The sequence below is a fragment of the Piliocolobus tephrosceles genome, chromosome 9 (genome assembly GCF_002776525.5).
Source record: "Piliocolobus tephrosceles isolate RC106 chromosome 9, ASM277652v3, whole genome shotgun sequence".
Taxonomy (NCBI): domain Eukaryota; kingdom Metazoa; phylum Chordata; class Mammalia; order Primates; family Cercopithecidae; genus Piliocolobus; species Piliocolobus tephrosceles.
In genome coordinates this window covers 104,085,841-104,157,929 of record NC_045442.1, presented here as the reverse complement: position 1 = coordinate 104,157,929, position 72,089 = coordinate 104,085,841, and the positions used below count along the sequence as shown (strand labels likewise).

Genomic DNA, 72,089 nt, shown 5'->3' with positions numbered 1-72,089 from the left:
CCAATGTGCTGCCAGTCAGGACCCTCGCTGTCTCCCAAATCCGATTGGGCAGGTTCCAAATCAGTGGGGTCTGATCTCAGACCATCAGGATGGCTCTGCTCACAGCCCTGCCCTGAGCTGGCCCTGCTTGGGGCTGGCATCGGGGTCCAGCATGTTCCGATTGCCTCTTCTCCTCTCTGCTGGGGCCTGTGCCTTTGTCGGTGGCCCACTCAAAGATGTCAGTTGCAGGAGGCTCCGCATAAACCCTGTGCCGGCTGTGCCTGGGACTGGCTTTGGTGCACATGGAACAGGTCAGCATGATTCACAAGGGACAACTAAGCAGATCTCAGGCAGTTTGGGCCTTTGCTTGCCCCCAAATCTGCAGAGCTCAGCACCTGCCACCTCTTCCCAGCAAAGGCACAGCTGACACAGGCAGCACCAGCCATGGGGCTGCACCCCACTAGCAGCCTCCACCCTGCCTCACCTGCCTATCCTGCGCTGACTTGTCTGCAGCAGCCATCACCCTGCCTGGTTTATTCAGAATGGGCTTGGATGCAACAAGCATAAGAGCTGTGACTGTGGGAGGAGAGAAGATAGGTGGAGTTCCTCCTTCTCCTTCAGCCGATGCCCACCAACTGAAGGTCCCCAACAGATCACGAGCTGAGAGTACCAGCTGAGAACACAAGCTGAGGGTAACCAATGAGCGCCACCAGGTGAAGGCCAACTACCAAGTCAACCAGAGTGAATCTTGGTTCAGAGGAAACAATCAGGTCCAGAATCCCCTGCATGCGTCACCACAACATGGAATTGAGGGCACAGGCACATGGCTCACAAGAGACTGCCCTGCCAGCAGCCCCGCCCCACCTTTCACTCATTGCTGATTGCTATGATTTTTCAGGTTTCTCACTGTGATGAAGCTCCAAGGGATCATTACCTTACAATGAATAATACTAAAATTGCTGAAAATTTCCAAATCTGCCTCATGCACTATCTGGGATTCACAGAACCCCCTTTCAACCATGACCTCTGAGATTCTTACAAACTAGAAGAGATTTCTGCAGGTGCTTTCAGAAAAAAATATTGTCTTGAGCTAAGTCTACTCTATAATGTCAAGTCATATTTCATAGATACACATATATATCTAATAAACATATATTCAATTTACATTTTTGAAAATAACATACATGTTCAACCAAATTAACAAGACTAACAGAAGACATTTTCTAAAATTTATACACTAAGTGCATCACATTTTTCTAATGATCACTTTGATAGAGCAACTTAGAATCTATGGTTTCAAAACACCAAGAGGATTACATGAGACAAAATGACCACATAATACGCAATTTTCAATGTGATCATCATTGCTACTTTTAACTAGAAATTACCCAGTGAATGCACTGTGAACTGCTTTGTGACTTTGGTGATCTATTTATTCTTTCTGATCATTGGTTTGTCTAATAAATATGACTATCACCAATTTTATAAACTTGCTCTAAAAATTAGATGAGAAAAAATAATCCTCCTTCTTCATATACTGAACACTTAAAAAATTGTAAGTATTGTGTCCAGATTTTTACCCACTTACCTTATAGAAGCCTCATAGAAACTCTCTCTTTTAAATTACAAGAATTTGCCACGATTTTTACACACTTACCTCATGGAAGCCTCATAACAATCACATCTTTTATAGATGACAAAACTGAGGCTTTGGATGCAGCTGAGGGAACCTTGGGCCAGCAGCGGCCAGAGCAGCTCCTGAAAGTAAGCGGTATCCGTTGCCTCTCTACTTTTGGGCGTCTTCTGATGGCCAATGTGCTGCAGTCAGGACCCTCACTGGCTCCCAAATTCAATTGGGCAGGCTCCAAAGCAGTGGAGTCCGGCACTAGTACCTCCACCACCTCGTGTATCCCAGAGCTGCAGGACGGCTTCGCCCACTGCACCCTGAGCTAGCCCTGCTTGTGGCTGGCACTGGGAGACAGCGTGTTCCCGGCGCCTCAGCTCCTCTACAGCACGGCCTGCGCCTTCGCTCTCTGCTTATTGGTAGAGGTCAGAGCCATAGGCTTGCTCTGCAGAACCCTTGGGCTGGCCCTGACTGGGGCTGGCTTTGGGTATCAACGTGTTGCGGGCGCCTCTGCTCCTCTGTGCTGGGGCCTGTACCTTTCCTAGCCGCCCACTCATAGATGTCAGAGCTGCAGCACCTTTCCGCAGAAGCCCGGCACTGGCCCTGCCTGGGGCGGCCTTTGGGGCACATGTGACAGGTCAGCATGGTCCCCATGGGGCACCTGTGCTCTTCTCGGGCAGCTTGGGCCTTCGCTTGCCCCCACGCCTGCAGAGCCGAGCACCTGCCACCTATCCCTGGGAAACGCAGTCAAATGCCACCAACTGAAGGCACCCACTGAGGCTCTAACTGAAGGCCAATTGCCCTGCCAACCAGATCGCGTACTACTTAGGAGAAACCAATCAGGCCTTGAGTTCCCTCCACGCGCCGCCCTTCCATTTGTGACGTAGGAGCCCAGGCACTGGCTCACAAGGCCCCGCCCCACCTTTCATTTATTAGTAGCTGGTAGCAACTTTCAGGTTTCCTCACTGTGAATTACGAATATGAATTATGCTAAAATTACTGTATACTAATGTACCTCATGCACTATCTGACATTCAAAGACCACCCCCTTGCCCCATCGCTTCTGATTTTCTTCAAAACTAGAACAAAGGCAAATTTCCGCAGGTGCTTTCAGAAGAAAACATTGCCATGAGCTAAGATTACTCTATGATGTCAAGTTATATTTCTTATATTAATACATGTTCATATTCATAATCCAAAACACATATATTCAATCAAATTAACAAGACTAACAGAGGAAACTTTCTAAAATTTATACACTAAGTATATCACATTTTTCTAATGATCACTTTGACAGAGCAACTTAGAATCTATGGTTTCCACAAATGAAGAGGCATATGGAAGAGAAAACCACTACGTAATAGAAGATTTTCAGTGTGAGCATCATTGCTACTTTTAAGTAGCAATTACCAAGTAAATATATGGTGAACTGCTTTGTGACTAATCATAGCCACATTTAAACTTACTGGTCCTTTGGTTTTCTCAAAAAGATGAGTAATGCCAATTGTATAAACTTATTCTAAAAATTAAGGAGAGAAAAATAATCCTCCTTCTCTATATTGAACAAATACAAAATTAAAGGCGTTTTGTCCAGATTTTTACACACTTACCTAACTGAAGCCTCATAACAACTCTGTCTTTTAAATTACAGGCATTATTCCCAGATTTTTGCACACTAATCTTATGCAAGCCTCATAGGAATCCAATCTTTTAGAGATGAGCAAACTGAGGCTCAGAGGATTTAAAAGCTCATTCACCATCACGTCGTAATGAGTGTTGGAACTGGGATTCAAATCCAGTTCTCTCTGACACCAAAGGTGGTGCACCTTCACGAAGACCCACAGTTATACCCCACACGTGGAGGGATCAAAACATGTGGATTCCCTTTCTCTATCCTCTTATGGGTGAATTTTAACAGCTTGCACCGCCTCAGAACAATCCTAAACTCCCTCCCCGGTTGTCTGTAGTAGACATCAATTCTTCTTGGGCATGATTAGGAATCTGCATCTTTGGATGACAAGCATCTATAAACAGTTGTTTTGATCAAGAAATAAAATTTTCTAGGCCATAGGTTACTAACTGTGAATTGTCTAGCTTCTCTGCAATAACAAAAGGGCTATTCTATTCCATGTAAAAAAAAAAAAAAAAAAATCACAGGATCCACTGAATTTGTGCAGAAAGGTTTGAAACTATACTGCAGGAGCATCTTACTGACAGCTGTGCAGGAACATCAGCCGAAACACACAGATCTAGAGCACCTCCAAAGGCCAGATGTGGTGGTTCCTGCCTATCATGCCAGCAATGTGGGAGGCCAAGGTGGGTGGATCATTTGAGGCCGGGAGTTTGAGACGAGCCTGGGCAACACAGTGAGACCCTGTCTCTACAAAAAATCGTTTTCTTTATTAGAATCAAGAAGAGTACCTCTGACCCTCTTGACATTGCCTTAGGAGAGAGGGCTGTGGTCTAGAACTCAAGATATGAAATTGTGAGTCCCAGTGTGGCTACTTAAGTTTAAATACAAGAGCTGTCAGGCATTTCCTCTACAGCAATGAAATCTGTAGCATACCTTTTGTATTCTAAAAGTGTGGTTTTTGGCCAGCCTGGGGGAAGAAGAAGAGAGCCCAGAAGTGAGCACTGAGTTATGTAGGAGGAAAGAAACTGGCTGGAAACAGCAGGGAAAAAAGAAAGGGTGCGGGGGAGGCGAGGCAGAGCCAGTCCTCCTGCTTGGGACCTGGGCCTAGGAAAGCGAACTAGGGGCAGGAGGGAGGAGCCCTAGGCTGTGGAAGCCTCTGAGGGGAACCTTGGGTGAGCAATTGCCAAAGGAGCTCCTAAGGCCAAGCTGTATCTGCAGTCTCCCTACCTTTTGGCGTCTTCTGGTCGCCAATGTGCTGCAAGTCACGGCTCCCAAATCAGACTAGACAGGCTCCAAAGCAGTGGAGTCTGGCGCTACTTGCACCTCCACATCGTGGATCTCAGAGCTGCAGGACGGCTCCGCCCTCCGCACCCTGAGCCAGTCCCGCTTAGGGCTGGCATTAGGGGACAGAGTGTTCTGGGCGCCTCTGCTCCTCTCTGCTGAGGCCTGCGCCTTTGCTGACCGCCCACTCATAGATGTCAGAGCTGCACGATGGCTCTGCAGAAGCCCTGCGCAGGCCCTGCATGGGCTTAGTCCCCATGGGGCAACTCTGTTCTTCTCGGGCAGCTGGGGCCTTCGCTTGCCCCACGCCCGCAGAGCTGAGCACCTGCCACCTCTCCCCAGGAAAGGCAGTCAAATGCCACCAACTGAAGGCACCCACTGAAGGCACTAACCGAAGGCCGGTTCTGCCAACCAGATCGAATCCTGCTTACGAGGAACCAATCAGGCCTTGAGTTCCCTCCACGCGCCGCCCTTCCATTTGTGATGTGGGAGTCCAGGCACTGGCTCACAAGGCCCTGCCCCCACAGCAGCCCCGCCCCACCTTTGATTCATTGATAGCTGGGAGCAACTCTCAGATTTCCTCACTGTGAATTATGAATTTGATCTATGTTAAAATTACTGTAACCCAATGTGCCACATGAACTATCTGGCATCTAAAGGATCCTCTTTCCCCCATGGCTTGTGAGGTTTTCAAAACTGAAAAGAGGACAGATTTCTGCAGGTGCTTCAGAAAAAAAATTGCCATGAGTTAAGTCTACCCTGTGATGTCAGCATATATATATATATATATATATGATATATATACATGCATTCAATAATTAAATATTCAATATATATGTTTTTGGAAATAACACATGTATTCATTCAAACTAGCAAGTGTAATAGGGAAATTTCCTAAAATTCATACACTAAGTACATCACATTTTTCTAATGATTTCGTTGATAGAGCAGCTTTCCAGATGCAGTTCTTTCCACATGTTACTGGTGTTTACCTTCTTTCATCAATATAATCCCCAATGTTGGAGGTGGGGCCTTGTGGGAGGTGTTTGGGTCATGGGGACAGATTCCTCATAACCTGGTGCTGTCCCACTGACAGTGAGTGAGTTCTCAGGAGATCTGTTGTTTAAAAGTGTGTGGCACCTCCCCTACTTGCTCTCTTGCACCCAGTCTCTCCATGTGAGAAGCCTGCTCCCACTTTGCCTTCTGCCATGAATGGAAGCCTCCTGAGGCCTCCCCAAAAGGTGAGCAGTTCCCTGCACCATGCTTCCTGTAAACCTGTGGACCTGTGAGCCAATTAAACTTTTTTCTGTATAAATGACCCAGCCTCAGGCATTTCTTTACAGCCACAGAAAAACCCCCTAACACAGCATGTGTCTGCGTCCCCTGTGTTTCTGTAAATACAGAGCTTCAGTCAGACTCAGAATTGATTTATTTGTCAAAACTAATTGAAATACCGAGCAAACATCTGCCTCAGTGAATGGCCACTATTTCTTCTACAACTACATTTATGTTCCATTTGAATTTCACTGTGTGTTATCCCTTTTCTTTTCTTTTTCTTTTTGCAGTTTCATGTTTGTTGACCACTTCCCTCTTTTGATTATTCATTTTTGTAAAATGTCACGTGGGCTTGTCACTGGGAGACAAAGAGGCAAGACAGTCACATGCTTTGCTCTCTGTGTAAACTCAGTAACAAATATGCAGTGATTGGCAACAGCATACTTTGATAGAAGTGATGCGTCACTGATCATGATTGCATCCGTTATTTATGCTGTGATTTGTGGACTGAAGAGCTCACACAAAGTTTGTACTTTATGTAATTACAGGTGAAATACTATGGTAACTGAAATTGGAACCATGCTGGGGAACTCACGTTATTTAATTAAATCATGGTTATTGGAACTAGGTGGAGCAGTGATGACCTGTATCTCTTTTTCTCCTGATGCTTTCTTTTATATCTGCAATAAGCATTTACACTTTTCCTTACATAGACTTTGAAATTTTCCATCAGTTCTAAAACTATTTTAGTTCTTGTTGTTCTTCTGAATCACGCTTTACACTACATTTTATAAATGAGCTTCACCGGTATATAGTATACAGGACGGTTTTTAGTGTCTATATTTAATAGCTTTTAATGGATTGCTTGACTCTGTTTTTAAATTTTAAGTAGATACATCATCTAAGAATTTAAAAGTCTGTCTTTTCCATTCAGATATTTGTTTATCTTATTGGTTTTGCTGTTGTATGCACTGGCTAGAGACTCCAGGATAATGTTGAATAATATTAATTATAATACTGACTTTAACTGTGTATTAGTCATGTCTCTTATTTTCTGAATTTGATACTTTGACATCTGGGCCTCGTTGACCCTGGAGGGGCTGCCCCTCTCAGGATAAGCTAATTGCTAGATGTAATAAACCACTTACCTGCCTGTATGCCTTTCCTATATATCCAACCAACCCAGAGTTTATACCCCCTTCTTTCCCGTCTCTTCATCACTCTTTATTCTTCTTTATCTCTGTTTATCTCTTTTACAGTCTTTAATGTTCTTATCACTCTCACATTTCTGGCCACTATTCCGCTTCCCTAATTTCCTCAGGGCCAGATAGCAGCATCTTCTTTAGAGAAGCCATGAAATTATTCAAACTAGCCAATGCTAAGCCTGATTGCCTTGACTTGCTTGTTCCTTCCCATGGAACTACAATAAAGACTCTTTCCCATGATTTCTCCCATTCCCACTGCCTCCTGACTGACCTTGATGTTTCCCTGTCCTGCCCCTTGTGGTGTGCTGTGCCTCCAGCTTCTAGGGAACTGTGAGTAGTAAAATAAACTACCTCCCTCTTGACAGTCATTTCTGTGTTTGTGGGTCTTACCATTACTGATTCAAACAAATCCTGGGTTCTATGAATATAAATGACATTTCTGTTCATGCTTTATTATTAAATATGCCCTTTGCTGTAGGTTTTGGACACCTTTTATCAGCATAAAAACATCTTCCTCAGATGCTAGTTTCTTAAGAAGTTTTAAATTTTGTTAACAAGGAGTGGTGTTGAATTTCATCAAGAGCCTATTTGACATTTATTGAAATAATTGTTTTTTCTCCTGTGAGTTTTTCCAATAAAACTGATACTGATTGAACAATAGGTTAAAATTAAAGTTTCATCAAAAACCACCAGGATATAAGAGCTGTGAAAGTCCAAATCACCATATGTAGGTTTACAGAGCAAATATCTGAGAATCTGCTCCACAACTGTTAATTCCCCTCACGTACTTTAACAATATGAAATGATGTAAAGTGGAGAAGACCGCAGGGAGCTGTTGCCTTGCATTCTCCCCTACCCTGCCTTTGATAGTCCTATGTAGGGAGAGGAAAATAATGCAAACTCTTAACCATGGGTTTAGAGGAGAAATCTTTAGGGGGCCACCAGGACAACTGACCAAAAAACTCCTGAAACTAATAAGCAGTTATAGCAAGGATGCAGCATTCAGGGTTAACATAGAAAAGTCAATTGCAATTGCTCTTTTACACACCAGTGATGAGCGATTGGTAGTTAAAGTTAAAAAGATACGTTTTATATTCATATCCCTCCTGCAAATGGAATACTTAGGGATAAATCTAATAAAACACATAAAAGATCTAAAAGGAAAACCTACAAATTTTGATTAAATAAATCAGGCTGGGCGCAGTGGCTCACGCCTGTAATCCCAGTATTTTGGGAGGCCGAGGCGGGCAGATCACAAGGGCAGGAGATCGAGACCATCCTGGCTAACACAGTGAAACCCCATCTCTACTAAAAATACAAAAGATTAGCCGGGCGTGGTGGCAGGTGCCTGTAGTTCCAGCTACTTGGGAGGCTGAGGCAGGAGAATGGCGTGAACCTGGGAGGCAGAGCGTGCAGTGAGCTGAGATCGTGCCACTGCACTCCTGCTGGGAGACAGAGCGAGACTCCCTTTCAAAAAGAAAAAAAAGAAATCAAAGAAGGACTAAACAAATACAGAGATAGTCCATGTTCACGGATAGGAAGGCCTAGCATTTGCAAAATGTCAGTTCTTCCCTACTTGCTCTATAGATTCAATGCAATCTCCATCAAAATCTCACATTTTATCTTGTGGATATTGACACATTGAATCCAAAGTTTACATGGAGATGCAAAAAAAAAAAAAAAAAAAAAAAAAGAGGAAACAAGGATAGCCAACACAATTTTGGAAAAGAAGAAATTCAGGGGACTAACACTCCCCAATTTCAAGATTTACAAGAAATCTACAGCAATCAAGACAGCAAGACAGTGTGGTATTGGCAAAAGAATAGTCAAATCAATGGAACAGAATAGAAAGCCCCAAAATCGACCTATACAAATATTTGTCAAAGGGGCAAAGGCAATAAAGAAAAGATAGTCTTTTCAACAGATAGTGCTGGCACAAGTGGATACTCAACATGGAAAAACAAAACAAAGGACCTAGACACAGAGCTTACATCATTCAAAAAATTTAACTCAAAATGGATCAGAGACCTAAGTAAACTATAAAATTTCTAGAAGATAACATAGAAGAAAATCTAGATGACCTTGGGTATGGCAGTGACTTTTTAGATACAACACAACCAATGGCATCATCCATGAAAGAAATAATTGATAAGCTGGACTTCATTCTAATTAAAAACCCTTGTGAAGTACACAATCAAGGAAATGAAAGGACAAGCCATAGATGGGGAAAAGCATTTGCAAAAGACATATCTGATAAAATACTGTTATCCAAAATATACGAACCCTTAAACCCAACAATAAGAAGATAAACAGTCCAATTAAAAAATTGACAAATGATCCTAATGGACAGTTCACCAAAAAAGATACAGATGGCTAATAAGCACATGAAAAAATGCTCAACATCATATGTCATTAGGGAATAGCAGATTAAAAATGATACCACGACATACCTATTAGAATGGCTAAAATTGAAAACACTGGCAATACCAAATGCTGACAAGGATGTGGAACAATAGGAACACTCATTTATTGTTGGAGGGAGAACAAAATAGAGCAGCCACTTAAGAAGACGGTTGGCAGTTTCCTGCAAAATTAAACACACTTTTGCCATATGATCCTACAATTACACTCCTGTTTGCCTAAGTGAGTTGAAAACTGATATTTACACAAATATCTGCACACATGTTTCTAGCTGCTTTTTCCATAACTGCCAACTGGCCACCAAGATGTCCTTCAATAGCTGAATGAATAAATGAACTGTGGTTCACTCAGACAGTGAAATACTATTCAGTGATAAGAAGAAATAGACTGGGCGCGGTGGCTCATGCCTGTAATCTCAGCACTTTGGGAGGCCGGCACAGGTGGATTGCTTGCACCTAGGGTTCAAGACCTGCCTAAAAACACATAAATTAGCCAGGCATGGTGGTGCGCCTGTAATCCCAGCTACTGAGAGGATGAGGCCAGAGAATCGCTTGAACCCAGGAGGTGAAGGTTGTCGGGAGATGAGATTGTGCCACTGTACTCCAGCCTGGGCAACAGATCAAGACTCTGTCTCAAGAAAAGAAAAACAAAAACAGAAACAGAAAAATAAAAAGGAAATGAACTATGACGCTGTGAAAAGATAAAGATATGGAGTACTATGCTCTAAATATGGATTGACCCTTCCAAAATTCATGTTTAGTCTTGGTTCCCAATGTGGCAGTGCTGGGAGGTGGTTTAAGAGGTGATTAGGTCTTTAAAATGGATTAATGTCTTTCAGGGTTAGTTCTCATGGGAATGGACTAGTTACCATGACAGTGGGCTGTCATAATCAAGGTTACCTCTCCTGGTTGGTCCCTTTTTTGCATGTACCCAATTCTCATTCCACTTATCCGCCATGTTGATTTGGAAACTTGACTGAAAAACACGTTGACAATTCCACTGATAGTTTTTTTCTTTATTTCCCACTTTCACGGGTAAACAAGTTTTCAGATATTTTTCCTCACTAAGATTCTATTTGTCCATTGCTTTCCCCTTCATCCCAGTAAGATGAGACCTTTAGAATATCTTCATGTGTTGCATCTAGTTACGTAGCTGCTAGATTTTGCTAAGATAGTTTAATATTTTAAACTTTAGATTATCAGTTTTTCCCTTGAAGTACATCTCCCCTGTTTAAAGTGTCTTTGCATCTGACACTTCCCCATCCCCTACTTGGAGTCATTTCTCTGCTTACTACCATCCTTTTTTCATGGTTCCATCTTCAAGTCTCTGTCTTGATTACTTTCTTAAGTGTTTTGCCCTAGCAGGGTAGATAAGTGATATATTCTCTGAATCTTTGCATGACTGTTAGTACAGTTTTTATTTTACTCCAACAGATGATTGATTTTTCTAATAGATTTTTCTTTTCCACTAATAGATTTTTCTTTTCCTTTGCCACTTCAAGATAGCAAGACAAATTTGTCCTCTGCCTCCTCCTTATCAGCCTACTCAACATGAAGGCAATTTTGAATGAAGACCTTTATGTATAATAATTTACTTCCATTATTATTAAATATTTATTATTAATAAATTATTATTTATTAAATAGTGAATATATTTGTTCTCCTTATAACAGTTTCTTTTCTCCAGTTCACTTTATTGTAAGAATATGGTATATAGTACATATGAAATAGAAGCTATGTGTTAATTGACAGTTTACACTTTCAGTAAGGCTCCAGGTCAACAGTAGACTATTAGCAGAGTTTTGGAGGAGTCAAAAGAAACAGATTTTCATATAAAGCAGATTTTCAGCTGCATGGGGGATCGGCACCCTAACTCTCATGTTGCTCAAGACTCAATTGTAGTTAATTCTCATTTACTAAATGCAAACCATTTATTGTAAAAATTAAATAGAGCCCAAAAGTTTAAGACCAGCCTGGGCAACATAAGGAGACCCTGTCTCTACAATTAAATAAATAAATACATAAATAATTGTTTCTTCATAGGTTATAATATTGAAGTGCTGCAGTTTTTATTATTAATTCATACTTTTCATTATTAGATGTTCTATTCTTTGTGGCTTATAGTTCAGGGCATCTAAGCTACTTTATAATTTGTAATAAAATTTATTTATAAAAATATTAATTCATTAGATTGGATAACCTGATTATCCCCTATTACTGAGCTCATCAATCACACCAAGGGTTATACATTTTATAACAAACCTAAGTTGTTGTGACAATTGAGGAAACATGCAATATACAAACTTAAAAATTGTTTTACTTATTTATACAAAAATATTATATAAAATTTTAGGGACCATAGTTAAAACAAATTTTTTTCGGATAATATTTTCTGAGATTATAAACTACCTACAACTAAATTCTTAACTAATTCTGAATAATAAACTAAAAAATTAAATCAAAGCTATATATATATATATGCACACACACACATGTATATATGTAAACACATCCTATTTCCACATTGCTTTTTGGATTGCTGTTGTGTGATCAACATTTCCATAACCTTATGGTAGCACCACCAAGAGTAGTTTACTATCAGAAGTCTTCCCTGGATTGCTATTTTGAGGATTTTTAGTTATCTTTTGTTTATATTCCAAAAGTTGTTGATGAATGCTATGTATAAAAATGTAATAAATAAAATTACTATTTTAACACTGATATAGAAAACATTTACCAAATGTATTAAGTTCTTAGAATATTTCAGACAATATCAGAGCTAACATCAGAATATTACTTATTCCAGAGACTTTAAGTTTGTAAGCTCTAGGAACTTATTAAGCTGCTAATTAAAGAAGAAAGAAAGTAAGATGAAACACTCATGAATTCAGGGCAGGGTAACTCAGTAAATTAACTACAGTTAGCTTGGCATAATGGAAAATGTCCTTAACTCAGAATAAGTCCTAGCGCAGTAACCAATAGGTATTTTTTCTGGAACAAGTTGCTTCTCTTAGGCTCAACATCTTCTAAAAGTGAGAATTTTGGAGCCTTATTTCACTAGGTTATTATAAAGATTTAACAAGATAACATTCTTAAATGCTAAAGTAAATAGTGAAGGAATGAAATAATTTGTTCTCGAACCTTATTGCTGAAGTTATTTTAAAATTCCCAATAAAATCCAGTGTATTAGCCTCATGCAGTGGCTCATGCCTGTGATACAAGCACTTTGGGATGCTGAGACAGTAGGATTGCTTGAGCCCAGAAGTTCAAGACCAGCCTGGGCAACATAGGGAGACCTTATCTCTACAAAACACAAATAAATTTTTTTAAAAGTGTTTCTTCATAGGTTATAATGTTCAAATGTTGCGGTTTTCTGTCATTAATTCCTACTTTTGATTATTAGATGTTCTATTCTTTGTGGCTTGTAATTCAAGGCATCTAAGCTATTTTATAATTTGTAAAGAAATTTATTTATAAATATATTAATTCATTAAATTGGATAACCTGATTATCCTCTATTACTGAGCGCATCAATCACACCAAGGACAGAAAACTAATAGATGTCATCGTCCGGCTTGGACTATTACTACTCTTTATCTACCTCCTGAAACTCTGAATCAACAAATCTTTGCTAGAATGATGCTTAGTCACTATGCTCATTTCTAGCTGCTGTGGAAGACAAAACCCTACCTTCATTTTTTGTAAGTTCCACAAAGAAGATACAAGTTGGTATTTTCTCATTTCTGAGATGCACTAACAGCATATTGCACACAAGATCCTATGTGTTACTCACCACATCTCATTTCATACATCACCTTACATCAATATTTCTTGTATGAAAATCATAATTGAAATACTGGGTGACACCCATCTTGCTTTGACTCACACCATTTCCTTGGAGTTAGTTAGAAAACAGTCAAATGTCCTTTTGGAAACTGCAAGAAATATGCAACACTTCATAGATCTGTGTGTGATCCTTGTGCAGGGACCATGCTGATTTTCTCGAAGTTGTTTCAGTTTTACTATATGGACCACTGAAGCCAGTGCAAATCCCTACTTCCACGCCTGAAGACTGATCAGTCATGGATGAGGCTTAGCTCTGTTAAATCTAACCAATTTACTTGGGATTTTGTGAAGTCTATTGAATGGCTTCGTGGTGATGCAGAATTTGAAAAGATTTTAAAAACTCAAGGTAGAGAGGCAAGCAGCATGGGAGATTTTTTCTTTTAGGAAAAAGGAATCACTTGAGGGACAAGCACAAGTTGGAACCCACTACAGTTTGAGAAAGATGACATGGGATCTTCCAGAATAAGATGAGACCTTCCACCACTTACAAAATGGTGCCTCACAGGATATGAAGGGCCAGGGATGTAGATCTGGTAACAAAATAAAAAGGGATCTCTAATTTCTTCCTGTAACATTATTTCAACCTGACTTACAGTTTCCAACTATCACAACTAATATTTGCTAGAGAAAATAGAAAAAAGCCACTCAAAGGATAACTTCCATGAAGGTCTAGGCCAAGTCCAGGCTAAGATGTGGGTTTCACATCAGGTTTTGGGTGGGAGGAGAAGGGCCATTTGCTTCCTATGTGTGTGGCTAAAGCTAAAAGTCCTAGTTGCCAGAGCAGGGTGCTGGTACCTTGGAAACAATGGCTGAGATTACGTATGTGAACTTTAAAAAAATGTAAAAACTTTGAAGTCTACATGTGGATCACCATGAAGACTGAGGGATCTGTATTAGTAAGGGCATCCTGGTGGCTGAGGTCAATCATTACCAGACTGCAGGAGCAGTTTCAATGGCAACAATGCAGCAACAGAATCAATGCAAACAACAAAATGAAGAGAATGGCCATTTCCACCCCTCCAGTCTTTCTGACTTAAACAAAAGGAATGTCTTCCTTGGACTTAGGGAACCCCTTAGATCCCCTTAGATTCTTTTTAAAAATTCAGGGATGAAGGTATGGAAGACAGTCCCCGGGGACACTATCAGGTTTTCTGCTAAAGTGGACATTTCAAGACCCAAATAACTAATTAGAAAAATCAAAATCGTGACACTATGTTTATCCCTCGCATAGGGGTTATACTTTGAATCAAGTAGATAACAGTAACAACCCCAGGGACAAAGTTATTGAAAATCCTAAGATAAAGAATCCTGGATCCGTTACTCCTCCTAACTAGTCTGGCTTTTTGCCTAGTTTCTGGCTGATTAAGTGAACTAACTCACTGCCATTCAAAAATTACCTGAAACAAACTATAAAATCTCACCTAGCCTTCAAATATAAACTCTTACGGATTAAATCTACTAGCAACAGCATAACCTTCTGCAGTCATTCCACACGTATCTTCAGCACAGATGCCAATATTTTGCTGAAAAAGAATGCCGACTATCTCTGATGATCCATGACATACGGCAAGCATGAGGGCTATGCTAAAATAACAAAGAGATAACTTCATTATTAGGAACAGAACCAATTTAGTATGTGCCTGTCAGTGTAGAATTAACCATTTACATGTACTAACAAACATAAGTATATTGAGTGCTCAAGTGTTTATCCTTGTAAATCACCACTAAGGCTAAAAGGAAGGGCAAAAAGACTCATGTCCCACTGGCATGTGGCATATCAGAAGTGGCTAACACAAGCTCCTTTGAGGGGCAAGAAAATACACTTTGTTCACGAATCTTAAAGAGGCAAAGATTTAAGTGAAGAATTCTCTATTTCTTCCTTAGTCTGATATAACATTTTGTACTTCAAAATCAGCTAGAGGTCAAACGAGAGCAATCTTAAGGCTTAAAACAATATTAGGAGTAATGATAGCAGTGGTAGTCATAGTAAGTTCAGTTAATGATGCTGATAAGAATGTATGAGACACTGAATTAAATGCTGTTGATATTCATAATGTTACTTCCACACAACTGTCCTTAAAGGACATATTATTATTCTCGTTTTCATATAGAAAATCATACTTGGTATTCAGTACTGTTTGTAAAGTCACACATATAAAGTGAAGAAGCTGGAAATTAAACCCAGTCTTGTGTGAATCAGAAGACTATCTGTTTTTGTCACTCACCTATGGCTTATCTTTTTTTTTTTTTTTTTTAAGGATTAATAGACGATTTATTTAGGCAGGAATACATATAGTCATCATTGCCAGGCTTAACGTGAGAGCTGAAATGTTCGATCCAATTTTCCTTCCCGGATAAGTTTTTCTTTCCTATCCCTGTCAGTTTTGATAATACAATACAGGAAGATGAGGGGCCCGATTCCAAACAGAGCTCCCATGAGTGAGTTTTTAGGAGTGGGTCTGAAATTAGGATAGACATTTGTTGTTCTTGCATAGGTCCAACGAAGCAAGGCAGGATTTTCGATGAGCCCTCGGCGGTTGGGATAGTTGTACTGAAGCAGGTACTCTCGTTTCAGCCGGGCTCTTATGGCCAACCGCTCGGCTTGCGCCCGCCGGGTTTCCGGAGATGTGTCATATTCAGCTGGGTCGAGGGTCTCGGGCAGAGCGGCCAGGCGCGACGACTTATAGTTTGAGAACGACATCTTGGCGACCCAGGGCACAACTCGGCTTATCTTTTTTTTTTTTTTTAATGGAGTTTTGCCCTTATTGCACAAGCTGGAGTGCAGTGGCACAATCTCAGCTCACTGCAACCTCCATCTCCTGGGTTTGAGCGATTCTCCGGCCTCAGCCTCCCGAGTAGCTGGGATTACTGGCACCCACCACCACACCTGGCTAATTTTTTGTATTTTTAGTAGAAACGGGTTTTACCATGTTAGCCAGGCTGGTCTTGAACTCCTGACCTCAGGTGATCCACCCGCCTTGGCCTCCCAAAGTGCTGGGATTACAGGCGTGAGCCACCGCGCCCGGCTGGATTATCTTAATTAACTAAAATGTTCATCAAATTAAAGATATCTTTCTTCCCTCTACCTATACAAATTAGAAATAATAATACACTATGAATAAAAAAGGAAAAAAATGATAAATTCACAGTATCTGATGATAGCAATTAATAGTCATGTAAGGGATAACCTAAAATTAATACTCTTCAAAGAAAACAACTTAAAGCAAACTGTCATCCTAAAGACAAAATGATTTTAAATTCCTATTTCTGATTAATATTGCTTTTTTTTTTTTTTTTTTTTTGTGGGACAGAGTCTTGCTCTGTTACCTAGGCTGGAGTGCGGTGGCACAATCTTAGCTCACTGCAAACTCTGCCTCCCTGCTTCTAGTGATTTTTGTGCCTCAGCCTCCCGAGTAGCTAGAACTACAGGCATGTAGCACCACGCCTGGCTAATTTTTGTATTTTTAGTAGAGATGGGGTTTTATCATGTTGGCTAGGCTGGTCTTGAACTCCTGGCCTCAAGTGTTCCAACCACCTTGGCCTCCCAAAGTGCTGGGATAACAGGCGAGAGGTACCATGCCCAGCAAATGTTGCATTTTTTAAAAATGTATAAAAAACAGAAGTTAGAAAAATACTATAAATGTGTTAATCATTCAATATTGAATTATAAAGTAAACTAAAAAAGTTCATACTTCTTAAAACTAATACAGAACCACTTTAACTAATAGAAGATAATGCAACGAAAAACATCAGATTACATATAAGAATCAGTCAGTATCATAAGAGAAGATAAATCCTACTATATACTGTTCTTTATGTTGACCAGTCCAAATAATTGCATTTCTTTCTGATAATTTGTGTTGATAGTTTTCACTATAATCTAATAATTTTAAGTAAATGTTATTAATATTTCTGACTTGAGTGTTATTACTCTAGAACACTACTCAATGTTTTTTAATAAACAAAGAACTCCTATACCATTTACACTTATCAACTGCATTTGCATTTGCATTTTTTGTCACTAAAAATTCCACAATTTCCTCACTTCTTTTTGTTATGGCCAGTAAAAGTGGTGTGAGACCAGCCTGTAAAACAGCAAAAACAATTTATAATTCATGAAATTACATAGTTTTCAACTGAACTGAATCCCTTGTATAATATCCTATGAACTTAAACACATCAAATAGAAAGTAAATCAATAGCACCCCCTTCTTTCTCCCTTTTCTGTGCTTTCCCATGCACTGCACCTTCCCTTGGAAACATTCAGCCTCTGCATCACCACGTTAACTCTGGTTATCTCCAAAAATCTTTATATTGTAATAGTTTTATTGTTTCCCATCTAAAGCAAGAGCTTCTTGAGGGCAGGGGCTATATCTTTTATCTCTATATCCTTAAATCCTAAGACATAGTAGTAAGTACTTTGTTTTTTTATTGAATTTGTAATCTAAAGTATTACCTCTAGAGTAGTGTTTCTTAAACTATATTCCAAAGAATAATTACCTTACCAGAAGCACTGTACCCCAACAGATTCCACCATTATCTATGTTCAAGAAATATTATAAAACTGTGAATCAAAAGTCCACTATCCAAGAAATGACTCGAACTTTGCCTAATCCTTATTTGACAATATATTTTTGTGGCAGACATTAATATTTGACAAATTAGAACTTCAGGGATACAGTTTTGAAAACTTCCCAAGAAAAATGGAGCTTTCCTCCGGGTGATACAAACTCGCTGATTCTCTTCTATCAACAATCCCAAGATCCCAGACGCCAATGTCAGGCACTCCTGCTCTGCGTGGGTCACTAAGGAAGTGGGCTTTAATTTAAAGAGATTGGCCTCAAATGAATTTGATTGCTTATTATAAGTGGTCCATGGGGTTTCCCTTATTATAAGAAAATAGAATTTTATCTCAACTACAAGAAATTCAGTATAAAAGTTTATTCTCAATTATAACGATAATACTAAGACCCTAATGCATATCTACTTCTTAAAATGCAATAATCCATTTTGATTCTGGTTTCTATTGTAATTGCTGCTTAATTTATGGCAAAATATCAGAAATACAAATAAAATGGCTTATTAATAAAAGTTCTAACTCATCTATATGGATTAGCATAATAGAAGCCACAAAAATCACTTGAATATTAAGGGACGATTCTGAGGAGAAAGATATACTGTCTGCAATAGGCATAACCTATTCAAATATAACCATGATTAATCTAAAAAGGCTTAAAGGCATTCTAATAGAAGATGATTATTTATGGTTTATTTTTTTATTTTTCTTTCTTTTTAGGTTTTATTTTTTATTTTTTTAATTAATTAATTAATTTTTTATTATACTTTAAGTTCTAGGGTACATGTGCACAACGTGCAGGTTTGTTACATATGTATACTTGTGCCATGTTGGTGTGCTGCACCCATCAACTTGTCAGCACCCATCAACTCGTCATTTACATCAGGTATGACTCCCAATGCCATCCCTCCCCACTACCCCCTCCCCATAATAGGCCCCGGTGTGTGATGTTCCCCTTCCCGAGTCCAAGTGATCTCATTGTTCAATTCCCACCTATGAGTGAGAACATGCAGTGTTTGGTTTTCTGTTCTTGCGATAGTTTGCTGAGAATGATGGTTTCCAGCTGCATCCATGTCCCTACGAAGGACACAAGCTCATCCTTTTTTATGGCTGCATAGTATTCCATGGTGTATATGTGCCACATTTTCTCAATCCAGTCTGTCACTGATGGACATTGGGGTTGATTCCAAGTCTTTGCTATTGTGAATAGTGCTGCAATAAATATACATGTGCATGTGTCTTTATAGCAGCATGATTTATAATCCTTTGGGTATATCCCCAGTAATGGGATGGCTGGGTCAACTGGTATTTCTAGTTCTAGATCCTTGAGGAATCGCCATACTGTTTTCCACGATGGTTGAACTAGTTTACAATCCCACCAACAGTGTAAAAGTGTTCCTATTTCTCCACATCTTCTCCAGCACCTGTTGTTTCCTGACTTTTTAATGATTGCCATTCTAACTGGTGTGAGATGGTATCTCATTGTGGTTTTGATTTGCATTTCTCTGATGGCCAGTGACGATGAGCATTTTTTCATGTGTCTATTGGCTGCATGCATGTCTTCTTTTGAGAAATGTCTGTTCATATCCTTTGCCCACTTTTTGATGGGGTTGTTTTTTTCTTGTAAATTTGTTTGAGTTCTTTATAGGTTCTGGATATTAGCCCTTTGTCAGATGAGTAGATTGCAAAAATTTTCTCCCATTCTGTAGGTTGCCTGTTCACTCTGATGGTAGTTTCTTTTGCTGTGCAGAAGCTCTTTAGTTTAATTAGATCCCATTTGTCAGTTTTGGCTTTTGTTGCTGTTGCTTTTGGTGTTTTAGACATGAAGTCCTTCATCATGCCTATGTCCTGAATGGTATTACCTAGGTTTTCTTCTAGGGTTTTTATGGTATTAGGTCTAACATTTAGGTCCCTAATCCATGTTGAATTAATTTTCAATTCAATTAATTCAAGGAGTAAGGAGTAAGGAAAGGATCCAGTTTCAGCTTTCTACTTATGGCTAGCCAATTTTCCCAGCATCATTTATTAAATAGGGAATCCTTTCCCCATTTCTTGTTTCTCTCAGATTTATCAAAGATCAGATGGCTATAGATGTGTGGTATTATTTCTGAGGACTCTGTTCTGTTCCATTGGTCTATATCTCTGTTTTGGTACCAGTACCATGCTGTTTTGGTTACTGTAGCCTTGTAGTATAGTTTGAAGTCAGGTAGCGTGATGCCTCCAGCTTTGTTCTTTTGACTTAGGATTGTCTTGGCAATGCGGGCTCTATTTTGGTTCCATATGAACTTTTTAAATTAATTAATTAGTTTTTTTATTATACTTTAAGTTCTAGGGTACATGTGCACAATGTGCAGGTTTGTTACATATGTATACTTGTGCCATACTTTATACATACTTAAAAAGAACTTTAAAGCAGTTTTTTCCAATTCTGTGAAGAAAGTCATTGGTAGCTTGATGGAGATGGTATTGAATCTATAAATTACCTTGGGCAGTATGGCCATTTTCACAATATTGATTCTTGCTATCCATGAGCATGGTATGTTCTTCCATTTGTTTGTGTCCTCTTTTATTTCACTGAGCAGTGGTTTGTAGTTCTCCTTGAAGAAGTCCTTTACATCCCTTGTAAGTTGGATTCCTAGGTATTTTATTCTCTTTGAAGCAATTGTGAATGGAAATTCATTCATGATTTTGCTCTCTGTTTGTCTGCTACTGTTGTATAAGAATGCTTGTGATTTCTGCACGTTGATTTTGTATCCTGAGACTTTGCTGAAGTTGCTTATCAGCTTAAGGAGATTTTGGGCTGAGATGATGGGGTTTTCTAAATATACAATCATGTCATCTGCAAACAGGGACAATTTGACTTCTTCTTTTCCTAACTGAATACTCTTGATTTCTTTCTCTTGCCTGATTGCCCTAGCCAGAACTTCCAACACTATGTTGAATAGGAGTGGTGAGAGAGGGCATCCCTGTCTTGTGCCAGTTTTCAAAGGGAATTTTTCCAGTTTTTGCCCATTCAGTATGACATTGGCTGTGGGTTTGTCATAAATAGCTCTTATTATTTTGAGATATGTTCCATCAATACCAAATTTATTGAGCGTTTTTAGCATGAAGGGCTGTTGAATTTTGTCAAAGGCCTTTTCTGCATCTATTGAGATAACCATGTGGTTTTTGTCTTTGGTTCTGTTTATATGCTGGATTATGTTTATTGATTTGCGTGTGTTGAACCAGCCTTGCATCCCAGGGATGAAGCCCACTTGATCATGGTGGATAAGTTTTTTGATGTGCTGCTGGATTCAGTTTGCCAGTATTTTATTGAGGATTTTTGATCGATGTTCATCAGGGATATTGGTCTAAAATTCTGTTTTCTTGTTGTATCTCTGCCAGACTTTGGTATCAGGATGATGTTGGCCTCATAAAATGAGTTAGGGAGGATTCCTTCTTTTTCTATTGATTGGAATAGTTTCAGAAGGAATGGTACCAACTCCTCCTTGTACCTCTGGTAGAATTCGGCTGTGAATCCGTCTGGTCCTGGACTTTTTTTTGGTTGGCAGGCTATTAATTATTGCCTCAATTTATCGTTTATTTAAAGAAAAATCGTTTAAAAAATCTTATAAATTCTAGAAATCAACCCCATTATTAATGAATTAATGTAAAATATAAACTATATATTATAAACACCTATCAACTGTCTTGAATACCTTGAAATCTTTACCAAAATATACTATGAGAGAGGAATTGATAACTGAAATGTTGACAAAAGAGGTACGTTGAGTAAGTGGTGTGCCTAGGTGGGCGCAGTAGCAAACCGGAAACACATGCTTTATGTAAAGCTAGAGCCTCTTCAGAGCATACCAAACAGTCACATGGGCTCAAGAGACACCAGGTTTTATCCTTTAAGAGGAAATCCAGATTTCTGCATGAATCCTAAGTTTTACACGGTGACTCAATTTATGCGGGCAAATTTTGCTTTCTTGTAGTTTTACACAAATTGGAAAGAAAAAGAAAACTTGGCGGGGGGAAAAATATTTGAAAAAGTTTTACCTTTAACAAATTCAAATATTTATCATAAATGCACAGAAAACCATACTCTCTAATAGTTCTTGTAAAAATATTAATATTTAAAGTAAAATCTTAGACAATTAAGTTCTTTCAAACTGGTTTCATTCAAGGAATGTTTGAGCTTCCAAATATAAAAAAACTTACATATGTTAATGTTAAAACAAATGGATTTCAAATATTTTGAAAATAACATTGGTTAATGTCTACCTTGTTTTTCACTTCGATGTCTGCACCACGGGACAGCAGTTTTGCCACCATTGACAGATTCTCACTATGAACAGCATAATGGAGAGCCGTGTTGCCATATACATCTACAATATTTGCATTGGGACCAGAATCTACCAGAATATTTGCACAAGCTTCTCTCCAGCATTGTAGAGCCTGTCAGTATTAAAGCAAGAAGTAAATTATAAATTTTAGGAAATCAAAATAAATATTCCACAGGTTTCACAAACTAGTTGTATTTCAATGAGATAAATTCATTTTTATTTCATGTATGTAAACCAAATGCATCTCCTGCGGAAAGAACTGGCTACAACTTACCTTCATCGGAGGTGTCCTATTTTCACTGTCATGGATGTCAAGCTGACAATTTCTGTCTCCCAGAAGTGTTACTAATTCCGCGTGGCCGTTGGCACAGGCCCAGTGTAGAGTAGTCCTACAAGAGTGAGAGGACGTTTTAGGAAAGTTTAGTCCACTATCTCAAAACATACAATGATTTATGTAATTGTAAACATTAAATACCATGCTCTTTATCTGCCTTCAAAACAAATATTTAATAATCTCCTGAAGAAAGTACAACATTCACTCGCTCTTATTACTCACGACATTAATGATAGAGTGGCCTATTTGAATAGAAAGAGCTTGGCCTTTGGATTCAGTTCAACTTGGACTTGAATATTACTTTAAGGTCTTTCACGTACTAGCTATCACTTAACCTCTCTGTGCCTCAATTTTCTCATCAATAAAGTGAAGATGAATACAGCAGCTATCTCACAGAACATCACTGTGATGCCTCAATGAGAATCTATGCAAAGTATTTTGAAGAGTTTTTTAGCACATGTAACAGCTCAGTAATTGTTAGATATTATAATTATTACTTCTACTTAACAAAGACAACATTTTAAGTAATACAATACAATTATGCCTACTTTGTGGTGTGTTTTAAAGGTTAGAGATAACACTGAATTTTAACGGTTCTAGGATGCTCAATTTCTCATATTTTAACATCTCTGGCATTGAAATGCCACTTACAATTCATTATTTATTAGAACTGTATTTGGCAAAAATTTAAACAGTCTTTTATTGGTACATAAAATAAGGAGGCATCACACAATTCACGGTGCCTTCCATGAAGTGGAATATGGTATATACAACAGGTCGATGGCAGTCCTAGTCACAGGATTAACATTTAAAGAAATTTTAGCTTTTAAGAGTACCACACAAAAGGAGAGTTGAAATTAAAACAACAATTGTTGGCTGGGCGCGGTGGCTCACGCCTGTAATCCCAGCACTTTGGGAGACTGAGACGGGCGGATCACGAGGTCAGGAGATCGAGATCATCCTGGCTAACACGGTGAAACCCATCTCTAGTAAAAATACAAAAATTAAAAATACAAAAATTAGCCGGTCGCGGTGGCGGGCGCCTGTAGTCCCAGCTACACGGGAGGCTGAGGCAGGAGAATGGCTTGAACCCGGAAGGCGGAGCTTGCAGTGAGTGGAGATCGCCCCACTGCACTCCAGCCTGGGCCACAGAGCGAGATTCTGTCTAACAAACAAAAAAAAAAAGTTAAAACAAAGTACTCCTTTAATATTTTAAAAACTTCAAGCCAAAGAAAACTTGGGATTCAAATGAATAGTATGGCTCATTTTAATTTGTGTTTAGATTTACAAAATGTATATTAATTCATATTTAGATTTATGGAGGGAATACATGTGAATTAGGTATTTCCAATGATTAACATTACTATTTAAAGCTGTTATAAATTTCCAAAATTGTGGTTGGTAGTTATCTCTTGCTAGTTTCTCATTTCAGAAGTGTTTTCGTTTGAAAGATGAGAAGAAAAGCTTCAATTGAGATTCAGTCCTATTTCTCCAGTTTTAAGTCTCTCACATTGTTCAGGCTTAGTAGGTAAATGTGAAATTTTTAAGGATGAAAGGGTCTTGAGAGTTAATAGAATGTGTCTTCTACATAATAGGCATTCAACTTACATGTGATAAATGGATTCAAAGAATGGATAAATACAGTTGGGAAGTTCAATATCTTAAAAAACTGCTATAAATAAAGCACTTATATTTGCTACTTTATTTTCCTAATAATAAAACGACACTAAAATGATTAATCTATAATTATTGACATATATATAATAAATCTAGATATAATAAAAATACATTTCTAATAAAATATATATGTAAATCAACAAGCACAGATAAAAAGATTCTCTTCTGACGATGCTAAAAGTTCACAGAATATACTAATCCACAAAAAAATAAAAATTAAAATATAGAAAGTGAAAAATTGTTTTTACCTGGGCAAAATTCATATTCCTGCTCTTCCCAAAAATTATTTCATTAATAATAAACTTTTACTAATAACATTGTACATGCTCAATGCAGATATCAAAGAGAATAAATAGGAAAAACATTTTAAGTTACAACAAATGCCCTCAAATAACAAATTTTATCATATTTTGTACATAATTTCAGATAACACAAGACTATCGTCTATATGTATAAACAAACTGAACTTTACCCTCACTTGGTACACCAAAATACATTTTCAAATGTCAACATACTTCTGCATATATTTCTACTTTCAGTGGTCACATATTACCCCATGCTATAAATTCACGGAAATGTATTTATAAAAGCCATTATATGGATTCTTCTTAATACGTTGATATTTTAAGCAGTGCTCGGAAAAGAAATTGCGTGTATGTTTCCTTATTTTCTAAAGACATTTTAGTGTAATAGAATTGATCACTAATGGGCATATACATTTTTTTTTAATATGGTACTTACCACCAAATTGTCTATTCGAAAAGTCATCTGCAGCTTAAACTTTAAGCAGCAATATAAATATCACTGCTCTTTATCCTCACAAACTTTGTGGATAGAAAACAGTATTTGATTCCTCTTTTAACTTAAATGCCTTCTCTAACCAGGAACACTAAATACTGTTTCCTGTGTGCATAGGTCACTTGCAGATCTTAAAAAAGGACTTTGCCCAATTTTAAATTAGAGGCAAAGTACTTTTTTTAGATCTGCAATTTAGATCTCTGATTTAAATTGCCCAATTTTAAATTAGAGGGTTTTTCGTTGATTTGAGTGAATTCTGTATAAAATGAAGATGTTTAAATCTAATATGTATACACACACACACATACATGTACAGTAAATATTTTACCAGTGTGCTGCCTTTTATTTTTTCTCATATGCAGGGTGATTTGTTTTTTTGTTTTGCTAAATTAACCTTCACAATGCTTGTTTCTGAGCATCTTAGAAAGGTTTTGTTGACATAAAAATGTGTCTGTGTAAATAGGCATTTATGTTTTCTTCTGGTATTTTTCTCATTTTATACAAAATTAAAATTTTTTAATCTATATTCCATCAGGAACTTATTTCTTTTATACACTGTAACTTTGGTGTTTTTTTTCTAGAGATCATCAAACCCAAGAGAGTCTAGATTTTCTCCTGTTATTTTCCAGATATTTTACAGTTTTGTATTTGACATTTAGGTCTGTGATTCATTTTGACTTAATTTTGATGAGGGGGTAAGATCTGATTCATTTTTTTTTACATGTGGATATTCAGTTGTTCCAGTAACACTTTCTGAAGAAACCAATCTTTGTTTCATCATGTTGCCTTTACTTTTTCATCAAAGATTAATTAAATATATTGATGTGTCTCTATTTCTAAACTCTCTGTCTTGTTTCATTGACCTGTCTATTCTTTCATCAATACGATATTGCCTTGATTACCGTAGCTTTACAGTAAGTCTTGAAGTTGAGTAGTGCCTGTCTGTCCTCCAGCTTTGTTCTCCTTCAATATTGTGTTATCTATTCAAGGTCTTTTTCTTCTCCATGTAAGTTTTAGAATTACTTTTTCTATATTCATGAAATAATTTGCTTCCATTTTGATTAGAAGTGCATTGAATCTGTACCTTGGGAAGAACTGACATCCTGACGATATTGAGTTTTCCTATTCATGAATATAATGTATCTTCTCCATCTGTTCAGTTCTTTTTTGATTTCCATCATCAGATATGGAAAGGTTATGAAATGACATAACTCTCTCTACCTTGACCAAAGGACAGTGATGAATTCCTCATTCTGCGGCCAACAAGTCACCTCTGAGGGCCATGTGTCTAAACATAGACAGGAGGGTAAGAAAATGATAAAGACATCTTGGGAAAAATAGGAAATTCAAGAATCAGCAACTGTGTCTAAGTAACTCCTTTCCATTTCCCCAGGGCACCCGTTGCTTCAGCCAACATCTGCTGGCATGTGCCCAGGACGCTGGTGCTGCTGGCTTTCCCAGCCCTGCCCCCGGGGCTGCCTTTGGATGTGCGCCTCTTGACCTTAGTGAGAATGTTCTTCTTCATCCCTACCATGGGTGAAAATTTTTCACAAATAAACACTTTTTAAAATAATGCTAACTTTTATATTAGATAGAGGTGCTGCTTGTGGAGGTTCGCATGTGTCTTTTTGGTAGAATGTTGCATTTTCTTTTGGGTATATTCCCAGTAATGAGATTGCTGGGTCAATTAGTAGCTCTGTTTTACATTTTTTGAGAAGTCTCCAAACTGCTTTCCATAGTGGCCGACCTAATTTACATTCCCAGTGACAGTGAACAGGAGTTTCCTATTGTCTGCAGCCTCGCTAGCATCTGTTAACAAATAACCACTTTTATTCCAGACATAGATCATCTGTTAGTTTTGATTTTAGCACATCCTCTGAAGAAGATAGTGCTTTTCTTTTCTTTTTTAGACGGAGTCTCCCTCTGTCGCCCAGGCTGGAGTGCAGTGGTGCGATCTTGGCTCACTGCAAGCTCCGCCTCCCGGGTTCACGCCATTCTCCTGCCTCAGCCTCCCAAGTAGCTGGGACCACAGGCGCCCGTCAGCACGCCCGGCTGATTTTTGTATTTTTAGTACAGACGGAGTTTCACCGTGTTAGCCAGGATGGACTCCATCTCCTGACCTCGTGATCCGCCCGTCTTGGCCTCCCAAAGTGCTGGGAATACAGGCATGAGCCAGCGCGCCCCGTCGAAGATAGTGTTTTTCACAACCAAAGATGATTCCACGTTCCAATCATGTTTTTTTCTCTCTCTTTTTCTGAAGGCGTGTGGAACTTTCTGTCTGCATCAGTTTGGGATATAAGTTAAGAATATGTACCTTGAAGTGACCCATCTCACTGTCCCCATGCAGTGTTCTGTCCCAGAACTCTTCACAAGCTTTTTGTCCTCTGTGGGCCCAGTGTGGAGAGGACCCCCCCGATAGTCTTTCACCAGGCAAGTGACACAAAGAATTACCGCAATCATGTGTGACTGTTCTCAAGGTTCCCAAACATAGAAAGGGGAAAGGTGCAGGTAGTACAGCTTTATTAATAGCAGTAACATCTCAGCTCAGCCGGAAACATACTGTGGGCTATGAGAACAGGTTACAATGAATATTGAGGCAGAAAAAGTCACATTAATCAGATATTAGCCCCCAAATGCTCTTGCTCAAATGGTAAATATCCTTCCTGCACATGTGGCAATACCAGACTTGCAGAAATCACACGTGGTGAGAGACAAAGCCTGCTGCCTGACTGTGAGCTTCAGTGCCCAGTGAGACGCAGCAAGCTTTCGTCTCTTCTTTCTACACTCCTGCTTTTATTGCACATTTTCATATATGTTTTATTCCATGTTTGAATGTTGTATTCCATTGGACTTTCAGACTAAGGATGAAATAACACAACACAATTTTAATTTCCAAGTCTTTACAATATTTTAAAAGGGAAGTCACTCTCTTTTAATTTTCAGACTTTTCATGGGTGTTTTAATTTGTTTGCTCTTCTTTGCAATAAAATTTCTATATCCTCAACACAGAAGGAATCTATATCGGAGTTAAAATCAACTTATTTTCTTTTCTTTATTTTTTTAACTTTTATTTTAATCTCAGGGGTACACGTGCAGGATGTGCAGGTTTGTTGCACAGGTAAATGTCTGTCGGTGGGGCAGGATTGTTGTACAGATTATCTCATCACCCAGGTGTTAAGCCTAGTGTCCAGTAGTTATTTTTCCTGATCCTCTCTCTCCTCCCACCTTTCACCCTCCGACAGGCCCCAGTGTGTGTTGTTTCCCTTTGTGTGTCCATGTGTTCTCATCATTTAGCTCCCACTTACAAGTGAGAACATGCCGTATTTGGTTTTCTGTTCCTGCCTTCCTTTGCTAACGATAATGGTCCACCTCCATCCACGCCCTTGCAAAGGTACATATACACCATGGAATACTATGCAACCATAAAATCAACTTATTAATTAAAGTACCTTTGATGTCTTAACAATGCTGACCCTGCCTAATCATGTAATGTCTTAATTTTCATTGATACAAATCTATTTTTATGTTTTTAAGAAATATTTTGCACCAATTCCATACTAATTGAATCATTTAAAATAATTTTGCTTAAAATTTTGGCATTATCTCTTTTCTATCTATGAACATGAACACAAGACATTCTCACTAAGTCAATTAACATAATTTATTGTGTTAATGAATTTCCTAATGTGACGACTCTCACTTGCGTTTCTGGCATAAAGGGATTTCCTAATGATCTAATATTTTAATGGGTTGGCACAATGGTTTTTAGCATTCAAAAATTTTACTTTCATATTAATATGCTCTAATTATCTATATTGGCATAGTCTATATGGTATCAAACAAGTGAAGTTATCACATTTTTTCATTTTTAAAATAGAACAGTTTTATTCTGCTAGTTCCATAAAAACAATGTAAACACAAGCGTTCTGTACATCTTGCTGGTGAATTCACGTAATGCTTAGTTCCCTGATCCTTTGACCTCCTTGTCTTCTCCAGTTATTTTCTGTTTGGACCACTGGCCTCAGGAGTGGAGTGGGTTTAGGGCTTAGGAGAGAGCAATGTGGATTTTTGGTATGACCCGTTTTATTGCTTGCCCTCTCAGCACACTCCCATTACTCCTAACACAAAGTTTGAGATTTAAGCCCTTAAACCTGTAAGTTTCACCATCAGCTTTTTCTTTTCTTTCTTTTCTTCCTTCCTTTCTTCTTTCCTTCCTTCCTTCTTTCTTTTTTTCTTTTTTCTTTTTGCCTAAGCATTACTAGGGACTTGAATGGGAGACTGGTATAGAAAGTGATGAGGAGCCGAAGCCAACAAATTGCTTTAAACACAAGATGAAAATGCTCTGTTCTGTCCACACAAAGCATCACCTAACCCTGGTGTGAGGCAGCTCACTTAGCTGTAGAGAAGTCCTTGGAATTCGATCTCAGAAAGACAATTCCAGCTTTAAGACAGTAAAACCTTTTGGCAATGGGCCAATTGCCTTAAAGAAAGAAAAAAAAAAAAAAAAAGAAAAGAAAAGAGTTCTACTTTAAAGACCTTGCAAGTGGAGAATTGTCCTACAAAGATTCTTGGAAATGTTAACAGAGGTAACTGACATGGGTAATTGGGGGCCCACCAGGAACTACTGTCAACAGCCCAATCTCAGCAAAACCAGGACAGCCAGTTAATAGTTCCTTCAGTTCTCTGATGGTCGCAAATGTGATTTTATTTTATTTAGCCTTGTGGAGGTTCTGCAGCAAATATAATTTTAAAGGAATTGGGAGCCAGAAAGATAAATGCAACTCCTTCAACTATGTGACAGGGCAGACTGGTTAATCTGGGTTCCCAGAGTGTGGAGCAAGTGCTCTGCATCAGAGAATGGCCCAGGGGGAGCTTGCATGACGCTGAACCCCACAGGACAGAATTACTTCAATCGCCTACTCCTGACTACTACAAGGAGGAAGTCCCAGTGTCTCAGTTTGGATCTATGCTCAGATTTCTTTTCTTTTCTTTTCTTTTTTTCCCTTCCTTCCTTCCTTCCTTCCTTCCTTCCTTCCTTCCTTTCTCTCTCTCTCTCTCTCTCTCTTTCTTTCTTTCTTTCTTTCTTTCTTCTTTCCTTCCTTCCTTCCTTCCTTCCTTCCTTCCTTTCCTTCCTTACCTTCCTTTCCTTTCTTCTTTTTCTTTGGAGACAGAGTTCCCTCTGTCACCCAGGCTGGAGTGCAGTGGTGCAATCTTGGCTCACTGCAACCTCCACCTCCTGGGTTCAAGAAATTCTCCTGCCTCAGCCTCCCCAGCAGCTGGGACTACAAGCGTGTGCCACCATGCCTGATTAATTTTTGTACTTATAGTATAGATGGGGCTTCATCATGTTGGCCAGGCTGGTCTCAAACTCCTGGCCTCAAGTAATCCACCTGCCTCAACCTCCTGAAGTGCTAAGATTACAGACATAAGCCACCGCACCTGGCCTCTGTGCTTTAATTTCTACTCTTAGCTAATCTCTCTAACACACATGTCCTTCATTAGGTAAAACGGGCTCGGTAGACTAATTACACCTGCCCGTGTAATACAAGCCCCTCCCTGGCTTGTATTATCTCATTGTTGCCTTCCATTTGTGACAAGTGCTATGAATTTTCCTTTTGAGGAAGTGATACAAAATTTTCTTTTCTTGAACAGGATTTTTAACTCAAAATAATGAGACAGTGTAAACATTTTGACAATTCTGGAATGTCTGAAAGTTTGAGATAAAGGTTGTCTAAGAAAAGCTAAGATTGCCTTAGCTGTTTTATGTGTGGTATCTGGAATATGGGCATCAGGAACCAAGTGATGCCACTGCTACTCGGCAGAGTTTTCATATTTTACCTAAACAAGTGACGCTGACATACTTTAATAAAATTTCAGAAAAACCATCTGGAATCGGCCCCATCCTGTCCAGATTGGAAGGTGTTTGGGGATCAATGAAACATACCAGAAATACTTTCCTTCCCCCAAAACACATGTAGTGAATGTCAAAGTATTGATACTAATTTAGATTGTAAATACATATTAAGTTTTGCTTCATTGATTGTAGCACTGGCAGCTGTTTTGCAGAACGCTGCATATTAAACTGTAGGCAGTGGACAACAAATATAAGTGGAAGGGGATATTTAAAAGCCAGTTAAATTAATCATTGCTTTTTAGGAACCTGAGCCAAGATTAATGCCCTGGAACTTTTACAGACAGACCGTTGCCAAAAATCTCCCAGAAGGAACATTTGCAGACTATTTTGTCTTGAGATGTTAACCCATCTGTGATATCTTTCTGACAAGTCCTATAATGAATAGTGTTCACAAAATTTATGAAGCAAAAAATTAAAATTGTTCAAAAGCCTGAATTTTACTGGCAAAGTTTATCCATGAGAACATAGCAATTAGCCCCCTACCCCTCCAAAAGAAATCCTACAACCCTAAAACCAATCCAAATTGGGTAATTTAGAAGAAATAGGCTTTCAGTGCCTACGACTGAAGAGTTCATTAAGGTTTTGCAGCTGGAGGTTTAAAAAAATCCCACTTTGCAAAACTATCTGACAATCAAGGGCACAGAGACTAACATAATGCCGATTCTCACTGGCGCAAACAGCTTGTGGATTGCATAGGCCACCACAAAGGTACTTGTACCTGCTGCCATTTTTGACTGTACCAGGGACTCTTTAAATCCAAGTTTCAGTGGGACTGCAGACATGTCCACACCACTTGACACAACCATGTAAAATATGCCCTAGGAGATTAATGAGATTCCAGTGTACAACGACACTCCAACAGTGCCATATTCTTGAAAAATCTTCTTCAGTTGCTGTGACTTGCTTTGCTTTTTCTCCTCTGTGCGGCTGACCCTACTGCCTGTTGTCTCCGTGGCCTGGCTGAGGTCACGGCTGCTGGTGGAGCAGCCGGGCATCTGGCCTGGGCGGGAGCAGGACCAGGGTCAGGGGCGGCGGGGCGCAGGGGGTGGCCGCGCCCAGGAGCCAGGTGGCACAAGGCCGGACTCAGGCGCCCACCCTGCCTGCCAGGCCCTGCCCTGCCAGCAACACGGCGGTGGCGTGCAGCTAGGCGCTGCCCGTATCACTTTTATATATCCTTCCTAAAAACTATTGGGAAGATTGGTTACTTTGTAACTTTTAAATCATTTAAGCGGTATTAGTGTATTAATTAGTTCATGAGTAAAATTTTCTTTTGGACAATATAAACTTGGTGCTCTCTTGTGTGGAAAACAAATCTTTAATAAATGTTCTGTTTCTTCTATGAATATTATTTAATTTAGCATGTCTATCTCTATGGGGTAAATGATCTTAAAATACATTTCCTAGACTATATATGAGCCACAGTTTAATGTTAATTTGCATTGAATCACACTATTTTGTCCCTATTTTTCATTTTAATATTTGCCTTTAAGGTCTTCTCTGCACTGTAACCTGTTGACATCTCCTTCTCAAGGTCTTTGTGTGGTCCCATCTATTTACAATTCACTAATAGTTTGGCTCAGGAATTTGGGGGTTAACTGAAAATCAGATTTTCAGCAGAGGCAGATCTCAGAGAAGCGTGGAATCCGGTAAGACACATGTGCTTTGCTGTCAGTCTCTCATGTCTCAGACTCAGCATGTCCTGTTCTCTCCATGTGAACCCCTGTCTGCCTCCAGGGATCATGGAAAAACAGAGCCTCTCCCATGTTCATGTCTTTGAAGATGCTTGGTAGAAAGTTGTCATTTTTCTGGTAACTGGAAACTAAGACAAAGTTATTAAAAAATAACTTTAAGTCATCAAATATGTACTGTCCTTGTAGCCACAGGTGAGATGACAGTTGCAGTTCTCTGGGGGAAGTAAAGTCACAGGATCACAGGCCCATCTCAGACCTCTATGCACTCATTGGCTGTTGTGAACATAAACCTGAGCCCATTGTCCTGGCAGCAGAAAGAAATCAGGCGGGTAGTTTATATTTCAATCTGTGAGCAGAGTCTATTGTCTCTGGATCAATAGACAGAATAAGTGCTCTTTCCTGGAAAAAAAAATTCTGGGTCGCGAACTGACCAGGGCCAAATCTGTTCAGGAAAGAGGAAATAATTACTGAATCATGAGCTTTACTTGTGTGGAAGTAATGGCTATCCAAGACCATAAGCCAAACCATAACTGTCCCTAAGTTAATTGTATGTAATTCTCACTGATGTCATTGTTTAATTTTGATTTATGATGGCACAAAATTTGTTTTCTGAAGTTTCTCTAGTATAATTTGAAAATTAATCTGATAGCTGCTCTATCTTTTCTACAGGAGTTGAAACATTTCTAGGATTAGTAGAGGTAGTTCTTAAATACCTCCATCCCCGTAATAATGTATAAGATGTAGCTGATTGATTGATTTTATTTTATTCAGAAACAGCAAATATACATAAGCTTTATACATACTTTGTGTATATTTTGTATTTAATGGAGACTGATTTAGTGGTGACAGAAAACAGGCGGTATTTGCAAATTATGATTAGACTATTTTTATTTGATTATTTTTCAAACTTTTGTGGGTGCACAGTAGGTGTATATATTTATAAGATTCATGAGATGTTTTGATGATGTGCAATGTGAAATAAGCACATCATGAAGAATGGGGTATCCATTCCCTCAAGCATTCATCCTTTGAGTTACAAACAATTCAGTCACACTCTTTAAGTCTATTTAAAATGTACGATTAAGTTATTGTTGACTATAGTCACCTAGATGCGCTATCAAATAGTAAGTCCTATTTATTTCTCTGAGCTTTTTTTTTTTTTTACCCATTAACCATGCCCACCTCCCAAGCTCTCCACTGCCGTTCCCAGTCTCTGGTAACCATCCTTCTATGCTCTCTGTTCATGAGTTCAGTTGTTTTGATTTTTAGATCCCACAAATAAGAGAGAACATGTGATGTTTGTCTTTCTGTGCCTGGCTTATTTCACTTATTTCCAGTTCCAACCACGTTGTTACAAATGACAGGTTCTTATTCTTTTTAAGGCTGAATAGTAGTCTGTTTTATTTAAGTACCACATTTTCTTTATTCATTCATCTGCTGATGGACACTTAGGTTGCTTTTAAAATCTTAGCTATTGTAAACAGTCTTGCCACAAACACAGGAGTGCAGATATCTTTTTGATATACTGGTTTCCTTTCTTTTAGATGTATACCCAGCAGTGGGATTGCTGAATCACATGGTAGCTCAATTTTTTTGTTTTTTGAGGAACCTGCAAACTGATCTCCATGGTGATTGTACTAAACTACATTCCCGTCAACAGTGTCCAGGAGTTCCCTGTCCTCCACATCCTTGCCAGCATTTGTTACTGCCTGGGACCCACTTGAAAAGGGAAGGGAGGAGAATTGTGAGGGTTAAAAAAACTACCTATGCTCACTACCTGGGTGATGAAATCATTTTTACCCCAAACCCCAGTGACATACAATTCACCCACGTAGCAAAACAGCACATGCACACACTGAACCTGAAATAAAAGTGAAATATATATATATATATATATCCATTGGAGGGAAAAGGATGGGTAACAAATGGTCCCCCAAAAGATAAAAATCACACAAATATCCAACCAAAGTGACTAATTCCCCACCAGGAATCAAACCCAGGCTATGGCAGTGGAAGTCTGGAATTTTAACCAGACTGCGAGGCGGAGTGGCCAGCACTGCAAATTCTGCAGGAGAGTCACAGCAGGCACTCGGAGCATACGACAACTTTAAACTTTGCTTTGGGCCAGATTTTCGCCCTTTAATTTTGTCAAAAGAATTTCTAAGTATAGCCAGGAAACTACTATGAATATTTATTTTAAATTAATCTTTCCATAAATACAAATGAAGCAATTGTTTAGAATAAAAGATCTCTTTTTCTAAATTTAGGAATCTTTCTAACATAAAGGATCGGTTTTCTAACCACTAATGATTAGAATTTCCAGTGGTGAACTTATTTCAATGGTGACTCAGTCCAACAAGCCTGTTCATGAAAAGCCCACAAGGCAATTTTACAGTTTAAAATAACTTTTACCATATAAACAAAAGATATTCCTGGAGACAGCATAGATGAGGCAGCCCTAACGATCCTCAAAAAATTTACTCTCAGAAATAGGCTTCAGATGGCAAGAGCTCTTGTTGCCACAGATGGTTAAGGATGGTGTTTTTGCACACAGTACCCCCAGTAACCCACAAATTAGTGGGGGACTGCCAGTCACGGACACCTTAATCTGCGATACTAGGGAGGCCCTCCTGAACGTGTACATTTTCAGGACTAATTAGGCAACAAGAGTTGATATGACATAAGCCCCATAGGGATAGGACTTCTTAAGACAAACTCTCCTGAGAGCTTGACACATTTGGAACAAAAAGTGTGCTGCCTAAAATCTTACATGTCTGAGGTCCCCAGCCAATTTTAGACTGACCACTGGATGTGACCCAAAAATCACACTTCTCAGATGGTGGCGACCAAGAGTGCTCCCACTTGGTTAAAAGCCAAGCTCTCAAGGACATGAAACAAGATTGGAGGGGAGCTTCATGTGGTTTTATTTGGGGAACAAATAGTAAAGTTTGCCTGAATAGACACCAGTCTGATCAGAGCCGTAAATCTGACCAGTCTTAGAAGTGGCTCGAGATTGGGTTTCTAGGGGTTCTGAGCCCCTGTTCTATTCTGAGGTGCCCTTCTTTGTGACGGCACAACCCAGAAAGACAGAGTGAGAGACTATTTCTAGGAGGAAAAGAGATCAAACAACATAATTATTCATGCCAAAGACTACACAAGAGTCACTATGTGTACGACTAGTCACACAAATCTTTTTCTTCCACTAATCAAGATTTTACGGAGAAAGGAAAGGCAACAATTTTCACCATCTGCTCAAACAGATTCCACACAGAGGCCAGCAGCCTGGCTGGTAAGAATTTCATACTCTTCTGCCAGCTGCTCTGGTCCTGGGTTTCTTTGGCTGCAGCTTCTGGAACAGCAGGCTTTGGTATTCTGCTCACAGCCACAGAATGATAGAGGACAAGGGAACACTTCCCCTTTGAGGTCTAAAGTTTCACTGAAAAGTCAACTGGCCAAATGCAGATTAATAGGAGAAATGGCATGCAGGGTTATTGATGCGCACAAGGGAGAACCACAAAGTGATGACTCTAACCTCCAACAGTGCTTAGCAGCGTAGCTACCATCTAGAGGCCATGAACAATGGGGACTCAGAGCATGGCCAGAAACGAGTTATGGCAAAATCAGGTTATAGTGGCAAGGCAGGCTATAAGAGAGAAGAGAAGGCCTGGCTTGCAAATGAGGTCTTGTTATATAGATGATACTTAACAGCCAGCAGCCCTCAGAGAGGGTAGATGGTAGAGGTTCCTTTAAAAGTGAGATGAAATATTTGTATTTACTTCACTGCGCTAGCCAATAGTATCCCCATCTCTTCTTAGAAGCTCAGGCAGGTAGCAGCTAGACGGGACTGGAATGAAACACCAATGAACTGTACTGGGTCCCACAGTCTTTTGAAATCTCTATTTTCCCTAAAACATCCAGGCAACACTCTGACATCTCCTTTGGTGGGAGACTGACTTCTCCCAACCATGAAGAGAGGAAATGGTCCTGGCACTGGAAGTCCAGTGTGCAGCTGCATCTTCCCGCTGGACCAGAAGATCAGCACTGGGTGGGAGCCCAGGGTTTTAAAATTGCTGATCGGGAGAAACAGTGTGGCTGAGTCTGTCAATCAGAGTGTTTTACACATAGAGGGAGCCAGCCAAAATATAACTAGAAGTAAACCGATACACACACACGTTAATGTGTATATTTTAAAATATACAAAGAAATATATACCATATGTAAATATATGGTAAACATATAAGTAAATAAGAATTAAAATAGAAATATTTACACATAAAGTATGTGATGCTGTCTTATAATCTGAGGTGATGTTTCTTTATGTAGGTGAGAGGCAACTTATGTATATATAACTAGAGATACTACATGTAGTTACATGTATGAGCATGTATTTCTCTGTATATATAAATATATTTATTTATTAAAAAACATGATCTCCAAATCTCACATAATCACACATGTCCCCCCGTCACCACAGATGCAATTCCACATTCCCTGGAGGATCTCACATAAACACACACACACACATATGCACACACACACACACACACACACACACACACACACACACACATTATCTTCCATGTTCCCAGGGAGACACTGCTTTTCTGCCACCTTGTGGCGGCACAGGGAGCCAAAAAGCCCAGTTTTGTAAGATGTTTTATAGTTGGCAAATACCTGGCCACTGGCCTTTAACCAGAGCAAGCCCAGCGGCCATTGCCCTCTAGTGGAAAAGCTGCCCACACCTCCAGAACCTCTCAATGAGACTAGGCGCCCTTGTTTTGAGTACATAAGGTGGGTGCATCCAATGGTGTCCCATATCTGGTGGGGAAAGAAGAGGCTTTCCCGGGAGAGGAGAAAATGCTGGGTCTGAGCTTGCAGAATGCACTGGGGGAAGTGCAGTTGTGGGGGGTTACGGTGGTACAGGGCCAGACGGGCAGAGGAGGACTGGGCGGGGTGCCCCTGAGAGCTTCTGGATGCCTAAGCCTACACACCCTGAGAAAGCCTGTTAGGACAGAGTCTCGTGGGCCTGAGGAACACCTGGATGAAAGGCAGCAGGAGAGCCGTGAGCCTGAGACCTCACACTAGTGTGAACAGCAGGGAAACAGGGGTCTGGCTTAACAAAACCCCTGCACTGCAACGTAGGTGGTTGACAAGGAAGAACAGTTCAGTGGCAGAGTGCTGGGCACTGCCTTCCCAGCTGGAGGAATAATGCCCGTCCCCACGCCAGGGCCCAGCTTGTGGCTGAGGCGGTCCATTGTGGTGGATTCAAGTGCGCTTGCTCCAGTGGGGATGCTACCGACAACCCTCAGGCCTCGGGCCGCACACACTGTTCGCTTCTTGGCTGGCTCGCGCTTGCCAGAACAAGGCTGGAAAATGCATGACTGCACAAGCCAAAGAAGTGGATGATCTCTGCTGTTATTAGACCCTCAGGCAGACAGTGACCAGGTGGAACTTGAGTGTAAGAACACCTAATGCGATCAGCTATCATAGGCTTTGGACGTTCCCATTCATGCCAACACAGCTGGTCAGCACTCTCTGTCGATCTCCAAAACTGTGAGTGCAAGCTGGCCCGGACGCCAAGGGAAATAATATCTCTGATCTGGACGTCCAACGTGCAGCTGCGTCTTCTCACGTGACCAGACGATCAACACTCAGTGGATCTCAGTGTTTTAAAATTACTGATCTGCAGAAACAGTGCAGTCTGGAGTGTTTCACACATACAGGGCACCACCTAAGATATAACTAGAAAGAAATATATTCACACACATAAATGTGTTTGCATGTAAAGGTATAAGGGAGTATGTAGCATGTAAACATGTGTATCAACATATAAATCAAAATATAGATGTGTCCATGTAGATCTTTGCTGCACTCTCTGCTAGTCTACCTTGGTGTTTCTCCATACAGGTGATTAGAAAACATAAAATATACATGTTCTTATGAAGGAATAAATGTGGATATTTGGTATAATTATATATATAAACACATATTTAAAATAAACATATAAATACAAACTATATTTAAAATAAACGTATAAATACAAACATACATGTATAAAATAAACATCCAAAATTCACTGAAAAACCCACACGTACTACAAACAGACGCACCTGCATGTATATTAGAGGCCATTGGTCCCCTGGGGCCTTCATGCCACCTACTAGCAGCCTAGGGAACCCTAAAGCCAGCAGGAGTCCTTTCCTGCCAGGTCCCTGTCACCGGTCCTGGATGGGAAACACCTGGTCATCTCCCTTTAACAAGAGGCACTCCCAGGGCTATCACCCTCCATTGGGAAAAACGGCCAGTTTCCCAGAACTTGCGCATCAGGTTAGCTGGGCTTCTTTGGAACACTGCAGGAGGGGGCAATACGGTAAGTTTGGTGAGTAGAGAAGAGGCTTTCCGTAGAGAGAAAGAAGGGTCTGAGCCCTCAGGACACACTGGGAGCAGAGAAAGGCAGGTGCAGTAAGATGGTGCAGGGTGGAGGGACAGGCAGGCCACAGTGAGACTGCACTGAGTGCCCTTGAGAGCATTTGGGGACCAAGAGCAGCAGCGTGACTTCCCCCAAACACCGAGGGAAGCAATGGCCCTGACGCCCGAAGTCAAATGCACAGCTGCACCTTCCCACTGGGCCAGAGAATCAACACTGGATGGGGCCTGAGCCTTGGGAATCACTGCTCTGGAGGAACAGGGAGGCCCAGCCTGTCGGTCTGGAGTATTTCACACATGCAGGGCCCCAGCTAAGACACAGCAAGAAATAGATTTATCCACACACAGAAATGTGTGTTTGTTAAAGATACAAGGGCATATGTAACATGTGAATATATGTATCAGCATATAAATATTCATATATATACATATATACACACACATATATACATATATATACACACACCTATACACACACACACACACATATATATATATTTGTACAGGAAACTGTGTAGCGCTTTCTGCCCATCCATAGTGGTGCTTCTCCATTCAGGCAAGAAGAAAACCTATCTCCCTATCTATCTATCTATCTATCTATCTATCTATCTATCTATCTATCTATCCATCCATCCATCCACACACATAAATATAGACATATTTACATACAGAAGTGAATGTAAATATTTTGTGTAATTTAGATATAGAAAATGTATGTGAACAAATATATATAGGTGTATATGTACAAGTCTCTATGTATAAAATAAACATAACCCAAACATGTTACCCCAAAGCCACACAGATGCACGTGCATTTATACGAGAAGCCATTGGGCCCCCTTACCACAGACTGGCAGTGGAGTGAAACAAAAGGCCCAGAGGCTCTATTCCTGCCAGTTCCGTGTGAGCCTCCACAAATGACAAACACCTGAACATGGCCATTTGACCAGATCCAGCCAAGGGCCATCGTCTTCTAGTGGAAAGCTGCCCACTTATCCAGAAGCTGTCAGTCAGGACAGTGACTCTTTTTTGATAGTTGAGGTGGGAACATAGAGTGGCATCCCGATTTGGGTGGGTGGAGGGGAAGCTTTCCAGGAGGATGAAAACAGGCTACGTCTGAACACACAGGAGTCACTGGGTGCGGCATGAATCTGGGTGGTAAGGGGGTCTCGGGCCAGAGGGACAGCGAGGCCAGGACAGGATGGCTCTGAGTGCTCCTGAGAGCATTTGGGGACCAGGAAAGTGACTCCCAATTTATACTGAAGACTGCACAGACCCGTGTGAGCCTGTTATGGCAGGCTCCAGCTGCATCTCGAGAAACCAGGGCAGACCTGGAGAACACTTGGATTAAAGACACCTGGGAGGGAGGCCAAGGCGGGCTGATCACTTGAGGTCAGGAGTTCAAGACCAGCCTGGCCAACATGGGGAAAACCCGTCTCTACTAAAAATACAAAAAAATTAGCCAGACGTAGTGGCAGGCACCTGTAATCCCAGCTACTCAGGAGGCTAAGGGAGGAGAATCACTTGAACCCGGAAGGCGGAGGTTGCAGTGAGCCAAGATCACGCCACTACATCCAGCCTGGGCGACAGAGTGAGACTCCGTCTAAAATAATAATTAAAAAAAAAAAGACACCTGGGAACCCACAGGCTTGAGGTTTCGCCCAAAACTTTGAGAGTCATAGAATAGGTCTGGCTTGACAAAACTTTCTGGCCCACAGTGTAGATGGCAAACGAGGAAAACCAGGTCAGAGGCAGATGCTGGATGTGGCCATCCACAGGGGATGGATGACGCCTTTCAGAGAACTCGGGTCCAGCTTGTGGGTGAGGCAGGTCCATCCCAGGAGAATGAACTGCACGTGCACAGGTGGGGAGTCCCTGGGGAGCCCTGAGGTTCCGGGCATGGCATCTGGCCTTGGGACAGCCGTAGTGCTAGCTTTCTGCACAGACTCCGGGTCACCAAGTCTAGGCTGAAAAATGTATTGCCTTACACCCAAAAGAAAGCCCTATCTCTTCTGTTTTTTCAAGCTCAGGGAGGTAGCAACCAGATGGAAGAGCTGAGCCTTCCACTCTCCAGAGGATAAACCATCGGTGGGGCTCAGTGTGTGGAAACTGCTGCTCTGGAGAACGGAGCAGTGCGGCCTGTCGGTCTGGAGTGCTTCATACATACAGGGCACCAGCTAAGGCATGACTCGAACAAACACGTACACAAATCCATGTCTATATTTTTAATATATGAAGAAATAGATAACATATATAAATGTATGCATCAACATATACATAAATAAAAATTAAAACATACATATTTATACATGGAACTGTTAGAGCTGTTTCTCTTTGTGGTGGTGTGCCTCCAGGCAGGAACAAGAAAGCCTAGATATGTAAATTAATACTTAAAAACATGTATTACTTAGTAAGCATATATAATCACATAGATTTATATATAAATATGGATGTACGTATGTACATATATTCATACATAAAGATATGTATGTATATTCATATATAAATTATACACCCCCAAGCATGTGGATACAGACACACGCACACACACACACACAAACTAAACATAACCCAAAAATCTCACACAAAGACACACACCCTCCCACAAACAGATACACGTACTTTTACACTTCTGGCCGTTGGGCAATACTGCTACCTACTGGCAGGGAGCCAGAAAGCCACATTACATGGCCGCTTTGCAGATGGTAAACACTCACTGTTTTTGAGGCCTACCCATAGTGCTTTGTTTGTATGTATTTTTATATATATGCATATATGTGCACATATATCTATTTCATATAGAATATGCAGTTAATATAGCTATATTACAGCATGATGAAGTTGTGCGTAATCGCTATAATATATAGAGAAAAATATATACATCTATAAATATAAATTTATAAAACACAGCCAGAAAATAAACACACACAAACAAAAAACAGATGCAAATACATTTATACTAGGGACCATTGGGCCCTCTTGCCACCTGCACATTTATACGAAATTATTTATAAAAGCTATGATACATATAGATAAATATATATAGTATATAAATATAAATGTAGACAATAAATACAGCCATGTCTTATACACAAAATCTCCAGGTAAAGGGCACCTAAATTTAGTATACTTTGCAGTACAATAAACGTTGCAAATAAGATCTTTGAAAATGTCCTCCATGGCTTCTTGTCAGGGGAATATGCCCAGGATTTGATGGTTGGGACATAAAGTATATGCATAATTATTTTCACAAAGTATGAAGAAAATCTCCAAGTGTATCTGAATCCTTGAGATAAAACATGAACACGTCCACATACGTTTCCACTAATTTTGGCATAATTCAAATTTTGAAAATTAGTAAATCAATGTAAAGCGCTCTTTTGTGTCATTTATCTCGTGACTAATTTTTCTGAGTTTTCCTTCACGTATTTTTAATCTATTAAAGTTTTTCCTACTTTGAATTACCTATTCATATGCTTCTCAGTGGTCTGTTGAATTTCCCAAGTCTTTTCTTGTTAATGTAAAATAGTTTCTTAAAAAGGAATCATTACTATTATGGAATGAGTGTTTTGTGTGTCTAAAAATCCTAGTTTGTTCCCGATATTTATTCTCTTTTTTTTTTTTTAGTTACTAGACCCCCATATATTCAGTTGATAACATCAACATCCATGTAAATACTACACTTATTAGCCTCCCTTGCAGGTCAGTGTGGCCATGGAACTAAAGTTGGGAAAGTGAGGTAGAGGCGAAACTGTTTGCCTGTGACTTCCAGGGACTTTCCTTACGGGAGGAGGTCTTTTGTTTTTTCTACTCTTTTTCATGACTGCAGCTTGGGATGCAGTTGTATTTCCTGGAGATCCAGCAGCCGTATGTGACTATGAGTAAGTGAGCTGTGCCTTGGGCACAGCTGGGGAGTGTGGAGTTCTGATGGCTCATGAAGCGGAGCTGCCACACCTGAATGGCCAAGCCTCTGCCTGATTTTACATGAGCAAGAAGTATGCTAACTTGCCTAAAGGACTATCATTTTTGGGATTTTCTGTCACCTCCAATCGAACCTTATTCTATGTAAGAGAGGCTACACATAGATCTACTCCATAAACACAGATCATAGAGAAGGACTGTGAATGACACAGGCAATGTGGCTTTGCCATCACGAATTGGTCAAGATTATTCCATTTTCACTTCTGGGTACCTTGAATGTAGTGTTTGACTCGTGTTTCTTTTTCCCTTATCACAATTTTAGCTGACTTAATGAGTGCTGGGCTAACCATGGCACATTCTTCTTCTGCATGTACCCTGCCCTACGTCCAGGTTCATGTCACTGTGTGATATCAGTGTCATTGTGACAGCCGTAAGAGAATACAGGAGCAATAGTGCAACAGAGTCACCTCTTGCGGCTGATGTGAGTATTCCCTTAGGTTTAAGTGAACAGGAAAACAGACACATTTGCAACAGGGAGCTCAAAAACAGTCTGCCAAATGAGGTCACAGAAACTATGTGCAAATTTAACGTAAAATGCTGAGCTCTGTCCTCAGCTGCATGTGCCTCTGCCCAACAGGTTTCTATTCAGGAAGGGCAGCGTAGTTCCTCTCACATTTTTCCCCTTTGTTTTCTCCCAGGCTTCATGGTAAAGCAGAAGATTCATGAGAGGGTGTCTGCAGACAGGTCCTAAAGTGCTTTTCTCCACAGGAATATCACCTGGGCACTGCAGCCAGGGGTCACAGGTGCCACTGAGGAGGACTGCATTCCCGTCTTCAGTGAGGGAGAGCTGAGAGAAGGCAGGCGGGGTTCACAGTTCCCTCACCCACTTGCTTAAGCAATACATGAAAGGTTCAAACTAAAAGAAATCCGAGATCTTACAGAAGCATTTAGAACCACGTATAAAGCATGGATCACTTTTAAATATTTAAAAACGCGCACAAACCACATGAAACTACTTCTGGTGAAGGATTTCTGGCTAAATGGACTTTACATTCTTGCTGAATGCAAGCTGAGGTGATCAGATAATCACTTGGGAGATGCTGGGGAATAGGGACTTGGATCAGATAACAAAGGTGAGAGATTCTGGCAAAACCAATTTGGCAGGAGCCTTTGCTAAAACTGGGCTCTGGAGAACACACCAAAGATGAGGCCTAGTCAAAAAAGAGCTCAGAGAAGCCTGTCTAGAGTTTTGTTAGGGACAGCCTCTTTGTCGACATTTGTGTACATACACAGATTCACAAATAAATACACATATATAAATAAAATTAGTTTATTCAAGTTGATATATTTGTTTAAAGTTGCATTGGTTTTTGAGTACCACAAATTTACCAGCTGAAAACAACACAAATGAATTATCTCACAGTTCCCTGGGTCAGGAATCTGGGCACATGTTGGCTGGGCCCTCTGCTCAGGGTGGCATCTCATTTCAGAATTGGGATCATCTTTCAAGCCATGTAACTAGGTAAGTGGAGGCTCCTGATGAAATTTCCTACAGGGACATGGATTAGGAGAAACCCCATGAGCTTTAAACCCTGAGAGTCAAGCCTGGATTCATTCCTAAAGAGCATAAAGGGTAGAAGAGGCTCTTTCAAAAGAGGCTGTGGGACAAATACCAAAAGGCAGTCTTTGTTGTTGCCAGTAACAACAGAAATGTCATTTGCCCCATCAGTACCTCGAAATAACGCAAGACAACAACCTCCTTTTGTCGAAGTCCTAGAACGTCATAACTTGCTTGTCCTGCACAGTCTGGGTTTATGGCTCTTGAACCACTCCCTGTCCATTTAACACGAATAGTGACGTTTTCTCATTTAAAATAAAATAGAATATTTAACTAACTGCTGCCTTAAAAATAATCTAGGATGGATTTGAATACTGTCCCCTTTTCACTTCTGGCTTCTAACCGTCTTTTCCAAACCTACCTAGCATCGTAGTGTCACTGGCCTCATGCAGGGTGCTTGTGGCTGTAATGAGGTTGTGCGCTGACACGGAAGCCTGCAATAGCAGAATCCTTCCGCACTTGGGTGGAGGTATTAAGAGTCAGCGGCCGTCCCTGGTGCTCCCACAGCTCAACCTCAGCTCACCTCGGCTGCTTGTGCCACGGTCCTTGCTAAGACCTGGGAGATGCACGAGGCCATATGGAATGGTCAGAGGGACACCCGGGAAACTGCAGGTTAAGTGCAAGAAAACAAATGCAGGCAAAGAAGACCTCGCTAGAGTGACTCTGTGTAGAAAAAATCTGTACTTATTTATTTTATTGTTTGTAACATTTTTTGCAATAATCCTTGCAGTAGAAATGATATAAAAAAGTACATTTTGGTTTGAAAATAAACACATAACTGGATTTCCATTCTCAAGAAAGCAGATGATAAATACATAGCCTATGTAAAAGGTTTATAGCCTCATCCACTAAGGGTCTATAGTGATATCACTGACCACATAAATACAGAAGACATATGTCTCCTAAAAACGTGTTATCATAAACTTGAACGTGTGATAGTTATTTTAAGGAACCTATGCCTGCAAACAATGTAAAACATGAAGATATGCAAAGTACATGTACCTATTACACTGCAAAAAAGGTTTCACGTTTATTTAGATCAACTGTTTCTCTAAATTAATTTTGTTCACTTTAGATTGTAAATTCTTCTCATAAAAAAATTAAGTGATAGCTGTAAGAGGTTGTCTGGAATACCCCAAAGAGAATTGTTCACACTGTGAAATAATGTCACTACACACTGATGTCACGAGATGCTTCAAATAAAAGAGCAGTTAATTCTAATAATAGGTTACTTCAAATCCTTTTTATGGAATCAAAGTATAGCTTTTCATCCTGTCAAAGGTGAAACTCCTGATATTATTTTAGATGCTACTGTAAATTTAGAAGAACATAAAATTCACTGTTAAAAGTGTACACATCGGCGATTTTAAGTATATTAACTATGTTGTGCAACCATCACTATTATCTAACTCCAGAGTATTCCCATCAACCCCAAAAGAAACCCTGTACCTATTAGCAGTCAGTCCCAATTCTCCCTTTCTCCCATCTCCTGGCAACCATGAATCTACTTCTTGTCTCTATGAATATGCCTATTACGCACATTTCCTATAAATGGAATCATAATATATGTGGTCTTTTGTGCCTGCCTTCTCTCACTTAGCACAATGTTTTCAGGACTCATCTATATTGTAGCATGTACCACTATAAATTCATTTTTATAGCTGAATAGTTTTTGGATAGACCACATTTTTGTTTATCCATTCATCAGTTGATAGGCATTGAATTGCTTCTATTTTTTTTTTGTCTATTTTGCATAATGCTGCTCCGAACATTCTTGCCCAATCCTAACTGATTTTTAGGGTGACTATCACGGATCCCAGGCAAACATCATGGGTTGATCAGCAATCGAGTAAAGCTGAAACCAGTATTTTATTTTTAGGTACTTTTCAGTTTCTTTTATGATCTTGACAACAGGGAGTGCCGGGTTCTGGAACATGATTATGTTCTAGGAATTGGGGATTGCTCTATTTTCTAAAATATGTAGATGTGGAACACAGTGAGGTCTAATTTTGTATGCTCTATGAATGCTTTGGATCCTTAAAAAAGGAGGCCCCTGAGGGACTTAGCAAACAGACACAATTTCTGAGGTCCCGAAGGAACTGAACCCACTCCAGAGAGAGAGAGTCAGGCTGCAGTCCCTGAAAAAATGCAAATGGAGAATTCATAGAACTGAAATTGAACAGAATGAGAAGCTGGGGAGAATGATCTTGCATTTAAGGTTGGGATTTGGGACTTTCATTTCTTTGGATGCATACTACACAACAAAGACAGCAGGGGTTTTTTTTTCTTCTTTCAGATTTTTGCCCTTTTAGACTTTAAATTAGATATTTGGGATTTTAATTTTTTAAAGGTTTTCATCTTTGAATTTAATCAAATCTTTGGAAATTATTAATGGGAGGGAGATTATATTTAACTTTGGAACATCGGTATATACTGACATATGATTGTTGGAATACTTTAATATTGTTATTTAATCTCATTGCATAAACTTTGAGGTCTATATTGGGCAATATATTGCTGGATACAATTTGAAATAGGAAATAGAATAGAAGTGAAGTTTCAACTTTAAATTCAGAATGGCCATCAACGTCCTTAATGACTTCAATTAATATACAATCCTGTTCCATGTCAGAGCCTGGAGCAAAGTCTAATTCTTTCAGCACAAAGAAAGATCCCAGAAGGTCCCAGAAAAATCCACAAAAGTATGGAACAAATATTTTCTTCATTATGGTTAACATATACATGATAGTTCTATGCTAAGAATGCCTCACTGGGGTAATCTTTTGAGGACATCCATAGAAACGATTAGAGATCTACATTTAGAGTAAAATTTTAAAAGATGTAACATAAGAAAACTCTTCTATTCAAAGGTAAGAAAAAGCACAGGAATTGATGATTATATTATCACTTACTTTTCCATCTGGAAGATGGAAAGTTTGTTTTGCTGTTGATTTTTAAAGCAACTTGCATTTAAAAATTCTAAAGTGTGAAAAAAATACCTAAGAACTTTTCTCTTGTAGGACAATCTTTGTTTGCACCCCCCATTACCAGGTGTATAAAAGTGGTGATCAGTGTTTTCACCCAGGACCAAAGTGGAAGATAAATTTGCCAGCTCTTCCAGTGTGGGCCCTGGGAAATAGGCTGGAGACCAACTATGTTCTTTCTGCCTCCTGAACTGCCCATACTAAGTGGGGTTTACTCACATGTCTTTTGTTTGCTGCTTCTTTGCATACTTCTCTATTGAAAGTGAGTCACTTTTCCAGTTCAGTTATTTTATCTAAATTTGGTGCTAGGTTTGTGGTATAAGGTTGGACCTGTTTCTAGCTTCAGTATGGAATTACATACTTCTCAATGTTTTTACTTTTTAAATTCACTTAACTCACTTTGGAGGGAAGAGACACTTCAAGAACTGTGATTACATGGCCATTGTATCCAACAGTATTCTACTTCTAAAAATGTTTCAGACTTTTTGAAAAATATCTGGCATATTCATTTGGTCAATGAATGTGCATTATGGCAGGTGCTGATGAAGAATGCCATACATATTTAAAGTGATCTATAGTTTTTTTAGTTGGAAAAAAATTCTATGAAAAGTCTCATTTAGAGTATAATAAAAAAAAAAAAAAGAAAGAAAAGTCTCATTTAGTTACCAAAATCTAGTAGTGTTGGGAAAAATCACATCTTTTTTTTTTTAAATTTTCAAACAGGATTAAATGAAATGTTGCATAACTAGAGTTTACTATTCTACCTGGCATGAGGTGAGAGTCCAAAAATGTTGCCTTTTATTGCTATTACTCCCCCCACCCCGTTTTTTTTTTTTTGAGATTCTCACTTTGCCGCCCAAGCTGAAGGGCACTGGAACCATCGTATCTCACTGCATCCTCGAACTCTGGGGCTCAAGCCATCCTCCTGCCTCAGTCTCCTGAGTAGCTGGGACTACAGGTGTGCATCACCACACCAGGCTAATTTTTTAGAAAACTTTTTTTTGGGTAACAATTCTTTTTTTCAAGTGATTCTCCTGCCTCAACCTCCCAAGTAGCTGGGACTGCAGGTGCACACCACCATGCCTGGTTGATTTTTAAAACTTTTTTTTTTTTTTTGAGACAGAGTCTCACTCTGTCATCCAGGCTGGAGTGCAGTGGTGCGATCTCGGCTCACTGCAACCTCTGCCTCTTGGGTTCAAGCAATTCTCTGCCTTAGCCTCCTGAGCAACTGGGATTACAGGTGCCCGCCACCTGTATTGTTAGTAGAGACTAACTATTTTACTATCATGTCCAGGCTGGTCTTGAACTCCTGGCCTCAAGCGATCCTCCTACCTCAGCCTCCCAAAGTGCTGGGATTACAGGTGTGAGCCACTGCAACTAGACTTATTATTTCTTTTATTCGGCTCAGCCATATGTAATCTAGGGCACATGCTTTTACCGTATGCTTACATGAGACCTTCTCACTCTTTCTCTTTCACTTGCTCTCCCCAAACCCCACTCTCTCATTCCTCACTTCTCTCTCTTTCTCTTTGCTGTGGCCAGCTCCACAATCACGCTCTAAATCGTGTTCTATTTTGATTCCCATCTTTTCTATCAATAGCTCTACCAGGCAGATAATTTCTATATTTTGCTTTATTCTTATAAAGGAAGAATTTTCTATTGAATATTGAGGACTGTTACTAAACTTAAATATAAATTATTTAAATTATGATATCAATTTAGACTGAAGTCCTATCTCCTAGTATAAATACAAGCCACCCAAACATTATTGCTTTTGGGGAAATTTCTTTAATTTTCATGATCTGATCTGCCCACGGGTTTACCAGACTGTCTTCGTAATGCAGAGGAAAGCCTTCTCTACTTTTCTTTCTTTTTTAAAAATAAATTTTATTTATAATTTAATTTAAAAAAAATTTTTTTTTGAGACAGAGAGTCTCACTCTGTCACCCTGGTTGGAGTGCAGTGGCTCGATCTCTGCTCACTGCAGTCTCCACCTCCCAAGTTCAAGCAATTCTTGTGCCTCAGCCTATTGAATAGTGGAATTACAGGTGAGTGCCACCACGCCCAGCTAAATTTTGTATTATTAGTAGAGATGGGGTTTCACCATGTTGGACAGGCTGGTATCATACTCCTGATCTCAAGTGATCCACCTACCTCAGCCTCCCAAAGTGATGGGATGACAGGCGTGAGCCACTGTGCCCGGCCGGCTTTTCCGTGGCACCATTTGACATTCACAGTGAGTTGGCCCTTGGCACTTCCTCCAGTCTAGCCCCACTTGCATTTGTGTAGGAAAAGTTCCACAAAATATGAGGTATTTTGGATGATATCTTGGCTCATGCCTATCTTGGCTTTTTTTTTTTTTTTTTTTTTAAATCAATCCAACAATTTCTGAGAAGAAGGTGTTTGACTCCTCAAACACCTTCTCAGAACACTATGTTTTCTGGAAGTCAATCCGCATTTTCAAGGACTTTCAAAAGTCAAGTTATGTGCTGTTTCTAATGTCCTGGGCCATCTCTCAAGACATTCGCTGATTATTGTGTTAATGTCTAAAAATTGGTTTGAGCTTTTTTTTTCTTCTTTTCTTCCATGAATGCATCATCTTAGCTTTCAGAATTAAAGCCTGCCTCTGATCCAAAAATTAAAGTGTAATCATGGACACGACTTTTACAGGAAATTGGAGTTTCCTGGCTGAAAAAGCAGGGAAATTGACTGTCAAAGAAACGTGTCTACACTTTAACAGTATTCTAAAGAAGAAACAAAGAAGCTGTATTGGGGTGTATCAGAACACTGAGGGAAATGAGTACTTAAAGTGAGCCTGATTTTGGCAATGATTCTTTAATATAAGAAAAAAGTGAGACCAGGTGTGGTGGCTCATGCCTGTAAACCCAGTGCTTTGGGAGGCTAAGGCAGAAGAATCATTTGAGCCCAGGAGTTAGAGACCAACCTGGGCAGCATAGTGAGACCCCACTTCTATACAAATTTTTAAAATAATTCAGCCAGGCATGGTGGTGTGCACCTGTAGTCCCAGGGAGGCCAAGGCAGGAGAATCACTTGAGGCTAGGAGTTCGAGATCAAATTGGGCAACATAGTGAGACTCTGTCTTGAAAAATAAATACATTAGCTGGGCACAGTGGTGTGCACCTTTATTTCTAGCTGCTTGGGAGGCTGAGGCAGGAGGATCACTTGAGCCCAGGAATTTGAATTGCAGTGAGAGCTATGATCAAGCCACTGCACATAAGCCCAGGTGACAGAGTGAAACCATCTCTAAAAAAAGAGAAAAGGTAAAACGTTTTATTTTTACATATTTGTAACCACAAGATGGCACCATTTTTCCATTTTAGAAACTTGGCCCATGGGTGTTTTTCATTTTTTACATATATTTCCAAGATTACAAGCTGTTGTGTGAGGTTGGTTACCACCTTCCCTCAACTATGGACTCCTGGACTATAAAACTAGGGTCATTGCATTAAATAAGAATCCATATGCGCAATTAGGTTTATAATTTGCATTCTCCGTATCACGACTTCGATGTGGAGGGAGTGACTCTAATGAATAAGGGGGAATGCTTAGTACGCTTCTTCACAAATGTCAAGTTCCAGAGTAAGTTTCAAACCCAAAGCCACATATTGGCAATTTTATGAGGCTTCTTTCATGTAAAGTGCTCAGATCTTTGCTCCTGAAAAGGAAAAAACTGTATGACTACACCTATTCACCACTCAGCCAATAAAAAACAGGAAGTACTTTGTATATCTATTTGCATGCTTCAGGATCAGGCTATATGTCTTGTCTTTGTTATATGATTTCTAATGCATTTATGAGTTTTGATGGCTGAGACCAATAATCAAAGCAGATTGCATGTAATTACTCTCTTGGTAGTTTTTCTTGATTATCCCATAAATGGGATTTGCATTTTTGAAAATGCCTACAAAATAGAATTTGGCTAAAGATTCTGTGATCACGTTTTCTGTGATGTTGGTTTTAAAGTGACTTGAAATTGTGAAATCCTTCTGTGTCAGTTTTATAGCTCTGAGACTCTAGCCCCTGGTGAGTTTGGGAGGGGGCCTGGAAATGAGATGGCATCAGATTAAATGTGTCTGTTATGTACTTATTTCTGTATTAATTTACAAGGGTTAGAACATCTCCTCCAAAAGTCTTGAGGCAAAGATGGAATTTATTTTCTCACTCAACTGAAAAAGTCCACAGGTAGCCTGGCTGCCATCATAGTTGGATTCTGGGCTCAAACAGTATCATTATGGCTTGGGTTTTTTGTTTGTTTATTTATTTATTTATTTATTTATTTATTTTTCTGTGTTTCTCCTCTCTGCCTCCCACTAGATTGACTTCATGTGCAACCTCCTTGTCATCACTTCTGGAACTTCTAGGCTCTCTGTGCTTGATGTCAAGATGACTGCGGCAGTCCTAGGCTCAGATTAGTCCAAGATTTAAGCCCAGTAGGAAACAGTGAGCTCTTTTGCTTGCAAGGCTAGGAATTATTCTTGTGTCTGAAAGCACCAAGGCCAGGAGAATGTGATGTGCTTACTGGCTTGAGCCTGAGACATGTGGTCCACCCCTGGGGCAGCAATAGAGACCACCTAGCACATATGAACTAGATTGAAGAAGGAATAATCTGCAAATTAAGCTAGGAGGGCTGTTATCAGAATGGATGTGGCAAAATCTAATTCTAGAAAGGTTTTGTATAGCCCTGAGCCTAAGCACAAAATATACTGAGTTCAGAGGTTGATATGGTTTGGCTGTCTCCCCATCCAAATTTCATCTTGAACTGTAGTTCCCATAATTCCTACATGTTGTGGGAGGGGCCTGGTGGGAGATAATGTAATTATGGGGTCGATTTCACTCATACTCTTCTCGTGGAAGTAAGTCTCACGAGATCTGATGGCTTTGTAAGGGGACTCCCCTTTTGCTTGGTTCTCATTTGCTGTTTGCCTGCTGCCATGGAAGACGTGCCTTTCACCTTCTGCCATGATTGTGAGGCCTCCCTAAGCACATGGAACTGTGAGTCCATTAAACCTCTTTTTTTTTTTAATAAATTACCCAGTCTGGGGTATGTCTTTATCAGCAACATGAAAACAGACTAATATAGAGGGGTTCTTCATACTTTGAAAATATTATTCTTTGAGTGACAATTTTAAAATCTTTGGAAAATGGCAAAGCTAGCAGATTGGTGACTGGGTCATCACTTGCATTCTTAGGGCAAACACTGGTTAAATTATGTAGGCAGAATTTTCTCTGATGGCCTCTCACATATCTTTTCTTTGTTTATCCTCACTGGTATCTCTCAGTTGAGATACCAGTTCTCCAGTTCTTCTCCAGCATCTGTGTACATTCCAGAACTTTCTTACATCCTACCCTGGAAACTCATCTTTCCTGAATATCTTTCTGTGTTTGTTGTAATTTTGGAGCTTGATATTACCTACTGGACTTTCAATGCTTTAATTCAAAGAATGACCAATAATATTGATTAATCTGATGCATGTCCATATGACTCATTATGCTATGAACTTACTGAGTGCATGAGATATGTTTTATTCATCTCTGTGACTCATGCTTAGCTCTCAATAGAACCAAAAGATCTGAAATTTAAGACAGATGTTACCGGAGTCTGTTCTTCTCAGAGCTTGTAAGCATTGCTTATGCTGACAAAGAATTCCTAACCTGTGTGCCTGATCATAGCTCTTAAAATATTGTTGCACATGGTGGTTAAGGCCAATACTGTAGGAGCTATGGGAAAGCTACTACTGAAAGTGTTGTTTTGGGGCTTATCCAATGGTATCTTCTTTTCTGATTCATGTTAATCCTTTTTTATTCTTTCATTCATTTTTAGCGGTAACTAGGAACCATCTTAGCTGTTCACTATACTTTCAAAAATAAGCTGGCACGAAACAGTATGTGATCATTTATGAGTTTTCTTTTCTCTGTATTAGAGTAAAATAAATAGCTTGTGTCAGGTAAACAGCAGGGATTGCACAGGTGAAATGTGCAATCTGGGATTATTATTAAATAATAACCTGGGATTATTAAATAATAACCTGGGATTATTATTAAATGCCGGCACTTCATGGTCCATGCCTGGTGAAGAGATCAGAGGGCTATTCAAGTGAAGGATGATTGGTTCCAAAGTAAGTATGAGCGAATTAATGAGAAGATGTCTGGATTAATTTAGAACATATCTGATTAAGGATAATAAATAATATCAAATATTATCTATAATTCATGCAAAGGGTTTAGCAGGAGGTGTGTTGCCTAAATGTATACAAGGGTCATAATTGTCCTTTTATTATCTTTTCCTTAGGATACAATTTTTTTTTTGAGACAGAGTCTCACTCTGTCATCAGACTGGGGTGCAGTGGCGCAATCTTGGCTCACTGCAACCTCTGCCTCCTGGGTTCAAGCGATTCTCTTGCCTCAGCTTCCCAAGTAGCTGGGACTACAGGTGCACACCATCACGCCCAACTAATTTTTGTATTTTTAGTAGAGATGGGGTTTCACTGTGTTAGGATGGTCTCGATCTCCTGACCTCGTGATCTGCCCGCCTCAGCCTCCCAAAGTGCTGGGATTATAGGTATAAGCCACCGCATCTGGCCTTTTTTTTTTTTTAGAAGGAGTCTTACTGTGTCACGCAGGCTGGAGTGCAGTGGCATGATCTCGGCTCATCGCAACCTCTGCCTCCTGGGTTCAAGTGATTTCCGGCTTATTTTTGTATTTTCAGTAGAGACGGGGTTTCACCATGTTGACCAGGTTGATCTCAAACTCCTGAACTCAAGTGATCCGGCCGCCTCAGCCTCTCAGAGTGCTTGATCTACTTGGGTTCATGCAGAAGGAGTATATTCCAAAGGCAAGTGCCACAGCATGTAGAAGTGTGCTTTGTTACAAGGGTGGGATTAAAATGCTTGGAATCTCAATGGAAGAGAAAGCAGTACCTCTTGGGGTTTAGCAAGCAAATAGGCAAGTAGGCAATCTAAATGGGTTTATGCCAAGAGAAGTACTCCAGCCTAGGCGACAGAGCAGAACTCATCTCAATAAAATAAAATAAAATAGGAAAATATAAAGCGGTTTTGGCCAGGAGTTCTCTGGCTAAGTCCAAGGGTATGAGTTGGCTGAGCCTATAGCCAGTGTGAGAATGGTGTGGTGGCTCATGCTTGTAATCTCAGCACTTTTGGAGGCTGAGGCAGGTGGATTGCCTGAGTCCAGGAGTTTGAGACAAGCCTGGGCAACATGGAGAAACCCTGTCTCTACTAAAAATACAAAAAAAAAAATTAGTCAGGCATGGCCGTGCACCCGTAGTCCCAGCTACTCAGGAGGCTGACGGACAAACACCTGAGTCTGAGAGGTTGCTGGCTGTGGTGAACCATGATTGCACCACTGCCTCTAGCCCAGGCAACCAGAGTGAGATCCTGTCTCAAAAAAGAAGTCAAAGAGCTGTACTCAGAGTTAGGATCTCTTGGAAACAGTATTTTGAAGTGATGGGAGCACTGTGGGAGTTTGAGGAGGAAGAAAGAAGAGGATAGGGGGCGGAGAAGCATGCCCAAGGCAGAAACAAAAATATACAAGACAACTCCACCTACTTCTCAGCTGTGGTCTGACTCTGCTAACATATTCTGGCTTGGCAAACTGTCCTCAGGCCTTCAAAAAGTGAATGAAGGGAACCAACGAGGAACTACCTAACTTCTTGTCATAAATGTTAATTTTTTTTTTTTTTTTGAGACAGAATCTCACTTTGTCACCCAGGCTGGAGTGCAGTGGCACAATTTCAGCTCACTGCAGCCTCCATCTCCCAGGTTAAAGTGATCCTCCTGCCTCAGCCTCCTGAGTAGCTAGGATTACAGGCACGTGCCACCATGCTTGGCTAATTGTTATATTTTTAGTGAAGACGGGGTTTCACCATATTGGCCCAGCTGGTCTTGAACTTGCGACCTCATGTGATTTGCCAAAGTGCTGGGATTATAGGTGTGAGTTACCATGCCTGGCCTGTAAGTGCTAATTTTGTAGCTACAGTCATGAGAACTGCCTTGTATGCCATACCTTCTCTTCATCATCTGGTTTCCTCAAGAAGCAGGCATGCTTCTTGAATTTGCAAACGAAAGTTATTTTTACATGATTTTTCCTAACCCTGGATGATTTTTACGTTCACTAAGACTTAGTTAATATTGGGCAAAAGCTGGTTAAGAAACATTGTTCATATATTTTTCTGGGTGTTTATAAGGGATACCTTAATATCAGTTTTTAAAAAACATTATTTGATAGGAAAAGAATATTAGGATAAGTAGCTGGGCGCACTGGCTCACACCTGTAATCCAGCACTTTGGGAGGCCGAGGCGGGAGGATCACCTGAGGTCAGAAGTTCGAGACCAGCCAGGCCAACATGGTGTAACCCCATCTCTACTAAAAATACAAAAATGTGCCAGGTGTGGCGGCAGGTGCCTGTAATCCCAGCTACTCAGGAGGTTGAGGCAGCAGAATAGCTTGAACCCAGGAGGTGGAGGTTGCAGTGAGCTGGGATGGTGCCACTGTATTCCAGCCTAGGCGACAGAGCAGAACTCCATCTCAATAAAATACAATACAATAAAATAAAATAAAATAGGAAAACATACAGAAATAGACAATAGAATGGTGGTTATGAAGAAATGGAGTTAGGGAGATATAGGAAGTGGTTGTTCAACGTATGTAAAGTTACATTTATACAAGATGAGTAAACTTCAGAGATCTGCTTTGCACCTTAGTGTCTACAGTTGGCAATAAGGCATTGTGCACTTAAACGTTTGTTAGGACAGTAGATCTCATGCTAAGTGTTCCTTTTTTTTCCTTAAAGTATTGGCTTTACTGATTTTTGGAATTAAAACCATCTTGTAACCATAAGAATTAGAAAGAAGAAACAGTAGTAGAAGTTACAAAATCCCTCTGAAAGGGCAATTAATTCCTCATCAAAATTAAAAACCTTTAAAGTAGCTGAGGTAGTTGGAGTCACTATGGGGAGGATGAAGTCGAGACAGAGTAGGGAACATTCAGAAAGAATTATTCTCAGCAAGGTAAGATGTTTTTGCTTTCAGTAGGATGTGTTCATAAAACAAGGTAGTTACTAATATTTGGCCTTTAAGACTTAACTGTAATATGGATAGGGTGAGATACCCACTGCTTGAGTTTTTAGTTGTACTTCAGGAACCTAAAATCTGTCCTGGCAATTAATGAATTAGAACATCCTTCTCACCCCCTTAATTGAAACTGAGGAGGTTTGTTTGAGATATTTCCTGCAATTTTCCCCAAAAATCAGGTTCAGAAGTGAATTTCTGGGCTGGTATATGCAGCTTTCACACACAGACCTCTAATACGACTTATAATAAAAGAATATTGTTGGCTTGGAGCTGAATTTTTCTGAAGACTTCATGGGACAGTTTATGGTAAGGTTCAAGAGGCTACAGGGTATTTTGTAGTAATTACATTCAACTGGTAATGCAAGGGTAAGGCATGTGGACAGCCATTTACGATAAGGAATAAAGAATCCCTTTACCTTTGCCACTATGTGATATAACAGCCTGCACTTCTGATCTCTGCAGAGCTATTTTGCTTGTGGCCAATCTGAGTTTAGGACAGATGTCCTTTAGCTTGCTGCCTGCCTCCTTCGGTTGGGTTCCATATATCTGTTATAATCCTTGAATAATGAACCCCAACCAGTCAGAAAATATCCATGAAGAATGTTTTGAAATGACATTAAGAACTGGTAACATTAAATATGAAGTAGTAATTGTAACTGGTAAAGTAGAGACAAGATAATAGAATTTAGGTTTTCAGTAAATCAAGGGTGGTGTTTTCTTTTTTTTTTTTTTTTTTTGCGTGTGTGTTTTTAAAAAAACAGGGTCTTTACTCTGTCACTGGGGCTGGAGTGCAGTGGTGCAATCCTGGCTCACTATAGCCTCAACCTCCTTGCGCTCAAGCAATTCTCCCATCTCAGCTTCCCAAGTAGCTGTGACTACAGACATGAGCCACCATGCCTGGCCAGTAAATCAGGTTTTGTATTATTCTTTGGCATTGAATAAATTAAACCAAGTTATTCAAGAGATGCAATTTTGGGGATCACAAGACACTCTAAAGCACGTAAATATTCTCTTGATCGTGACATTTTTGGTACCATAATGTAAATTTATTTTCAGATATTTGCATAGCCTGTTCTGGAAATAAATGTTAGAAATCAGTGAGGTTTCTAATTGCCATGCCATACCACTTAGCTGAGACAAATTACTATTTCTTCACCTTTAAATTGTAAAAGATAAAACTCTCCTTCGTGCATATATGAGATATGCAGAGTAGCAGGATAATAGTTGTTCTGTACTGAATTCCAGGGGAAAATAATGATAGAAATGAAATGTTACACTTTATTCCATCTCCATGATTTCAGACATTATAGGACGGGGTGAGTAAACAAGGCAAATAAAGCAAACACCTTTTCCCCCATTTAACCAGATGCAGCAATTTGGCATTTTTTAGGGTCTGAAGGTTGACTTAATTCTTAACTTGAGTTGAAAGCTGCCAACAGCAAACTGTGCAATTTAGACTTTTCCTCCAAGAAAGAGACTGTGAGCTCTGAAATGGTGTTCACTGCAACATTCTTGAAGCTTTCACATCTTAATCTGACACCTCTTGTTCAGGCAGGGGGTTGTGTTAAAAGCTGTCTTCCTCTTTGCTTATCCAGGCTGCCAGCAATCTTAACTGTTAGTTACCACGTAAAAAAAAGACTCTGTTCCAAAGCACTGACTGAAACTGTTGTGCCCAGATCCCTTTTCAGAGCATTAGTTCCCTGAGAGAAAAAGGAAGTCCTAACCAATTGCTTTCATGAACGATGACTCCAGTACAAGTGTACATAAAGTCATTCGTAGCAAAAATCAAGAGGTCAGGCAACTTGGATCATCCTGACTAGTTTATCATTATTTTCATACAAGGTATATTTATGGCTGATCCCAGACCAAGTATTGCAATGATAATCCCAAGAAATTGTTCAGTTTTAGCACCCTGGGTTCCTAGAGGATACCAGAGCAAGTGAGAAATCATCATCTTTTTTTTGTTGTTGTTGAGATGGAGTCTCGCTCTGTTGCCAGGCTGGAATGTGCAGTGGCACGATCTCAGCTCACTGCAATCTCCGCCTCCCGGGTTCAAGGGTTCTCCTGCTTCAGCCTACCGAGTAGCTGGGACTACAGGTGTCCGCCACCATGCCCAGCTAATTTTTGTATTTTTAGTAGAGACGGGGTTTCACCATGTTGGCCAGGATGGTCTCGATCTCTTGACCTCGTGATCTGCCTGCCTCGGCTGCTCAAAGTGCTGGGATTGCAGGCGTGAGCCACCATGCCTGGGCCAAAATCATCATCTTTTACAAGTGAGAGGAAAACATCAAGAAGGAGGAAACAAAACTCCCCTTGCCATTCCCCATCAAATCTGATGGCTGTCTTCACAGACTTAGTTGACAAAATCCAGAGTCTTTAATTTCTTGATTTGAGGAATCCATTTTCAAGGTGACCGTCAAGGTCAAGAAGACTCTTCAAGCTTTTCTTTGCCATGGCCCATGAACTCAGTTCTTCAACAGGGATTCTCTCTGCTACTGCTTTCTGAACATACTGCAGGTAATGCTTGAAGAGATTGGAGCATGGTTCCCCAGAGCTGTCATCTTTGAGAATCTTCTCCACAAACCAACAACTGAAGCACTGATCATATGATTGAAGCTCCATGTGTGAGAGTCTGTACGACGTTGTTCATGGCAATGGTGGTGGTGGTGGCAATGGTGGCATACTGTCTCATGTTAGGTGTTCTTACCATGAAAGCAGCAATACCGAAACAACAAAGGGACACAAAGAAACTTTTGGAGATGATGGATATACTTATTACTTTGATTGTGGTGATGGTCACATGAGTGTATACATATGTCCAAGCTCATCACATTGTATACATTAATTCTGTGCAGTTTTTAATTTACTTCATTTCAACTTTTATTTATTTATTTATTGAGATGGAGTCTTGCTCTGTCACCCAGGCTGGAGTGCAATGGCACAATCTCTGCTCACTGCAACCTCCGCCTCCCGGGCTCAAGCAATTCTCCTGCCTCAGCCTCCTGAGTAGCTGGGATTACAGGCGTCCACCACCATGCCCAGCTAATTTTTATATTTTTAGTGGAGACAGGGTTTCATCATGTTGGCCAGGCTGGTTTCGAACTCCTGACCTCAAATGATCTGCCCATCTTGGCCTCCCAATTGCTGGGATTACAGGTGTGAGCCACCGTGCCCAGGCTCAACTTTTATTTATTTTTAACTTTTATTTTCTTTTCAGGGGCACACATGCAGGTTTGTTCTACAGATAAACTGCATGTTCTGGGGGTTTGGTGTGTAGATTATTTCATCACCTAGGTAATAAACACAGCATAAATGATACTCAATAAGTAGCTTTTCAATTTTCACCCTCAAGTAGGCCCTGGTGTCTATGATTCCTTTCTTTGTGTCCATGTGTACTCGGTGTTTAAATCTTACTTACAAGTGAGAACATAAGGTGTTTGGTTTTCTGTTCCTGCATTAGTTCCCTTAGGATAACGGCCTCTGGCTCCATCACGTTGCTGCAAAGAACATGACCTTGTTCTTTTTTTGTGGCTGCGTAGTATTCCATGGTGTATATGTACCACATTTTCTTTATCCAGTCTACTGTTGATGAGCATTTAGGTTGATTCCGTGTCTTTGCTATTGTGAACAGTGCTGTGATGAATATATGTGTGCATGTGTCTTTACGTTAGAACAATCTATATTCCTTTGGATATACCCAATAATGGGATTCCTGGGTCAAATTGTAGTTCTAAGTTCTTTGAGAAATCACCAAACTATTTTCTGCAGTGGTTGAACTAATTTACTGTTGTCAGTGTTAGCTTTTCTTTGCAGCCTTGCCAGCATCCATTATTTTTTGACTTTTTAATAATAACCATTCTGACTGGTGTGAGATGGTATCTCATTGTGGTTTGGATTTGCATTTCTCTAATGACTAGTGATGTTGAACATTTTTTATGTGCTTTTTGGCCACATATATGTCTTCTCTTGAAAAGTGTCTGTTCATATCCTCTCCTGCGTTGTAATGGGGTTGTTCTTTGCTTGTTAATTTTCAACTTTTAGTTTTTGATACAAGGGGTATGTGTGCAGGTTTCTTACACAGGAATATTGTGTGATGCTGAGGTTTAGGGTATGGATCCTGTCACCCAGGTAGTGAGCACAGTACCTGATAGGTAGTTTTGCCAACTACCTGCCCACCTCCCTCCACCCTCTAGTAGTCCAGTGTCTATTGTTATATATTTATGTCTGTGTGTGCTCAATGCTTAGCCCCCACTTATATGTGAGAACATGCGGTATTTGGTTTTCTGTTCCTGTGTTAATTCGCTTAGGTTTATGGCCTCCAACTCCATCCATGTTGCTGGGAAGGACATTATTTCATTCTTTTTTATAGTTGCATAGTAGTCCATGGTGTATATGTACCTATGTGCAGTTTTTAAAAAGCCAATTATATCTCAATAAAGCTGAGGGGAGAAAAGAAGTCACGTGGAGAGTATCTGCAATGGGGAATGTAAAAAAACAAAAAAAACAAAAACAAAAATAAAAACAACCACAGTTGGGACTCACAGAGAAAGCCTGCCTTTACAGAGTAAACAATAGCCATGTTCTGGTAACAGCAGGAATTTCCAACTGTGCCCCTTCTCCCTCTGCCGTAGCCTCTGGAGGAGCTGGCCATAGGATGAGGAAACGAGGGATGGAAGAGTAAATTGGAGGGGAAAAAGAATGCAACTCTTGAAACCCATAATATGTCACATTTATAGTTTGAAATAATAAACTCTGGCTTTAGCAGAGGAGACTCCCACCTGTCAGAACAAGTACCACCTGCCAAAAAACAAAACAAAAGGCCAAAGGCCATGTCTCTTAATTGTGAATAAGCAATGTATGTATTTTGCCATTTTGTCCTTGAGATTTGTTGCACTATCCTAAATGTGGGTTGTTTCCTGATCTTTAGGAAATAAAATGGAGTCATTGTAGCAGTAGATACAATCATTTCTTCCTTTATCTGTGGACACCGTCTCTGTATAAAGTGGCATTGGTCTGTGCAGATCTGTGGCTGGAGATGGCCAGGAGAGGTGACCAAAAGCAAGGAAAGTCCGTATGACCATCCTTACATTGGTTGACTCTCTCAGATCTTCTTCAAAGGCACAGATAGGGTTATCGGCTCTGCTCTTCTGAACACGTAGATGTAAATACCGGCACCTCCAAACTTCATTTGTAAGAGTATGTGCCCAACTGCTCCCAGCATAGCTAAACCCAGAAGAAATGTGGTAAAGCAATACGCAGTACAATGTATCCTATGTTGATCTTGGATCTTACATACACACCCCTTTGTGCTGCCAACCATCAGTGATCTGGCGATTTCTTTCTTTGGTCAGTTGAGGATGACTTAGCTAAACTAAGGCAAATAGCCACTGTTGATTAGTAACTTTAAAAATTCACTCTTTCCTTCTAACCAGTGACAATGAGGACAGAGTGAGAAAAACACGACATGTGATAAATAGAGCTTTACCCTAGTAAAAAAACAATCTGCTGAACAGTATCTGGTCTCAAAACACGATTACAGAAGTCAATTAATTGGGAGTGGAGTTCATAGGAAGGAAACAATGAAGCTATTTCTTAGGGGACAGACAAAAGAGTATTTCTCAACATTCCTGAAAGTTAGCATTTCATTACATTTCAGCAAGAAAATAAGAAAGGACAGTTGGGCTAGGGCTCGTGTTGAAAGTATTTGTGTGAGGATAAAGTAAGCCATCAATTGGGTGGAAAGTTTGCAAATATTACTGAAAAGGGTATTAAAATCATAGATTATACTTATTCACTACTCACAGTGAAGAAATTCTGTAGTGCCCTAGTTTTATTCATTTTATTATTGACTAATTGTTGGCAGTGGGCCTCAGTGAAGTGTTTCCTTTTAAATACCCGCCCCCGAAAAAGCTGTGAAATAAAAATAAGCTATTGTTTATTCTTTTAAGTTCCCATATTTCTGCCTCAGAAATCCTGTGACTTTCATTTTAAACGATATTGATAATGGAGGAAATGAACGCTATTTCTTGGTCAGCAATCTGAAAAATTCATAATGCGTTGTCCCCTCTCTGACTCTTGAACTAGCAGTTGGAGTTTGCTTGCACATAATTTCCATTAAAGTTGATGAAAGATACAGGTGCACTTTCAGAGGGAACAGTATCTGGTGGCCTGTTATTTGAATAACGTTATAGAAGACTGCTCTCGAGGTGTAATCAGTGTAGGTAGAAGACAGAAGCTGAGAGCACAAAACGTTGTGTTTGTTTACGTGGGTATGTATTTGTATGATTTCATTAGTTGCACAGTTCAGAGAAATAAAGCATTTATAGAGAAGTGCATTATGAGACAAATACTTCAGTATAAAGAGAAAAATGGAAAATAAAACCTCAAAGTATTAATAAATTTGGGGGATGTAGTTTGCCATTGCAATCGTATCTCTGTGTGTGTGTGTGTATGTGTTTGCGTGTGTGCGTGCATGCACATGCGTTTGTGTGTGTGACAGTAATGGCTGCTACCTTTACTAGTAACATCTACAAAAAGTTATGCAGCCTTCTAAGAGTGTCTTGGGCTCAACCTGCTTTATTCCAAATGTCTGTTTCTTCCATAAATGATTCTTAAAAAATCCTCAACAGCTTCATCATGGCCCACAATTGTTTCTTGGCTCAAGCTTTAGTTGGCTTTAGGTTTTTATCGACAAGTTGTATGTTTTTCCTATTAACATTTCTTTTATGATTTCCATAGCAGTTTAACACCTGGAATGTAGTTTATGTTTTGGAGGAAGAAGACTTATTTATTTCATTTTATTGATTTTTTTCAAGATCTTTTAAAATCATGACCTTGTTGATTTTCCTCATTGTGTTATTGATGATAGTTATTATTTGAATGACTTGATAAACACATGTGTTTACTCAACCCAGGCTTTAAGTGTGTTTCATTTTGTTGAACCAACGTTACAACAGAGGAAGAAATAAATTGCACCATTCTGAATCCCTTAAGGAAACCTCTGGACATTTAGTATACCTGGACAAAACATAAACACCTATTTTTCTTTTTCTTTTCTTTCTTTCTTTTATTTTTTTGAGATGGCGTCTTGCTCTGTCGCCCTGGCTGGAGTGCAGTGGTGCAATCTCAGCTCACTGCAACCTCTGCCTCCTGGGTTCAAGCTATTCTCCTGCCTCAGCCGCCCGAGTAGCTGGGATTATAGGCAGCCACCATCACGCCCGCATAATTTTTGTATTTTTAATAGAGGAGGGATTTCACCATGTTGGCCAGGCTGGTTGCGAACCTATTTTTCCCTTGAAGCATATTCCCAGGCTTTTCACTATATTTCTCTGCTGCTAGATTTTGCATATGCTAGATTTTGCATATCCCCAAAGTCAGTCTGCTTCTATATGCTTTGTAGCATCTGATACAATGATTCTTTGCAGTGGCTTAGGGGGCAGATATTACATGGAATTGGGAGAACTATCCCTTTGATTGGATTTTGGTGTCACATTATGGAATTCCTTTAGTTTTCTCTGCTTTCTCCTTTCAAAAACATAATTCTCTATAAAGCCAGTTTAATGATTCCTGCACGTACAATAATATCTTCCAGCACACATCTTCCTCTAACATCTAGAGGGCTTGACTCAGGTGTCCAGTGAGTGAAGACTTTTGTTATGGCAAAATAATGAGGTATGGGCTTTTTATTGTAAAATCCCCCTTGGAATATCAGTTCTCGCTATTGTTTTTCTACTTACTCAAAACTAAAGTCCTTACAGTGAACCCTTAAATATAATGAATTCTGTTAAAATAATTGTTTATACTCTATAATTCAAAATCAGTGTTCTTGTTAATACCCAGAAGGTTGATGCTGAACCCAAGCCGTTTTAGAAAACAGAATAAAACAATAACCATGATTGATAATATGTAGGAGTAGTGTACTTCCTTTTCCCTAATTTATTTTCCAGGTTAATATATGTTAATGGACTTATAAGAATAAGTTTCCCTTTCTCCCCAGTTTGGTCCTATGATGTAGTGGCAATGACCTGCTCTTCCATCAGCACACGTTGTGCACATGCATGGACACTAACACGTGTGTACTTGCACACACTTGCCTATTTCGTGATAAGGACTTACGTTAGCTTGCTGGCTTTCATGCTAATTGTTTGTATGTTTCTCCATGATAATTACCACCTCCTAACATACTACCTATTTACTTATGTATCTTACGTGTCTTGTGTGCTTTTTTCCTTAGGCACTAGAATGTAATTTCCACTGTGGGGATTGACTTCTGTTTATTTGTTCATTGTTTTGTAATCAGTGCCTGGAAGAGTATCAGTCACAATGCAAACACTTGACAAGTGTTTGTAAAAGGCATGAATGAATCATACACTAGGTGTCTAACAGTAGGCGTTTAGCACTAGGAAGGAAGCCCACCACTACTGTGGTTAAAAAGAAGGAAGTGTTACCAACTACTCAGCTTCTGACCTCCCCTTTCTAATGTAGGGATTTCTTTAAATTTATTCTTTCTAGCAGGACTGAGAAAGCTAACAAGAAATGTTAGCCATTCCTGGCTGGTGACTTCATCTGCCAGTCCCTGCCCTGCCTCTTGCCCTGAAGAAAGTCTAGGCAGAAGGATGGCATCTCAGGGCATCATCCACGCAGAGCGAGGGTGATGAGACCTACAGTAGCCTCCAGTCTGTGACAAGGGTTCAGGCCAGATCCCCTTGGAGAACATTCTGAACTTTAGAACTCTCAAAGCCTTTGTCTTTTAAAAGAAAGGAATATCTTCTTTTCAATTATCTATATGAAAAGAGAAAATGAACTCTGTAATTCTTTATTGATATTAGAAAAATAAAAAGTAAGTTATTTTACATTGACTGTTGCCAGGAACATCAGCTCCCTTCTGCACAGCATTAGATAATAAGTGTTTTATTTTCATTTTTAGCCACAATATATGTAAAAAATAACATATATCGGTTACAGACTGATATGATTTGGCTGTGTCCCCACCCAAATCTTACCTTGAATTCCCATATGATATGGGAAGGACCCGGTGGGAGATAATTGAATCATGAGGAGAAGTCTTTCCCGTGCTGTTCTCATGATAGTGAATAAGTCTCATGAGATCTGATTGTTTTATAAAGAGGAGTTCCCCTGCATGAGTTCTCTCTTCTCTTGCCTGCCACCATGTGAGACATGACTTTCACCTTCCACCTTGATTATGAGGCCTCCCCAGGCACGTGGACCTGTGAGTTCAAAAAAACCTCTTTCTTTTGTAAATTGCCCAGTCTCAGGCATGTTTTTATCAGCAATGTGAAAACAGACTAATAAATGGACTTAATATCAAAGCAAAATGATAATTATAAATGCGTGTGTTGTTTATGACTGTGTTACAGTTTGATTCTTATATGGCTGCCAAATCCTTTAACTTTAGAAAGCATAACTACATACTTTGACAGACATTAACCAACAAATTTATACTTAAATTGCTCATCCACATCAAAGATCCTCCTTCAGAGAAGGGAACAATGTGTGTGTATACAGGGAATGGAGGAGGAGAGTCATGTTTTCTTGCACACTTGCAGCATAAAAGGATAATATTTTCAGTGGTGAATTATTCTGAAATTTTGGGGCAAAAGTGTTACTTGGAAGATTCCCTTTGAATTTTCTGGGCAATTGGTATAGTATATATCAGTCTCTTTTGCAGTGGTCTTGAAAGCCTACTTACTTTGTTCAGGAAGCCTTTTAAAAAAATTTAAGGAGATTTAAGAGCCTATTAGGAAATCACAAAAACATTTGTAGTATCATATTTCTATTAATTTATTAAGAGAAAAAGGAGAATTTCCAGATATTTGAAGTTTCATATTTACTTCAAAGTTTGCTTCAAGGAGATGGACTAGAGAAAATCAGACTGTAAAGTTAGACAAGGAAATGAATGACATAAACATGAAAACAAAAAGATAGGGGATATCTGTTTTCCAGCCATGATAAGATAATTGGAAGAGAGTTTGTTCTCTTATTGTTAACAACTGGGCAAGGCTGGGTGCGGTGGCTCATGTCTATAATCCTAGCACTTCGGGAGACTAAGGTGAGTGGATCACTTGAATCCAGGAGTTAAAGACCAGCCTGGGCAAAATGAAGAAACCCCATCTCTACAAAAATTAGCTTAGTGTGGTGGCATGCACCTGGAGTCCCAGCTACGCTGGAGGCTGAGGCGGGAGATTGCTCGAGCCTGGGAAGTTGAGGCTGCAGTGAATAGTGATCGTGCTACTGCACTTAAGCCTGGGCAACAGAGTGAGACCTTGTCTCAAAAAAAAAAAAAAAAAAAAAAAAAAGAAAGAAAGAAAGAAAGAAAAAGAAAAAACGGGGCGAAATGTGTCAAACAATGCTTTACAGGCACCAGACAACAGACAGTGAAGAATTATGATCCCTCAAAGACAGAAAACTTATGAAGTGAGTCCTATAATCATACTCATTTTCTTCATGGAGACATTTTTCAAACCACAGAATACGAAGGTAAATCTAGGCAGAGCATGGCATTTTCTTTACAGGGCAGTTTAGGAGGTCTGGGCAGGCTAAAATATATAAGTCAAAGTGCCAGAGTAGAAGGAACCGTGGAGATAAAGCACTTCCTAAATCTGCACGGGGCCGCTTTTAGCTTGTCTCTAAATACCTAGTCACCTCTGTGTAAGGTAAATGTCCATGAAGTCAGGCTTTGCAAAGTTTGACCAGAGAATCTATTACTAAATACTTAGCCACATATGGCACATACAGAGGATGAAGCTCTATGAGACAAGGCAAAGCGTAACCAGAGAGGTATACACTAAATCTCCAGCAATCTCACAGAGCTGGGAGATGTTTAATTTTGACCAGGCAGAATGTAGATTCCTCACTGAAAACCTGGGAGATTCAGTAGAAACCCCAAAGAGTTGTGCCTAATAGTAGGGCAAAGCTAGCCTAGAACGAAAGACTACTCTAGATTCATCATAAGAAGTCCTAAAAATGAGCTTTGAAAAGACCAAGCTGATATACAGATAACTTTGTCAGATCCAATAGTATTAAGAGAAAGCAACAAAACCTAGTACTCAACAACATATATTTTATAAGAAGTATCCAATAAAAATGCACCAGACATGTGAAGAAGGAAAATGTGACCATAACTGGGATGAAATTAATCCATACAAACTCACAGTCAGCCTCTATGATGGTCCCCAATTTTTATCACCTCCTGGTATTTATTACTTTGTCTCTTTGCACATTGAATTAGAACTGGTCTGTGTGACCAGTGGAGTAGCAGATATGATTCTGTGTGGCATCCTAAGCTAGAGCATTCTCTTGGACCACTAGGCGCAGGGGAATCCAGCAGCTGTCAGGGGCCCATATGGAGAGGAACTGGGGTCTCCCACAAATAGCCAGCACAACTTGACAGTCATGTGAGTTAGCCATCTTGAAAATGGATCTGATTCCAGCCCTAAACCTTCAGATGTGTGCATTCTCAGCTGACATCTGACTAAATCTCATGAGAAACTTCAAGATAGTAAAAACCCATTAAGGCGGAGCATGGTGGCTCACGTCTGTAATCCCAGCACTTTGGGAGGCCGAGGTGGTGGATCACTTGAGGTCAGGAGTTCAAGATCAGCCTGGCCAGCATGGTGAAACCCCGCCTCTACTAAAAATACAAAAATTAGCCAGGCATGGAGTTGTGTGTCTGTAATCCCAGCTCTTTGGGAGGCTGAGGCAGGCTGATCACCTGAGGTTGGGAGTTTGAGACCAGTCTGGCCAACATGGTGAAACCCCATCTCTACTAAAACTACAAAAATTAGCCAGACATGGTGGGGCGTGCCTGTAATCCCAGCTACTCAGGTGGCTGAGGCAGGAGAATCGCTTGAACTCGGGAGGCGGAGTTTGCAGCAGTGAGCCGAGATTGCGCCACTGCACTCCAGCCTGGGTGGTGACAGAGTGACATGCCATTTAAAAAAAAAAAAAAAAAAAAAGATATGGACATATTTGGAGGATATTATTCTGCCTCTCAAAGTTGTTAAAATAATTAAGTAAAAGAACTGATGAAATATTTTGTAATGGTTGGACCAGGCTGACAATACCTGAACACATTAGTGAATTTTACCATCTTAAACAGAGAGAGCCAGTCATTAAGCACCTCCTGACATATTGGATTGAAAGCTCACAATGCCACCTTGCAAAAACAAACAGCAAACAAAACCAAGCACACATCTGATCAAACCTGTCTTACCCATGTCAAGAGGTCAGAGGAATGTGCTGAAACAACATAATGCAATCAACAAAAGCCAAAATGTAGGATTCTAACTCTACAGGACAAATGACCTGGTTTCTTTAACAAATAAACTACAAGAGGGGGAAATAAAAAGAGGAGGGAGAATTTGTAGACTAAGAGTCTTAAGAAACACACTAACTATGGACTTTGTTTTGATTCTTATCAAACAAAGGTATTTTAAAAAATACGACTTGAGAAGTTTTTAAAATATACACTAAATTTTTTAGGGCAGTTTTAGGTTCATGGTGAAGTTGAGCAGAAAGTACAGTGAGTTCCCATATAGCCCCTGCCCCCTGACCTTCCCATTTGTTACAGTAGATGAATTTACATGAACACATTATTATTACCTGAATCCCATAGTTCACATTAGGGTTTACTCTTGGTGTTGTACATTCTATGGGTTTTGACAAATGCAAAATGACATGTATCTACCATTATAATATTGTACAGAACAGTTTCACTGTCCTAAAACTCCTCTGTGCTCGGCCTATTTATCCCTCCCTCTCCCAAACCCCTGGCAACAATGGATCTTTTCACTGTCTCCCAAGTTTTGCCTTTTCCAGAATGTCCTACGGTAGGAATCATACAATATGTAGCCTTTTCAGATTGGCTTCTTTCACTTCATAAGATATATTTAAAGTTCCTTCATGTTTTTCATGGCTTGAGAGCTTATTTCTTTTTAGCATGGAATTTTACATATATATATATATATAATTATATAATAATAATAATATATGTACCACGGTTTACCCATTTGCCTGTTGAAGGACGTCTTGCTTGCTTCCAAGTTCCAGAAATTACAAATAAAGCTGCTATAAACACCTGTATGCAGGTTTTTGTGTGGGCACAAGTTTTCAGCACATCTGGCCAAATACCAAGGAATGAGATTGCGCAAGGATCTTATGCAAAAAGATAGGCCAAAGCTGGGATTGGACCCCTTTGGGATCTGCTGTGGGATGGAGGCTGGAGAGCCCATATCGAAGAATCAGAGGGGCACTTTGTTTTCCAACAGGTTTCAGCACAGACGGGACAGTTATCTGACGGCAGCAGGAGCTGAGACCAGGCCTCCTTGGAATCTGCTGTGAGACAGAAGTTGGCAAAACTATCAGGGAAGCTCAGGCTCTTGGACTGTGAGATATGGGCGAGTGTCCCTCTGGGTCCTTGCATGGGCAGTTCTGAGCTGGGCCTCAGCTGAGGGGGGCTAGAGCTGAGCCACAGAGCAACTTTCAGGTTCACTGCCAGAACTGATGTCAGCAGGCAGGTGAGCCTTTCCATCAAGATCCTAGTATGTACAATTCCTCCTGGACTTTTGGAAGACAGTTTTGGTTGCAGGCTCAAGGTCAAACAGGGCTGTAGTCAAGGCCCTTCTGGGACTGGGCCATTTCTGTGCTTGAACTTGGGAGCACACTCAGTGGATTAGCTACCTGGCTGTTGGTCTGCAATCTCAAAATAACCCTCATAGGTCTTGGGATCAGCTGGGGTTTCACAGACTCCAACCCGAATAATGAGGCTCCTGCAGAGAGACTTTTGAGTGTGAATAGGTATAGAATCCTTATTGGGGGATAGGAGCACGTTACCTTCTATTCCACCTCTTACTAATGTCCAATTATACTTCTTTTAAAACACTTTTAAATGCTTGCCTTAGAGTTTGTAACACGCATTTACAATGAATACAAGTCTACTTTCAAATAACATTCTCCTGCCTCACTGGTAGTGAAAGTATCTTGTAAGAGTAACATATTCCTAATTCTGTCCTTCATTCCTTTAATCATTTCTGCTATTTGTTTCACTTACGTATAAGCTATAATTGCCAAATAGATTGTTGCTATTTTTATTTTGAACAAACTGTTATCTGTTCAATCAGATAAGAATAAAAAATAAAAATTTTCATTTTACCTTCACTTATTCCTTCTTTTTTTTTTTTTTTTGAGGCGGAGTCTCGCTCTGTCGCCCGGACTGGAGTGCAGTGGCCCGATCTCAGCTCACTGCAAGCTCCGCCTCCCGGGTTTATGCCATTCTCCTGCCTCAGCCTCCCGAGTAGCTGAGACTACAGGCGCCCGCCACCTCGCCCAGCTAGTTTTTGTATTTTTAGTAGAGACGGGGTTTCACCGTGTTAGCCAGGATAGTCTCGATCTCCTGACCTAGTGATCCGCCCGTCTCGGCCTCCCAAAGTGCTGGGATTACAGGCTTGAGCCACCACGCACTTATTCCTTCTACGGTGCTCTTCCTTTCTTTACGTAGATATGAGTTCCCGACCTATATCATTTTCCTCCTTTCCAAAGAACATTAAGATTTCTTGCAAGGCAGGTCTACTGCCAATAAATCCCCTCAATTTTTGTCTCTTTCACTTTTGAAGGATAATTTTGCAGGATATAAAATGCTAGGTTGGTGTTCTGAACTCTCAACACTCTAAATATTTCATGCCACTCTCTTCTTGCTTGGATAGTTTCTGAGGATGAGTTGAATGTAATTCTTATCTTTACTCCTCAATAGGTAAAGTAGTTTTCTCCTTTAGATTCTTTCATGTTTTTCTCTTTGTTTTTCTGATGTTTGAATACGAGATGCTTGGTGTAGTATTACTATTATAATTACTGATATTGTTCCTGTTTGGTATTCTTGGAGCTTCCTGGGTCTGTGGTTTGGTGTCTGATGTCAATTTGGGGAGATTTTAAGTCATTATCGCTTCAGCAATTTCTTCTGTTCCCTTCTCTCTTTCTTCTCCTTCTGGTATTCTCATTATACATGTGTTACAACTTTTGTAGTTATCCCACAGTTCTTTGACAGCCTGTTCTTTTTTGCCCCCAGTCTTTTTTTTCTTTGCTTTTCAGTTTGAGAAGTCTTATGGATATATCCTCAAGCTTAGAAAATCTTTCCTCAGCTGTGTCCAGTCTGTCAATAAGCCTACTGAGGGCATTCTTCATTTCTGTTACAATTCCATTTCTTTTGGATTATTTCTTAGAATTCCATGTCTGCTTACATTACTCTTTTATTCTTGCATGTTTTGTGAAGCAGGTTTACTGTGTACTGGTTTATCAAGTCGTCTGAGTCCAGTGAGACAGAACGTACTCATATGCAACAAGCTACATTAAGTGGATTTATTACTTGTGGATAGGCAACAAGGGACAGCAGATGCCTGGGATTCATTGTGAGTCAATCCTCCCAAGGCTCAGAAAGCTTCC

General features: G+C 39.9%; 2 protein-coding genes, 1 long non-coding RNA gene, 1 other non-coding gene and 1 pseudogene across 4 annotated transcripts; 1 reads left to right on the top strand and 4 right to left on the bottom strand.

The window, feature by feature from the left end:
* Positions 1–11,984: 11,984 nt before the first annotated feature.
* On the bottom strand, positions 11,985–22,728 carry LOC111528050 (putative ankyrin repeat domain-containing protein 30B-like). The gene is made up of 5 exons (XM_026448215.1): positions 22,724–22,728; positions 22,442–22,556; positions 22,106–22,279; positions 17,242–17,348; positions 11,985–12,093 (listed from the first exon to the last, which is right to left on the bottom strand). Exons 1-5 carry the CDS (start codon positions 22,726–22,728, stop codon positions 11,985–11,987), a joined length of 510 nt encoding a protein of 169 aa, XP_026304000.1.
* LOC111528064 lies at positions 13,358–13,460 on the bottom strand. Its single transcript, XR_002726853.2, has one exon. It is a non-coding gene; the product is annotated as a U6 spliceosomal RNA (small nuclear RNA).
* Positions 15,501–15,980, bottom strand: LOC111528036 (NADH dehydrogenase [ubiquinone] 1 beta subcomplex subunit 4-like). Its single transcript, XM_023194676.2, has one exon. It carries the CDS (start codon positions 15,962–15,964, stop codon positions 15,575–15,577), a length of 390 nt encoding a protein of 129 aa, XP_023050444.1. The 5' UTR covers positions 15,965–15,980; the 3' UTR covers positions 15,501–15,574.
* Positions 22,729–25,054: 2,326 nt separating the features above from the next.
* On the top strand, positions 25,055–26,549 carry LOC111528033. Its single transcript, XR_002726842.2, has 2 exons — positions 25,055–26,282; positions 26,370–26,549. It is a non-coding gene; the product is annotated as an uncharacterized LOC111528033 (long non-coding RNA).
* Positions 26,550–31,464: 4,915 nt separating this feature from the next.
* LOC111528051 lies at positions 31,465–39,973 on the bottom strand (annotated as a pseudogene).
* Positions 39,974–72,089: the final 32,116 nt, after the last annotated feature.

Coding starts and splice junctions, on each gene's coding strand:
- LOC111528036 (XM_023194676.2), bottom strand. CDS start 15,964: ATGTCGTTCTCAAACTATAAGTCGTCGCGCCTGGCCGCTCTGCCCGAG.
- LOC111528050 (XM_026448215.1), bottom strand. Junction 22,280..22,441: donor ATAGGACACCTCCGATGAAG/GTAAGTTGTAGC, acceptor TAATACTGACAG/GCTCTACAATGCTGGAGAGA. Junction 17,349..22,105: donor ACATCGAAGTGAAAAACAAG/GTAGACATTAAC, acceptor GCTGTTTTACAG/GCTGGTCTCACACCACTTTT.